This window comes from Physella acuta, unplaced genomic scaffold (genome assembly GCF_028476545.2).
Source record: "Physella acuta isolate Inbredline_101_S28 unplaced genomic scaffold, ASM2847654v3 ptg000412l, whole genome shotgun sequence".
Taxonomy (NCBI): domain Eukaryota; kingdom Metazoa; phylum Mollusca; class Gastropoda; family Physidae; genus Physella; species Physella acuta.
Genome location: NW_026731931.1, coordinates 757400 through 818347, shown reverse-complemented (window position 1 = coordinate 818347; position 60948 = coordinate 757400). Strand labels below are relative to the sequence as shown.

Here is a 60948-nt window from a genome sequence, read left to right as displayed (position 1 = left end):
TTACATGTATAATGAAGATTTTATAGTAAATGTGATGTATATAAGAAAAAAATAATGTATTAATTTTTTAAAGGGGAGAAAGGGCATATGTAACAGTCAAATGTAGGATGAATGTATGTTTCTAGTGGAGGTGTAAAAAGGCGATATAAATCTAAAAAATGTGGTGGGCAGGTGCATGCGCAAAAGAAAGTGGATGTGGAAGAAAGATTAAGAAAGGAGGGTTTTGTTTGGCAGTGTAGCTGCTGTATCTGTGATATCAATAAAATTGTAAAATTACCAGGATAAAGGTTGTTTGGTGTTATCTATCAGGCCTTAAAATATAATAAAACAACAGTGATGCGGTTTGTATTTGCCTTTACCATGTGCCATAAAGTTGGCTGTACAAACAGGGTGTGACTGTAATCATTTGTGTGATTTAATTTTATTATCTCACTTAATTTTGAAAGCGTTTGATCAATTTTTAGTTAAACATCTACTTAAATTTTTAAAAAATGATAATTTTTGTATTGTCATCAAAGTGGGACGTATCTGGAAAGTTTGAAAGAAATCGTTGTATTAAAAGTAAGTCGAAATTGAGTTACAAGATTTGATACAAACCCACAAACAAACAAATAAACAGACAGACAGACGTTTCGAACTAAATAAAAGCTTAAAAAACCGGAAAGCACCGGAAATAATTCATTTAGAATAGAATTTCTTTGATGATCTCTGCATCTCTGCATTCTCAGAAAATCAGCAGCTAATGAAGAAGCAGTTAAATCGGTCTAATAACTGTCATATCAAACACGTCGATTAAGTTAGAAAATTATAGGATTATATGCTTTTAAAGTACTAAAACTGTGTGGAAACCAAATGTCACAGAAAACGAATCTTTCTCATCCATGTCAATTCTGTTTTGCTGTGTGGCTAACGGGCAACGTTTAGCTGACAAACCCACAATATCAAAGCTATCAAATTTCCTTACAATCAACACATAATTTCAAATATTTTCAGTGATAAAATAGTTAATATCCTTTAACAGTACAGTTACCAAAAAAAAGCGTTTATTTTCAAGTACCTCCACATGAAGCCTCACAACCCTCGATACGCAGAGCCAAGGCGTTAAGGATAGGCACCACGGATAATTTTTTTTTATTTAACACATTTCTGGTTGTTTAATAAGTTCATATAATTATAGTTGTTAAACTATAGACAAAAATAATATATAGCCGTCAATAGCAGTACTGGTTGCCATGGAAACCGCGAAAAGGTGTGAAAACTATCACCTTTTCAAATCGTTAAGGCTTTGTTCACATAAGAGATTTTTAAAAGCGGATGAAAGATTTAGATTTCTTACACCAAACTATACATTTCTACGTTTGCTCATTGCGATAGCTTGTACTCAATTTTTAATACAAATTTTTACGTAAATTTATGTGCAAAAATTAGGGGGTGGTGTTACATAAATATCAATATTTCCTAACGTATTGTAGTAACCTTAATGTACAAACGTAGTTTTGTAGATGGTATTATGCTGAATGCACGTGGAATGTTTTATTCTTGTATGACAAAGGGTTCCAAGGCCTTAGCGATTTGAATGTTGAATTTTGAGTAAAAATGCAAAGTTGAGAAAACGTGAAAAGAAGAGCGGGGAAAGGCACGGTGCGTTTTCTCTTATAGAAAACAGAAAAAAAACGTCTTGTTATATGTGGAAGAACCATTTGTCTAATAAATTACGCTTTGATTTATGTTGTAAGTTTTAGACAGATTTTTTCTATGTAAGCAGAAAATATGTATACAACAGGTAATGAATGTATGACTATTAAGTATTACACATCCTATCAATCGAGCGGTATTCTCATAACAGCTATCATCCAACCAGATCAAGTTTTGTTTGTTAGCCGGTCTTCTCACTTCAATACAATGTCTTTCTCCACTCAAATTGTAGCTTACACAAGTTTATTGCCTTATGATAATAGCCTACAACTCAACACTGGGTACAACGCTTGAGGCTAGACACGCCCCTCCACCCCACCCCACCCCACCGCTGGATAGTGCGTGAGGAACCGATGAGCCATAGATTACCAATGTTCATTCAACCGCGAATAACACATCTGTGTAGATTGGGTCAAGTACAGGCCCTAAGTGAATGCTTCTCAGCTATCCTATCTACTATCTAGTATTTACATTCGTTGCAAGCAAACCCTACACGGTGAGATGGGCATACACATCAACACATGTGTCGTATACAGTCCGGTGTAAAGTCTGATGAACGCGTTCAAGCCTATCACAGCATCCGTAACAAGATTATAAACCGGCCGTTGGTTGAATGGCGAGAAGGGAATGAGGGGGGTAAAGGGGATGGACAGCACATTCTTCACCAACTGATAGTCATGTCCATGACGCATTGTTTCAGCTTAGTATAAAGCGTACGAAACAGTGTTTGATATTGTTCCAGTGATAATCAACAGTACATTTCTAGGCAAAGTTTCAATTATTAAACTTAATGTTGTTGTATAACTTTAAAACAACAAATAGAAGAGTATATGCAAATAAAGTAAACCAACTAAGACAGGCGATTGTTTTGTTTATCTAGAAACAAGATGGCTGCCTAGCACACGTGGTTAGTTGCAACCAATCGTGAATTATTTTTATTTTAAGTACTATAATATGATTGGTCAAGCGTATCAATGAATCTCTTCCCATTCATAATTTTTACGCGCATGCCCTTATATGGGGTTTGATATAAAATTTTACTTTGTAGAAAACAACTTCTATCCCACTTATTTTTAGAACAAAAGACAAGGTCACTACACCAGCGGGTACACGAGTGCTTGGCCCTTAGATTGCTGTAAAGTTTATGCTGCCTCGCGGGCAATAAATGATGTAAACCCCGCTCGAAGATAGCCGCTGTCCGCGTTGTAGTGTGAAAACGTGCCGGGGGGTACCATGTTTCACATCGCAATAAACGGATAACCGTAAGCTGTAGAAGTCTGAAATGTTCGGGTTAGATAGATAAAAGGTATTAGTACCGAATTAAGAAATACAAATTTTGGGGAGCAAAATTAAAATTTTATCGAAAACATGGGTATCTTGTTCCCTTAAATAACACCCATTTTGTTTTAGAAACAACACTACATTAGAATTGTATGTAAAGCTATTTAAATACCAATTTCTTAAAATTATATGATAAACATTACTTGAAAGCTATAATGGTTCCAGTGGGTCCTCGAATAGTCCATGTATTGTTGGTTGCAGAAGAACTCGAAGTATTTCCTGTGTTGGTTATCGTTCCAGTTGTGGCAGTTACGACTTCATTTAAATCTATAAAACAAAATTTGTTTAACATTGCAAGGATATATTTGCGAGATATTAACTTATTATTTATCTTTATATAATCTTGTGTAATTAAAAGACAATTACGGAGTTATTACATAACCTAGAGCAATATAAGAGTGAAAAAAATATCGAATCTGGTTAACATTTAAAGTTATTTTATCTTTATAAGAATAAATAATAATTGGCTGCCAGAAACGTAAAAATAAAACTGATCATCAATTCAACAAAAAATTCAACGAATGTTGCACATATTTACAATATGCCTAGTAAATTTTTCGACGACGTAACGAATCTAGAATGGACTATAGACTCTAAAATTATCTCTGCACCTTGTGCTAACAAATGGTTATTACGGCACAAACTCCGGATTGTGTGTAAACTCATATACCTTTGATCTCGTAATTTACACACAATCCGGAGTTTATGCCGTAATAACCATTTGTTAACACAAGGTGCAGAGATAATTTTAGAGTCTATAGTCCAATCTAGATTCGTTAGGTCGTCGACAAATTTACTAGGCATATTGTAAATATGTGCAACATTCGTGTTGGTCTGTATAACAGTGATGCACATAAGTGTGGTGCTTTATTGCACATTTTGTTTACATTTTCCACTGCTTAAACCTTCTGTACTGTACGAAGTCAAACTTTACTCATATAACCACCAAAACGTATGAATCTCGATTGCGTGAAGCCTTAGATTGTACATGTAATCGGGTCTTATTTTTCTTTTGCTAAGCAGGCAATATATAAATTTTGGTGGCTTTACAGTTAAATGCAGTTGAATCAGAGGAACCAGTAGTATTCTTTTCCGGTTAGTTGAAGACATTGTAAAATTGACCAAAATAGATAAGAAGAGTTTCACCAATGCATTACCAATCCAATATTTTAAGACGCGTGACCTTGTACACTACCGCATGAAAACCTTGAGTGTACATTAATGAGGTAGAACACACTTCGGTGATGCACATCTGTTAGGGACGTAGAGGGGCGCTCTCGGGAGCCCCCGATTACACTACCGCAGAGACAACACGAAAGACCCCTGGCTCCTTAACACTAACATAGGCGCCATAGTGCTCACAGGGGATAACCCAGAGCGCAAAATAACTTCCTGAAACAATGATGATGATTGCGTCATTCGTAAAAGTGACACAAACGAACATGATTTTTTCTTTAACATAGTAGAAAAAATATTTGACGTGTTATAACACACCAGTGTTACTGATGCAATTTGTAAGCGTTTCCAAAGGTGTATTATTAGAGTTTCGATTTCAATATCTAGAAGTGAGAATTTTTTTTAGATTTGAGTTGCCCTCCGAAAATTTTGTACTGAAATATTTTCATTATTTCGAGAACTGTAGGCTTTGGATTTGTTTGGATTTTTTTTATGGACAGTTACACTTGGTTTCTTATTTATTTTGGCTCGTTTGTGCCAAATGTAACAATTATAAATAAATACATTCCACAACGAGAATCTGTATCATGAATCACAAGAACAAATTACATAAAGAATACACCGGGATTGATCTCCCTAAACTTTCTCGAATATTCTTATATAACTTGGAATATAGAGATGATTTTTAATTGCTTAAACTTTTAAAAATATAATAGAATGTCATAGAAAAAAAAGAATTGCGCACCAAGCAAACGCCAAAACAAAATGTGCATAATAAAAGTAATTTATAAATTTACATGCATTTTTTGAGAAATCGGAAGTAGCGTAAATTACTACTTCCGCTCAACGGAAATTATTCAAAATTTAACAGAAGGTTGAAAATTAGATCTTTTATTTACATGTGAAATTTCATTTATCTATCTGAAATAGTACTCAAGTTATAAGCTTTTAAAAAAATTCAAAGTAGAAAAAGTACCACTTTCGTTTATTTGAAATCGCTCAAAAGTTGATCAGGATCTACGATTTTGATATAATACTTATATATGAAATTTCATCAACGTAGCTGTAACGGTACTCAAGTTATCGTGTTTACATACAGACAGAAAGACACACACACACAGACAGTCACACAGACATACGGACTAGATTGCAAAATTATGTTTTTTCCGTATCAGTGAGGTGTAAAAATCTCGATTTTTTTGTCGCACGAGAAAGTAAAAAAACTGACGAGTATACACACGATTTTGACGCCACACCACATTGCTTCACACACTGTTTCGTTCAAACACTTTGTCTCGCTAGCATACCACTTTCTCTGTGCCTACACATTTTTGTTATAGACAATCCATGTCACATGAACTACAGAAAACATCCCAGTTAATAATCTAACCTTGGTTAATTTATCTGATTTTTCCAAAAAAATAAAACATTACATGACCCTTTGCGGCCCTTGTGAACCTTTGGGAGCCGAAACTGAAATTATAGTTCGCAGCCGAATCATACCCTACCAGAGCGCTATTGACACGGCTGATTTAATTTATTGAGTGACTGTAACACACCTTCTTATCTATTGTCTTTCGCACTGTTTAGAACAAACTCAGGCGCCATTGCGCTAACGGGAAAGCCCAGGGCTCCAAATAGAACCCTTCAGGGGCGCCGGGCGACGCGCCTTGTTCGATATAGTCAATGATTATTGTTGCCCATCGTGTCTTTAGCGTATAACATCTTTTTAAACGAACTTAGGCGCATACTGCTAGCAGGGGAGTCCGGGGCGCTACGGGTCGTGGAAGCTACGGGGCGCCGGCTTTTGTGCTTGTTGACGTTTAAACACTGAATATAGTAGCATCCCTTACCCGCTATTCAGGGCGCACGATTAACGGATGCCAAGTGCAACACCTTTATTTAGACTCCCGATAAGTAGGCTCTCGACATTTATTTTCTCGACAAAACGGTTCCTGTCATTACAACTTCCGACAACTAGGCTCTTGTCAAATTGGCTCCCGACAAAAGGACCCCCGACAATACGGTATCCGAGCGAAACGATCTCATTGAATATGCCACCTGCCAGTGGGACCCGTTTATCAATATTCTTTAAGGTTAGCTTATCCAACACTCATAAGTAATACATCGTATGCAAGTCTTGTTCGGCAGGCGTTATTTTTTTAATAGTTTATCTATTATAAAGAATACCATGTTTTAATTTAAGGGTCATCTATCTATGACTTGCATAAATGAGTCGGTTATCGGTTATTCAAACTCAGTGTTTGGGGAGAAGGGTCCACGCTGTACATTTCTACCTGCATTATGCTTGTAGGTTATCAAAAAAACAAAATACCGTTATCATGTAAACATCATGTATATCATACATTTACACTTCTGTGCTCGCTTTCAAGCAACAGATCTTCACCGTTGTAAATTAAACATTATCAAAATGTTAGAATTGGTGGAATTTAAGGGCTCGATTTGTTTGTAAATTAATGTTGGTTCATAAAAAAAAATTTAAAAGAGGTTATAGTGGTATCGGAGGTAGGCCAAACTGGTTACTTTTATGCGATTCATTTGTCTTGAGCCAAGTTGTCGAGTCTTTTTGTCGGAATTCAATATATCAGGACCCCATTTGTCGGGAGCTAATGTATCGGGAGCTCATTTGTCGGTAGCCAATATGTCCTGAGCCTATTTGTCGGGTGCCAATTTGTCGGGAGCTAATATATGGGGAGCCTATTTGTCGGTAGTCAATATGTCCTGAGCCTATTTGTCCTTAGCCTATTTGTCGGGAGCCATTATGTCGAGAGTCAATATGACGGGAGCCCATTTGACGGGAGCAATTAAGACGAGGCACTTTAAACTGGGCTATTTTGACTGGGTCGTTTTGTCGGGGTTGATTTGACGGTGCACCGGGTCACCTATATAAACAAATGTAAAGCATTGTGGAGTCTCAGATAAACAAATCTCAGTTATCCAACAACTGTATAGCACATTATTAGCACATTATATTAGAGATGTTTATTTTGCAAAAGCTAAAGGTTGTATATGGTTTATGCTCTCTGTATTGTACCTTGTTAGATACAATTTATAAAGTTAGCCTTTTAAATGGAATGCAGAGAAGCACCACATAGGAACGGAATAAAGAAAGTGTGTTGAACAGAATGTATTGAATATTTAGGCTTATTAATATTAAAATACCTCTGATCTCGTACTTTCCATAAAAGCCTCTAAAGTTTATAGAGTTAGTACTGTAGAACACAATGTGTAAGTAGTTACTGGTTGAAACAATCAGCCGAGGTGACATCAAGCAGGAATCCAAACATGACGAATTAGCTGTAGGTCCATCGTATATATTAAGGGAGTTATAGAAACAACCCAAGACGTCTAAGTTGGAATCAATTAAACTGTAACAAAAAACAATTTGTATTTAAATTGCGCAGATTTCAAAATTGACTCCTACTCCAGCTTTCGCCCATTTGTGCAATTTCGAATCATTTCATTCATTCATACAAACTTACACTCATTCACTCTTATACTCATATACTCATACACTCATAAAGTCATGTACTGATAAACTTAAACATTAAGAAGACGTAGCTTGAGGTCCATCGAGTGCTTTAAGGTTTGTATAGTGACAGCCAAAGTTGTATAGTTTAGTATCAGTTTTCTGTCAGGACATTTTTGTCTAATTACTTACATACATATATGTGGGTTTTTTTTTATCCCTAATACAATTCTTATTAAAAATCATACTCCTATTCATATTTCCATTCCAACTGCAATTCATATAATCATATATACATAGTTAATATGTAATTGCAAGATATAAGCAGAAAACTTACTTAAGAATGATGAACGTATCAGGCTTGCCTTGTATAGTCCAGGTGTAAAACTTGTTCTTTAGGAAACCCAGTGGATAACCAGGGCTAGAGATGAAACCCTGAGGCTCGGTTAGCGTGATGTTTGTATCTGCATGTTTTGTTAAATTGATTAATGTTTATTTTGACATTAAACAATAAAATGAATTGTCTATATACACTGATCGAGTTTTTGAAAAGCATACTTTACTTTAGTTTTCGATTTCAGACTTTCGTTTACATTCTACTTTAAACGTTTGTGTTTTGTGCAATGTTTTGCTATATTATTTATATGAGCATTGTACATAAATAGGAATAACCAATATGTTGTATAGAGCTAGGTTATTGTTATGACGCGTTCAGGGTAAATGGTTAAAACAGGCTATAGCTAATTAGGTTAGAGAGATCAATGAAAATACAAGAGCTGACCTGTCACGTGGGACGGTCAGCTGACCACTGATGCGTGGGTCAGTAGTTAGATCAGCGGCAGTTAGTGATACGTAGGCAAGGAGAACGGACAGAGAAATGTAGAGTTAGGTAGAGAGTTAGAATGTAGTGTGTTAGGATTGGTCATGGGAGTGCGTAGTTTGTAGAGCAAATAGTATATAGTTTAGGTTAGTTAGATAAAGTAGGAAGTTGATTGTTTAAATTGTAATCAAGGACATTATATTTCATCTTAACCACCCCCACACTCACATTTAGTGGTACTGCTTTTCCCCACCCTGAAAACTGACGGTAGATCCTCTAATCAACCCCACCCTAACAGTTATGTTTGTTGTTACTTTACTCATGTAAGTATCGTTATTATTATTCTGTTATATTTATTTTATTATTAACATATTAACAATCGCAATATGTACCCAATTTTCTAGATGTAGGTACACATCACGATCAAGACATCTCTAATGTGTTGATTCCTAGCTTTCATGATTCGTAGTGTTATGTATAAAAACTAAATAATTTCCTACGAAAAAAAAATTAAATTACAACGCATATTTAAGTTTAAGAAAAAATCATTGTATCCGACAAAAAGCTCCAGGGAAGGAGTGTGCATCTGTTTTAAATGTTTTGCATCACTAATCTAATTTATTTATTAGGCGTATAGAATAAAGCTTTTGATTGTGTTAAGCCAATATTAACAGTATACACATCTATTACACATTACGAGTTACGAAATGCAAAAAAAAATATTTTTAAATAAGGGTGTATGTATCCTTCTTTTATTGGCTATCCGACAAATGCTAATATTAGTTTACTACTTACAACGCTTTTTAAAAATCTATTAGTCTAAATATATTTTTATTTTTCGAATCGAAAAGCTATTTACTTTCATTTTTTTGAGAACAATAATAACAGTGAAAATAAAAATAAAATAATTCTTAGATTAAGTACATCCCTTTTAAATATAAAAAAGCAGAGATATTTTCAGCATCTAGATCTAGATATTACTATTTCTAACAATTTGATAATTCCTTTAAAGTACCTGAAACATGGTTTACCATAATTTTACGAGTAGCGATCCCTTTTATAAATAGTTAGTGATCAGCGACCCCCTTAGTATTAAATGTCGAAATTAGTAAATAAATTAATATACAATAAAATAAGATTCACTGTTTTAATGCGATGGGTAAGATTGATTGTGACGCTAAATCTTTTACTTTTTTTCTGAAAGCCTGATTTTGACCCAAACATTGACAGCGTATCATCAATACACACCCCACAGCAGTTTTCCCATTGTACTTCTCAAGTTAAAAAAAAACTATTTGTTTTCTCCATGATATCTTCACTTTTTGCAATAGTTTCAAGTGCACTACAAAATAAAAACTCTTCTTTATTCACTAATGCTGTATTTCCGTGGTGAAAACTTTCTTTTTGATCGTCTCTGACGTTTGCAACTAGCTTCATGCCGACGAAAGAACTCCATATTTTTTGGTGTGTACGAACGACTCGTCTTAAAATGACTAAGAACAATCTAAAAACTTCAATACTCTGTTCATCAACCAAGAAAACCAACCCCCTCAGAGATCTCGAGATTAAAGCAGTAAAAAGCTAAAACGGAATAAGTAATAAAATAAAAAAATTAGAAAAGTATAAGGAAGTATTGGAGGAATCGCTCTCTCTTTCGTCATTTAATATGAAATTAATCAAACTTCTGCATGTGCTAATGCCTACGCTTATTTTTACGCGTATGTTTATGCTTTGTTAGGCAAATTGATGCGCATGAATGCTGTTGCAGGACTATATTGAACGAGTAAAAGTGTGACGCGGTACGCAAGATTGTGACGTTTTAGTGGATGATCGTTGTTGCCGGTAATGAAGCTGAAAGTAGTCTTGTTATTGTAGTTTTGGGTGAGGCCGTAAATGTATTCAAGTTATAATATCGCTTGTACAGGTCGTTATATGTACTATATGTGTAATAAACAGCAGAGTCAACTAAATTCATCCTATCAAGGGATTTGTATGCATTTATGTCGTCGTGCTTTAGGATGAACTACTGAATGGCTAGAAAGAATATAATGGTAGTGTAAGCGCTCTCACTGCATAGCTTCGGCACACATAATCCCCAGTTATAACATTTACGCTTATGCTTAAATATACATGATATATATTTTTTAGACAATTAATGTGCATTTTCACTTTACTATGTATTTTTTTTATATTACATGAGTCACTAATCTTAACATACATAGTCATATGCTTTTTCTTTCTAAAACCACTTCCATTTTCTACACACCAAAAATCACAACGCATATTTAATTTGAAAAAAAAACAGTGTCCGACGAACCTATTTGGGAAACAGCTTGCCTTTCTGACTTTAATAGGCATATAGGGTATAAAAAAACATTTACCGTGTTAACAATATATAATATATATACATACATATATATATATATATATATATATATATATATATATATATATATATATATATATATATATATATATATATATATATATATATATATATATATATATATATATATATATATATATATATATACATATCAGAATACACGTTATGATGCGCTTATAAACTAACTTTTCAGTAAATGTGTACGTACTAATTTTATTGGCTGTCAAACAAGTGTTATTATTAGTCCGTTATTTATTTTTAAAGAAACTGAATGCTTTTTAGTCTAAAGTTTAGTACATTTTTGTTATTGAAATGTCATTTACATTCATTTGTCAATAAAAAAAAAACAGGGCAATAAAAAGTTTTAATTCCCGGTTTAAAAACAACCCTCTCGAATATTAAATAAAGAAGTCATGCGGATCATGTTTTAGCCCTCGATATTACAAATCTAACAATCTCATTTTTTTATATTCCTACTAAATTCTATAGAAAATATCATGATAGTGGAATGTCGGTAGGTAGTCAATTTAGTATTTCTAAAATTGCTATTTATTACGTACGTGTCAGTCTAGGTGACATATTGATAAATGTAAATGCTACTGGTGGGGTAGCTATAGATTATTTACAAAGGAGAGAGAAATCAAAGCATGTTACCGTGAAGCTTATCTGCAAGTAACTGATTTAATTTACATGTGATTAACAAAACAACAGTTGTTCTTCCTCAAATTTGCATTTATATGGTAGATATTTAAGTTCATACACAAAATAAATTATCAAACTATTATGTATTCAAAGATTTTAAAAATTAAATACTTACCTAAAATTTTATAGGTAGCTAGAAATGTCGCATTTCCTGATGTCTTAAATTCCACATGCATGAAGTTTGTTGTTGACAATGTCAGTATTTGCCGGGCTGTACACATTTTCCCAAATGACCTAAAAAGTGTCGACGGTCCATCAAATATCTCAATGAAATCAGCTGCACAGATTTCATTTGTACCCATATCCATGTATGTTAGGCTAAAAAGATTAAGTATTATAAATTAAAACATCTATACATTTATATCTATAATAATAGTTTCGCTATTCTGTCACTCTGTCACTCTGTTGGGAACAATATAAAGAAAACACAAGCAATATTAAAACGTTCAAAGTCAAAACAAGGAAAAGAACACATAAAAATTTTTCTGGGAAAGGAGGGGGGGGGGGGGTGGCGGACATCGGTAAAAATACATTTTCTATATAAATCCTTTTTAGTTATAGGGGACGGTAGACGCTTCGAGGATGAGGGGCTCTGTCTCAAAATCCCCCTCCCCCCTGTTGATTCGCCTGAAAGAAACTCTAAATGCAACTTTTGTGATGTTTAAACTTGGGTGTAGGGTTTAAGAGTATGACTACGTCTATATTTAGTATCAATGTGCAGTAACTTCGTCTAGATCAAACTTAAATCCAATTAACGTGGCGCTTCTGGATAAAAATCCGTTTTCAATGACATTTTTCGTTTCCGGTTAAGTTTGCAGTTGAGATGTTTATTTCGGTTTTGGTTTCGGTTTAAAGAAAAAAGACAACACTATCAACCTAGCGCCCTTTGTATTTCTCCCTCAACGGGCAATTTTTCTCGTACTAAAATATGTAGGATACTAAACTAGATATTTCTAGTCTGAGCGACTGGGTTCTGTAACTATTATATTATTAGCTTTACGGGTATTTTAATTTAAAGGCAAAAGAAATTTTACATTCCAGTGTAGAAAGCTTTTGTTATAAAGCAATATTATTGAGACGATATTTTTATCAATTTGTATATTTAATGCAATGTTTTATTCGTGAGGGTTTATATATTTCTATTAAAAATGTTAGGCTTTTTTCTTTTACGAGTAATCGATTTAAGAGCCTTATTTTTTGGTATCCGAAATATGTAAGTATGTGCGATTCAGTTACAAACTGGAAGTTTAGGCTTTTCTTTATCATAGTTCAAAGCGAACAGGATGTATCTGATGGTGAAACGATAATTACTTTTTAAAATCTTTTTAAATTCTTGAATATTATTATTCGTTAGTTAATTGTTATATGTATTTTCCGGTTATTAAAGATTAATACTTTAGGACCACGTTTATGTTTTCCAGGATAATTTGATGAAAGAACTATAAAGTTTTAACTTAATTATGTCCCTCGCATTGAGATTATTTAATATCCCTTTTCTTGGTGATAACATACATTTTCACTATTATTGTTAATTCGCTGATATTTTCCTCATATTTAATTTTAATATGACTTAACAAATAGCTTAAGGACGTAAAGTCATTATCCACCTTTTCAGTGTTAAATGAAATAATGTTTACTTATAATGTTTTCGTTCCGCTTCTACCAGTTTCGCCTGTGTGTGTCTATTTTATCTTACATTGCCCACGGTTATGTGGAGTGTTGGTTTCAACTTTTTTACTTTCTCGTATATACGAAGTATAGAGAAAGTCTTGTAAGTCTTGCAAAAAAAAAATCGACGATTTTTACAAATCTCGACGTTTTACATCTCACTGATACGGAAAAACATAATTTTGCAATCTTGTCCGTATGTCTGTGTGTCTGTCTGTGTGTCTGTGTGTGTGTCTGTCTGTCTGTGTGTGTGTGTGTAAACACGATAACTTGAGTACCGTTACAGCTAGGTTGATGAAATTTAATACATAAGTATTTTATAAAAATCGTAGATCTGTATCGACCTCTGAGCGATTTCCGATAACCGGAAGTGGTACTTTTTCTACTTTGAAATTTTCAAAAGCCTATAACTTGAGTACTATTTCAGATAGATAAACGAAATTTCACATGTAAGTAAAAGATCTAATTCTCTACCTTCTGTCAAATTTTGAGTCGTTTCAATTGACCGGAAGTAGTAATTTACGCTACTTCCGATTTCTCAAAAAACGAATGTAAATTTTTAAAGTACTAATAATATTGCATTTTTTTATTTAGCGTTCACTTGGTGTGCAATTCTATTGTCTACGAGATTTTATTCTATTTTTAAAACTTTAAGTATTTAAAATGGATTAAAAATCATGTCTATAGCCCGAGTTCCCATCCCCTGTTATTTTATATAAAAATATTCGAGAATATTTGGGGAGATCACTCCCGGTTTATTTTCTATGGAATAAAATGTAAGATTAGTTGTTTTTTTAAATCTATGTTAAGGTTTTAAGGTAAACACACTGGATAAGCACTAACACGAGGTAGTGTTTTGTCCCTATTCACTTAACAAGGGTTACTTCCTTTCCCCCTTATGTCTCCCTTAAGTAAACAGCAAGTATCTGACCATTTGGAAATTCGTTTTTCATCTAAAATGTTTTTTGCTACATGTGTTATTGGGCTGATGTCGATTTATTATATACTATGTATCAAGATCTGCCATTTAACGTTATTACGGGGGGAAGGGGCGTTATAGTGGCAGCAACGGATGACATAGTAAAGAGAGTGGATGCACCAAGGTTAAACGTTGCAGAATATACGAGAAAAATTAAACATGTTTTTTTAACAACCTTATACACATTTAGAGTTAAATACACTTGTAAGAACTACATGTTACATCCTGTAAATTGTTGATGGGGGCGTGACAACTAGAAGGTAAAGCAAATACAGAAAGACAAGGCACATCTATTTGAATTTTACCCTTAACAACTGACAAGTCTATCGCACTTTTAAATTGTCGTATTTTTCTTCCATCATAGTAGCATAGATATGTAACTCGGATTATGGTCGGATAGGAGTAAGTTTGATTGCTATTTCCGAGAAACTCAACTCGAACCGTTCGGCAGATGATGTTCGTTAGCTGGGTACATCAACTCATCTCGTTGAGGAAAGTCCCAATCCAAACAACCAAAAATTATACAGATATTTCGTCAATACTGTGAAGAACGAAAACAATAAATCGGGATGATCTCCCCTAAAACTTTCTTGAATATCCATATATAACCCTACGGGGGATGGCAACTTGGGATATAGACAATATTTTAAATCCAATACTTAAACTTAATTGCTTAAACTTTTAAAAATAGAATAGAATCTCGAAGAAAAAGAATTGCACACCAAATGAACACCAAATAAAATGTGTAGAATATTGCGGAACATTATTAATACTTTATAAATTCGCATCGGAAACAGCCTAAATTACTATTTTCGGTCAACAAAGTTACTCAAAGTTTTATAGAAGGCAGAGATTTTATTATTATATATGAAATTTCATTTATCTGTCTGAAATAGTACTCAAGTTATAGGTTTTTGAAAAATTGAAGGTAGAAAAAGTTTCACTTCCGTTTTTTGGAAATCGCTCAAAACTTGATACGGGTCTACAAATTTGATATAATTCTTATATATGAAATTACATAAACCTAGCTGTAACGGTATTCAAGTTATCGTGTTTACAGAAACACATACATACACATACACAAACAAACACAAACATACGGACAAGATTAAAAAATTATGTTTTTCCGACTCAGGGAGGTGTAAACGTCGAGATTTGCAAAAATCTCGATTTTGTTTTTGCACAATTACAATACTTTCACTTTACTCTGTAAGCGAGAAAGTAAAAAGATAAACTGTGTATTTACATAGGGTTGGCAATGCTAGAACAGCCTACAAAACATATTTTGGGTTGCCGATATTTAATAGAAACATAATCATCTCGAACTCAATAGTAAACTTCTTTTACCCCTTGGAGTTAAGTCATAGAGTATAAATGATAAAATTAAATACAGTCCTTGATAAATGAATATCTTAGAAATATCTATTGAATCCGCTGGGCATAAGGTCTTCAATAAAATTGTGATTATGGCAGCGGATGAAACAACTGCCAGCTGACGAAAAGACCCTCCAAAGAAAACAGAAATTGATAGGCCCCACTCCCATCTAACATGAATCCAGAAGTAAAAAACATAAACGAGGTCTACCATGTAAGACTGGAAGACGACAAAATGGAAGCGTGCAAACATCATGGAAAATACCTATAGCTCACTTATTCAATCACTGTATGGGCACATTTATAGAATCATTTAGAAAGCAAACAGGAAAGACTTTTTTCTATCTATATTGATATTTTTACTTTAACTTAAAAATAAAATCTATATTTACATTTTTTTTCAAAAGAACTGAGAAATTATAAAGGAGAAAAGGAGGGAATGGATCTCTCTTATCAACAGGGACTTTTACTTCTTGAGAAAGAACCAGGAATTCAGCTGGCTGAGATGAAGGACAGAAGACAGTACATTGAAATAGATGCTAACTCAAACCTATTGTGTTTTTTAATTCTGCTATTCAGTGGATATTGTGACATACATTATGTCAATTTACCAATAACTATGTAAACCTACACAAATAACCCATCCGTCTTAGGGATGGTTTGATTTCACACCTCATTACATTTTACAGGTTTTAAGGACTTATAATACATGCTGGGATCATAAACACATTTATTTTGACAGATTTGAAGCAAGAGGTTACACTATGCTCCACAATGGACTGAGGCGCAAGCTTAACTATCACGCTACAGCTTTAAAGCTGTCATGCTTATTTAAAAATGTCTCGTTAAGATAATGAACATCCAGAAGACATATTATATAAAGAATGCTCACAATAAAATGCATTAAACTGTTTCTGTGTTATCTAATATTTCCATAGATAAGAGAATGGTTAGGAATATGTTCAATAGTATATATTTGTCTTGACAATACATTATGATTGTGGATAAGCCAATAGTAGGGTATGCAATTGTGAGTTTTGGCTGATCATTGACAGGTTACACATATGGTTTGATTTGTATATTTTAGGATGCAGGTCAGTTGGCCACATTATGTGGTGGATAAAGGGGATCAGGTAATAAAAATGTTCTTCTGTAAACAATTTCGTAGCTTACTAGAAAACTACATTTTTTCACGTTTCAGATATAGCTAAAGTTCAATTATATAATTCACAGCTCACCAGACTTTTAAGGTGATCTAGTCGATCTAGTTGCTTACATTATGTTATTGAATATAGTAATATATGGTGTGATTTAATTTTGGTAGCGCACTTATTTTCGAATCCGTTTGATCAATTTTTAATGACTGATTAAACATCTACTTAAATTAAAAAAATAGATAATTTTTGTATTGTCATCAAAGGGGGACGTATTTGGAAAGTTTGAAAGAAGTCGCTGTATTAAAAGTAAGTCTAAATTGAGTTGCAAGATTTAACACAAACCCACAAACAAACAAACAAACAGACGTTTCGAACTAAATACAAGCTCGTAAAAAACGGAAAGCACGGGCAATAATACATTTAGAATGGGATTTCTTGGATGATCTCTGCATCTCTACATTCTCAGAAAATCAGCAGCTAATGAAGAAGCAGTTAAATCTGTCTAATAACTGTTTTAGCTAACACGTCGATTAAGTTAGAAAAATTTAGGATTATATGCTTTTAAAGTACTAAAACTGTGTGGAAACCAAATGTCACAGAATACAAATCATTCCCATCAATGTGAATTCTATTTTGCTTTATGGCTCATGGACATGGAGGGAAATACTTAAAACAAGAAACACGCTTCAGGGCTAAATAGAAAGAAACATAGGCAAATAATAATCTTACGTTGAAGACGATATATCTGATCTTCACCTTCGGGAGAATAGCAAGAATGCACCAAAAAATAAGAGCGAAATAAAAGAAAGGAAGTGAGGTGTACAACGGATGATATCACAACCTGAGAGACGCTGGTATAGAAGCTATAAAGACAACGCCTATAAAAGATGTGGTGAGATTAACAACACAAAAGAGATAATATTAATAGAAGCAGTAGACCAGGGGTCTCCAAACTTTTCAGACCGAGGGCCGCTTTAGCTATCAAATATCAGTTTGGGGGCCAGAGTTTCTTCAAGGCATATCTTCGGTGTTATGGAGCACCACTAACCCCTCCAAAAAACGTCTACACCCCCCCCCCCTCCAAAATATAATTTATACAGAAATATATACAAATTTCAAGTGCCGCATACACCCCCCCCCCCCAGAGAAAAAAAATCTGAAAGAAACACAGTCGAAGGGCGACAACACACTCGAGGTCCAAGTTTGCTCTCAAATTATTCTTCACATATTCTATATCTATGGTTGAGCCCATGTGACCTATTAAATTCGCCACTTCATTACAGGATTCAGTATACTGCCAATGTCCATATATTTTGCACTCAAACCTTGCTGATGAATAATAGAGTGCAGAAGCATTGGTTGTGGAATATTTTTCTCATTCGCTTGTCCAACCAAGCCTTTCTTTATGCAACTAATGTACTTTTCCCCATTAACAGTCAGGCAACTGAGGTTAGTCCAGTCCAAGTTATAATCAGCTAATGTTTTCTTTAACTCATTGAATATATCCTCTCCGGTAACAGTGGCATACATATTATGTAGGGTAGCCAGCTCTTGTGTTATGTTCATGTCTTCATCCACACCCCTAATGAACACAAGCAGTTGAGAGGTGGAACAGCTTTCCAGCGACTCATCCATTGCAATTAAAAAATAGTTATACGTGCTTGCATTTTCGCGATTTTAGTCAAGATGTTTTCACCAATGTCTGCAACACGGTGGGCAAAGGTATTTGCAGCCATAGCTACATTTTCAAATTGTTTTGAATTTTCTGGGCAAAGTTCCTCAGCCACCTCTAACAGAATTTTTTTTCCGTGGACAAAAAGATCTCCGCGGGCCGGATGAGAGGACCTCGCGGGCCGCATATGGCCCGCGGGCCGTAGTTTGAAGACCCCTGCAGTAGACGACGACCCTCTTGTAACGTGATCAGAAGCTTAACACCGTTTATTAGTACTACGTCAGTCCAGTAGAGGGACATTCATTTATAAGCTCCTACACCCATTCATGTCGTTTGAGTTTAGGCAGTCATATCGCATATTGACGTGGTCGAGTCGGTAAAGCTCATGGCTGCTAAACCGAAAAGTCTCGAGTTCGAACCCTAGGGCAGATGAGGCTCGTTAGCTGGGGACAGCCACTCCTCCGGGAGAGACAACTAAAAAAAAAAACAACTGCTGCCTTGTAGTTTGTTCTTGGTTGGACAAAGGCTATGGATGCAAATTAAAAAAGAAACGCAGGCTGAAATCGGAGTCAATGGCCTCAATGGCGCATAACCAGTTGACACGTAATCCCTAATTGTGATGGAAGCATGGTCGAGTCTGCAAAGCTCATGGTTGATAAATTCGAAAAAAGTCTCGAGTCTCTGTCAGATTAGGCTCGATCCCTCCCAACACTAAAATTAAGAACGAAGAAGAAGAAGATACTGCATATTAAACAGAGTTACATACCTTTTTATCTTTTATATTTTTGGCTTAAATATCAATAGTTAAGGAAAAGAAAATATAGAAGAATAAATGCTACTAGATGTGACGTTACGGTATTTGTTAATGACAGGTCTTTGTGACGTTTATGACTGTTTTGTTTCGTCTGTTCGATACACGGACCTCACTAAATCTTCTGTTGTCTGATCTAGCTCCCAGGCTGACCGATAGTAATATATATTTTATCAGCTTCTTAACATTTAAATGATATGGAATATTCGTCCCTACATAACCAATGTTACAGATTTGTTATCGTCTTTTTACTACACAACTTTAAGCTGACACACCCACAATAACAAAGTTATTAAATTTCCTTACAATCAACACATAGTTTCAGATATTTTCAATACAAAAATAGTTAATATCGTTTATCAGTAAAGTTACCAAAAAAAAGCGTACATTTTCAAGTATCTTCACATGAAGCCTCACAACCCTCAATACACGGAGCAAAAGCGTTAAACAAAAACCGATTTTTTTAGAAACAATATTAAATTAGAACTGTCTGTAAATGCTATTTAAATACTAATGTCTTAAAATTATAAGATAAACATTACTTGAAAGCTATAATGGTTCCTCTGCGTCCTCGAATAGTCCATGTATTGTTGGTTGCAGGAGAACTCGAAGTATTTCCTACGTTGGTTATCTTTCCAGTTGTGGCATTTAAGGTCTCATTTAAATCTATAAAACAAATGTTTACATTTCAAAGATATATTTACGAAATCTCAAAACATGAATTTTCCTAATAGGATCATGTGTAAATAAAACGCAATTACGGAATTATTACATAACATAGGGCAATGTAAGCTTGAGAAAAATATCGAATCGGGCTTAAATATAAATTTATTTTAGCTTTATAAGAATAAAAAATAATTGGTTACCAAAAAAACGACCATTAATTCAACAAAAAACTCGACATTCTTTCGAAAACCGTTTGGCTTATGTAAGCGCATTAACATCTGATCTCGTAATTTTCATACAATCCTGATTTATTGTCGTAGTAAGCTTTTGTTAATACAAGGTGCATAGATAATTTTAGAGTGTATAGTCAAGTCTAGACTCTTTAGGTAGTCGAAAAAGTTGCTAGGCATAAAACTGATTACACTATTCTTTCTATTAAAAGTATATGTTTATGAACAGACAACATAGGCACAAAATACGGAAAAACGATTATTCGGTTTAGATTGCAACAGATCTGAATGTTGCTTTTTTTTTACTACAAAGCAATACTGCTAATGGAAATATGTGTGTCATTTGTATTGGTCTGTTTAAGAGTGAATTACATAAGTGTGTTTCTTTATTGTACATTTTGCTTACATTTTCCGCTGGTTAAACCTTTTGTACTTTACAAAGTCAAACTTTACTGATAATGCGAAAACATTAACAAAACCTGAAAAATCCTTTGATTTTTTTCTAATTTGCCTTAAAATGCATATAAGACTTTTAGATCATTGGTTCCCAAACTTTTTTCAAGTGACGACCCCATTTTATAAAACGTAAGTGAACCGCGACCCCCATAGAATTTAAAGTCGAAATTAGAAATGAAATTAATAAGCACTAAAATAAGATTTTCTTGAGTCTTTGAATATGAACTATTCTTGCTAACTGTTTTAATACGATGAGTAAAATGTCATGTTATTAACTAGCCTCAACATTCGCGGTTAAGTTTTTGTTAACGCCAACCTTATGTCATTCTCAAAATTAAATTTCTTTCTCCATTTTAATTTTTAGTTGGAGAAGTGTTAGAAACTAAAACTCGAAAGGATTTCACGGTCGGAATCCACTGCATGATTCACGGGTATGTCCTCGCCAGCAAGGCTCTTCCAACCCCATAGCTAATAAAAGTCGTAAATTATATCAAATGTGGAGCTCTAAACATCCGTCTGTTTAAAGAACTGTGCAAAAACATGCATACAGATCACTTTTAATTCTATGTGGGTCGCGGTTCACTTACTTTTTATAAAAGGGGTTCCACCGCTTGAAAAGGTTTGGGAACCACTGAACTAGAATGATAATGTGAAAAATTATTTTGTCTTTTTAGTTTTAATTTGGAACATATGTTGACCAATGTTTATGTTTGGCTGAATATTTACCTCTACATTAAAATGCAGTATTGTGTTATCTGTTATCCTTCATGTAGAATAGATTATTCAGTTCACATAACCATAACGTGTTATAAGAGGATTAAGTCTTACATGAATTCGAGGTTACATTTGTTTAACGAGTAAGGATTTAAAGACCATTTTTTGACACAATATTAGGCAGTAGCGTAGCTAGGATAGTTTCATTGCAGTGGCGGAACTAGAAAAAAGGGGCCACCCTTTTGGCCCTCCCCCACTCTCACTCTCTCTCTCTCTCTCTCTTTATATATATATATATATATATATATATATATATATATATATATATATATATATATATATATATATATATATATGTAACCCTCACTCAGTGGGAATGCTTTAACCCCTTGAGGTGTTTTGGTTAAGATGGGCTGACCCTGAGATGTAGGACACACTGACACCGACAGTTGTTGTCAAGTACTGGCTTTATTCACTGCATCGAGCCATGACGGCGATGCAGAACACAGTAGTACGACGATTACAGATGAATACCAAAATAGGAAAAAGGAAGTAAAAAACTGAAGAAAGAGAGAGAGACTGTAGCCTTCATTGGATCTACATCTTGGTACCGTCACCGTGTCCACAGACAGCTGCCTTGCGTGTGACTGACTACCCATAGTAACAGGTAACATCGCACACAAGAGTATGCAACACAACTACGTCAACAGGGCTACGGCCCCACAGGGGCCGCAACTCAATGAATTAAAACTTTATTTGTTATCCGCCCTTGGCTGGTAACCATATGTGTTACACAGCCCCCCTCACAAATAAATGTACAATGGAAGTTACATTTACATTTACAACTCAAAAATAATTGTACTTAAAAAATTCAGTACAGTAGTACACAGACATTAAGTCCTAACAAATCAAATATATTATTCCCGGCAAACCGGTAGAGGCTCCAGTGCTGGTACTGGTCACCACTTGATGCGCCAGGTTGAGTCGCTCGACGGGTCGTCGTTGCCGGGTTGACCTCCGCAGCTCCGCTGGTGGTTCTGGGTTGATCAAAGAGTCATCCTCGTCCGATGCCTCGTCCCTCGCATTCACCTCGTCCATATGTGGGGCTGGCCTGACCATCACCTATTCTTGCCCGTCCCGGGCGACCACCTCTGGCCCGAAAGGCGTTGCGCCTGCCGAAGTCTGGTTGGGATCACCTTGTTTGCCAGTTCATCACCGTCATCTGTCTTCCTGGTTGGGATGATCTCTTTCCGTCGCTCCCCCTCAACTACTGTCGTTTCTGAACTCGACATTGTATAGTCGGGTCGCTGCCAACCACGGCGGCGTCTACCGCGTCGCCGGCCTCTCCACCTCTGCTTGTGTCATGTCTGTCTCCCAAGCGACGATCTTGCTCGCGCTGAGACTAACATTCATGGTGTGGCTGTCTACCCTCCTCACTCGCACCGTCCGGCTGCAACCCTCCTCCACGGCGGAACACCGACAGCCGTACCTACTGCCACTAGGCGAGGCAACCTGAGCTGTGGTTGCTCGACACTGTGATGATCTCGGTGGCGTAAACTTGGGCTGGGAGCTTGGCAGACCACGCATCAGCATCCGCTTCCCGACGCTGATGGACTGTCGTTTCCCTGCTGCTGACCCCGTTGCCTAGCTGCTTTCCTCGGACAGTCGCGGACATAGTGCTCTCTGGATCCGCACCCGTAACAAGCTCCTCTGGAGGGCCGCTGTTTCCGGGCTAGGATGTCTGCTACCTTCTCCGCCAGACGGTCGAGTTGTTCCTCCGTGAGCATCAGCGGCGTCGTCTCTTGGCGAACAGCTGCCGTTACTGCGTCGACCTGGATAGTCTTGTTAGCTGATGCCGTGGCTACGACTGGGGACTCAGTTGTTCCATCCAGCCTTTTAACAGCTTTCAGGACGTCCTCCACCTTCGGACTGGCTTCCCCTGCGAACACAAATGTGCCGCAAAGTTCGAGCGCCAGAAGAGCTGAAACCTCCTTGCAGAAGGCGTGATACACCTTCTTCTGGGCGTCGGCCGCAGTAAAAACACGCTGCTGGTTCAGCCTCGTAATCTCTGACCACAGTCGGCAGAGAAATTCCGACGTGACTCTCTTGGTTGTGGAGTGAGTCGGCTGAACTGCAGATACCTGTCATCGGCACATCGGGTGTCGCCAATAGCGCTTTGTAGTAGGCTTAGCACTTCCTCTGGACTTGCAGCCTGCTTTACCTGCTCATAGGCAATCCCTCTCAGGCTGCCTAAGATGCGTGGCAACGGGTTCGGAACGCTGGTGTTTTCGCAGCAAACATTGCACTTGGGTTTCCCAGTTCGGGAAACTCACCTCCCCTCTTCCAGTATATATATATATATATATATACACACACACACAAATATTTTTTTATATATATATATATATATATATATATATATATATATATATATATATATATATATATATATATATATATACGCGATATAATACAATAATCATCTTCATTGCTAACAATGTGATGGAATATTAACTATTACTTAAGAAAATACAGCCTCTAGTCAGCTTTGACAAATTTAACCCCTTAATGCCTGAATTATGTTCCAAGCGTGTAAAAAATTATTTGTGCTGATTTTCTCTCATCATATTGACACTGAATTTGAGGTATATAGTTGTTTTTGAATTTTGACTTATTTTTGATGATAATTACGGTATGTCGCGAAAACGCGACATCAGGCACTTATGGACCAAACAGTAATTTAACTTTTTTTAGTCCGGGTCATTTTACTATTTTTGCTGTCACATGTTTCTCTAAATATCCATGCACAAACAATAAAATATCACAAACTAAACATACGGACATGCAAGGAGATGTAGAATCACTTACAAAACTCATGAAAACTATATTTTATTAGCTCAGGCATAGAGTTACATAACTCTGCTGCACCTGCTCACTGACTAACTCTTATGAATAGGTATTTTGATGTCTTGCTGTCGTAATTCTACTACACTACAGTAACACACTACATATGAAAGGACTTCCTTAATGTGTAGAGCCTTAGTTGTCCCCGGTTACGTAATTTTCGTGAACTCTTATTCAAGGTCAACTAATAAAGACGCATATTTCTCATTAGACCTATATTTGCTATACACACAAATCACGTGAACAAATAATGTCCTAAATGACAGTGTTCAGCCATTGTATATTCGTCCATGCTCAATGCAGCTGCTGTGGGTACTTAGTGTTACTGCTGTGGGTACTCAGTGCCACCGGTGTGGGTACTCACTGCTATTGTTGATGGTACCCTATGTTTCCAATTCGTGCTACGGCTATTGTTCTCAACTGATTCTGATATTGATTACCAAACACAGTGCTGTAGCTACATATTGCCACTGCTATGGGTACTCAGTGCTGAAACAGTGGGTACTGAGTGTTGAAGCCATGTGTATTTAGTGCTGAAGCTGTGGGTACTCACTCTTGAAGCTGTGGGTACTCAGTGTTACTGCAGTCGGTTCTTGGTGTCACTGCTGTGGGTACTCAGCGCTGGAGCTGCTGGTTATCGATAACGTTGATGTAGGTACTCATCCTTAGCAATGGGTACTCAGTAGCACTGCTGTGAGTGCTTATTGCTCAAACTGTGGTTGCTCAGTGTCACTGATGTTGGTACTCAGTGCTGAAGATGTGGGTACTCAATAACACTGCTGTAGGTACTAAATGCCAGTATAATGCCACTAATGTGGTTATTCAATAGCACTGCAAAGGGTATGCGTGTCAGCACTCAACCTTACTGTATTTATTACGAGGTGTAGGTCTATGCTCAATGTAATTATTGTCAAGGTCACCGTGAAGACCTTTATTTCGTGGTATCCAGGATAGTGGTCCACCACCTCACTTCCTGTTGTCTATTTTGTTTTTTATGTTCTCCTAATATTATACAACACTATTTCAAAGCTAAATTCGTTATATTGTACCCAGCAACATGATCACATTATTCAAGCATCACTCTCTCTCCATATGCTAATATCAATGAAACAGGTGAACTCTACTTCACCTACCACATGGTCCGTAACGTTCTAAAGTGCAGTTTTATATATAGGCGAAGACCATATTGTAAATACTTTACTTATTTATAATCATACTTGAATGAATGACAGCTTGGCGATGCATCGTATTTCGTTATATCTGCTTGGCACCCAAGTTCCATTTTATGTCTAAATGCCGGATGTCGCGAAAACGCGACAAACCGTAATTAGCAGATAACTTCCAAAATTATTCTCATATGTGATTTATATTGTTTATATACATAAAAGAATGAATAATAAAGCTATTAGTATTTTTTGTAGCAGAAGCGGATCACCTATTTAGTAATAATAATCAATGTAAGTAGGCTGAATTCACGAAGTCAAAAAAATTACGATGCGCGTGAGTCAAGAGAGTGTGACGTCATAAATTTCAACGTGACCGCTGGTACCAATACAACCGTCTGGATGTACCCAATACACAACGACCGACAGCAGTAGGATAAATGTACATATGCGCAAATGCTATGCGCTAAATCGGTATGTTGCGAAAACGCGACTGTCGGCGTTAAGGGGTTAAAGGATTTTCCTGAACTTTATTTTTTTCGGGATCATTATTTGTTTGGTCTACAATCTAAGGAAGTTTTCAAACTAGGTTTTCAAACTAGTTTTATCGACTAAGTGAAGTGTAAAACGTAAAGATTGTTGAAAATATTGATTTCGATTCTTTGCACGATTCTAACACGTCCTCTTACTTCATATACGAGAAAGTACTAAGATCAACCAAATTACGAATAAAAACATTCATTGCCTATAAAGTTAAATACTATTAAGAGTAGTTTTGGACTTTTAAGTTAAAATGTTACCTCTGATCTCGTAATTTCCATAAAAGCCTTTATATCTCATGTAGCCATCAGTTTTGAACTCAATGAACATATAGTTGCTGGTTGAAGCCATCAGCCCAGGGGAATCTGACCAACAGAAGGTACCAAATAACGAAGCCGCATTTGTAGGACCATCGTATATTTTAAGGTAGTCATTGCTGCAGTGGCCCGCCAATAGAAAATCAGTAATTCTGTGGTTAATAAACAAACAATAAATTATTTGATATATATTAGATAACCACAACCATTTGCATAACATATATAATCGTATGACAAAAATCACTTGTGTATCCGTCGTATATTTTAAGGATATATCCCACAGATGAAAAAAAAATTGTATTTAACATGTATATTAATAGCTGTTAACCTATAGACAAAAATATTATATAGCCGCCAATAGCATTTCTGGTTGCCATGGAAACCACGAAAAGGTGTGAAAACTAGCACCTTTTTAAACCTCTATAACGTTGTTACCACAATGTATTTTAAAAATCAGATAAAAGATTAAGATTTCTCAAGCAATTGTATACATTTCTGCGTTTTGTCATTGTGATAGCTTGTATTCAATTTTTAATATAGCTGTGCACATACAAATATGAACAAAAATTATGGGGTGGTGCTAAATAAGTATCAATGTTTCCTAGAGTATTGGAGTAAACTTTATGTACAAAACTATTATTGAAAATGGTATAATGCTATGCCAAACGGTTCCAGAGCCTTAGCAATTTTAATTTTGAATTTTACGTTCAATTGCAAAGTTGAGAAAAATTGAAAAGAAGACTGAAAATGGCACTGTACGATTCCTCTTAAAGGAAACAATAAACGACGACCTTTTTATGTGAAAGGTCCATTTGACTAATAAATACATACTGATTTTAGTTATAAGTTTCAGATAGTTTTTATATAAGCAGAAATAATGTATGCATGAGAGACAATAATATATTCACTTCTTATTCACCTAGTACTACTCTAAGAACAATTATTAACTAACCGGTTTAAATTCTGTTTGTTGGCCAGGTTTCTCACTTCAATATAATGCCTAAAACAATTAAATTTAACTTACACAAGTCTACTAACTCTTGATAAAAGTCAACCACCAAATCTTTTGTTCAGCGCTTGAGGATAGACACACGCCGACAGCCCGACACGCCCCACCCCCGCATGATTTCTAATGATGACGAGTTAGGGTCCGATGAGAAATATATTACAAATGTTCATTCAACCTTGAGTAACACATCAGTGTGGTTAGGGTTGCATTGTTGCAGTGTGCATTGATGCATGTATGCAATGATCCATTGATGCGTGGATGCATGGATGCATTTATGAATTGATGCATTAAAGCACTGAAGTATTATGAATTGTTTAAATGAGGCATTTTTTTGCTTTTCCATTCAGTCGTTCATCCGTTAATCAGTTCATTCGGAATTGAATTTTGATTTTTTTTCTGTAAAATATTAATTACGGACGGCTTTTGGTTCCCCTAAATAAATTTTATTATGCTGGCCGAGAAAACTGTATACATTTTTATGCGTAAGTTTTGATATGCAGATGTATACATTCAAATCAAATGTGAATAAAATGGTTAATTTCTTTTAATTTCTAAAATTGGAAGATGTTTTAAGTGAATCTTGTTTAAGATAACGTCATTAGTATTGTATATCACTTTCGACATTCGATTTTTGATTCTTCTTTTTATCATAAAATTTACGCCATTAGTGTTGTGTACTTTCCGTGGTTATTTTTTTTTTAAATTAACATTGTTTGATAAAAATATTTTTCTATTTATTTCGTGTGACGTCTCTCTTTTTGCCAGTGTGCTACTCTAGACCCTTCACAACTATAGACACTTCTCGAGTTGCATATTATCGATTTGTTTCAACATTCGACTATTATGCATTTCTTTTTTGTGTTTTTTTTTCCAGTCGTTAAATAAAATTGTGTTTATACATTTGATACATCAAAAATTTAAATTTTAACAATTGTTTCTGAAGATATTGATCGCGTAGCCTATATACATATGTTGCAGCCAGACAGAGGAAGAGATAGAGGAAGAGAACGAGAAATAGAAAATTGCGCTCATGGGCTTTTACATATTAGGATAATATATTTATCAATTTGTATATTCATAATTGGTATATTCTTGAATTTATATACTCACAGATTAGTTTTATATGTATATTCATATTTTCAAAAAATACTTAAAATTGCCAACCTACTTACATAACTATATCTTGTTCCTATTTCTATTCCTTATCCTAATCCTACTCCTAAATATATTCCTATTTCAATTCTTGTAGTAATTTTAAGCTATTTTTTCATAGGAGTACACATTACCCAATTTCCTCTTACTTGCATTCATTCAATCATTCAAACATGCACACATTGGTTGCATTGATATATTTCTATGTCATGTTTTTATAAATTGATATATTTTTGCATTCGTATCATAATATGTTTATATATGCATGTTTCTGTGTCTACGTAGGATATTACTCAATTGGTATATCAATATTTTAAAATATTCGTTTTATCTGTATATTTATATTTTCATACATTCGTTGTTTTATTTTTATTTTCCCATTTTCACAGGTTTCTATGAACACTTTAACGTTAACATGTAATTGAGAAATGTAATAAGCAAACTTACTTAAGAGTGATGAACGTATCAGGATTGCCCCATATAGTCCAGGTGTAAAACATGTTGTCGAGGTAACCCAGTGGATATCCAGGACTAGAAATGAAACCTTGAGGCTCGGTCAGTGTGATCTTTGTATCTGTATGTTACATTACATTTATTAATTTTCATTTTGAAACGCAATGATACAATACTCTATACATACTGATATGTTACCAACAGATAAACTAATATTTAATAGTTACTGAAAAGTTTTCTTTTTTTCTTTTTTTTTTTAGTTTGTAGACGTTCAATGAAATAATTATTATTGTTCCTCTATTTTATGCATATTTTACTTTCAAAATCCGTACGCAAAGTTTTTAGATATGGGTATACAATACAATTTAGACAACTCTTTGTTTTCATTCCAGGCCTTACACAAGTTTTTAATCTTTACATACATCTTGGTTTTCTTTTAAAAATTACGTACATTTATTACGCTAAAAAACGCACTGTACAATAAGGGAGTATGTTTATCTTTTTATTGGCCATGAAACAAGTGTTATTATTAGATTTCTATTTATTTTCATATTATTTTGAAAACTTAAATTTTTTAATTCTGGCATAAGTACATCCCTTTTAAATATAAAATAAAGCATTGAAGCAGGTCCATTTTCAACCTCTGGATATTACATATTCTAACAACCTGATATTTCTTTATATGCCTACGACATTCTAAGTACTTAGAAAATATCAAGATAGTGGCATGTAGGGAGTTTATTAAAGACGGGTGAGTCTAGATCACACTTTGTCACTCTAAATGCTACTGGTGGGGTGGCTAAAGATTTTATTCATGAGAGAGAGAGCAATTAAAGCATGTTGTAACGAATAAAAAAAAAGCTTATTAAGCGTATTTGCAAGTAACTGAGTTAATTTAAATGTGGTTAACAGAACAACAGCTAGGCGTCCACCAATTTGCATCTATATGGTAGATACATAAGTTCATACACAGAAAAAGATTGATAGACTATTCAGTATTCGTAGATACTTTTTGTTTTAATGTATACCTAGAATTTTATAGGTAGCGAGAAATTTCCCGTTTCTCAATGTTCTAATCGCCACATGCATGAAGTTTGTTGTCGACAATGTCAGTATTTGCGGGGCTGTACACATTTTTCCAAATGACCTGCTGAGTGTCCATGGTCCATCAAATATCTCAATGTAATCAGCGGCACAACTTTTGTTTGTCCCCATATCCATGTATGTTATACTAAAAAATATTAAGTATTACAAATTAAAATTTATCAAGCTATAGTTTAACAAGCACATACATTACATCATTTTGAAAAGTTATTATTTTTTTAAATGTTATTGCTCAAAATAGTTAAACCTCTATACATCTATATCTATAATAATAGGGGGTGGGCACTGGTAAAATTGTATTTTCTATATACATTATATTTCGTAATAGCAGGCTGTAGGTGTGTTTCACACCCCTTGTATATTCGCATGAAAGAAACTCTAAATGCAACTTTTGTCATGTTTAAGCTTAGGTGTAAGGTTTAGGAATGGCTACGACTATATTAGTATCAATGTGCAGTTACTACGTCTAGATTAAACTTAAATTCGATTAAAGCACCGATTCTGGATAAAAATCCGTTTTCAAACGACATTTTTCGTTTACGGTTAAATTTTAAGTTCAACTGGTGATTTTGGTTTGTTTTAGGTTTAGAGAAAAAGCAACACTATCAACCTAGCGCCCGTTGCATTTCTCCCTCAACGGGCCATTTATCTCGCACAAAACTATGTAGGCTACTAAACGCCGGAACTATTTCCCTAAACTGAAATACTAGATATTTCTATTAGATATTTTCAGTCTGAGCGACTCGGTAATTTAATTATTATATGATTAGCTTTTAGCAGTATTTTAAAAGCAAAGGTAACTTTTAGTTTCCATTGTGGATAGCTATTGTTATAAAATAATATTATTGAGACAACATTTTTATATTTTTAAGGCAAAGGTTTATTCGTGCGTATTTATATATTTCTATTAAAAGTGTTAAGCTTTTAATTTTATTCTTTTACGATATTAGGGCCTTATTTTTTGTATCCGAAATATGTAATTATGTGTGATTCAGTTACAAACTGGAAGTTTAGGCTTTTTTTATTTTAGTTCAAAGCGAACAGGATTTGTTACTCGGACAGCGTAGTTAAATTTTTAAATTCTTGAAAAGTAGTACTCATTAGTTAATTGTTATACGTATTTTCTGGTTATTAAAGATTTATATTTTAGGACCACGCTTAGGTTTTCCTTGATAATTTGATCAAAGAACTAAAAAGTTTTAACATAATCATGTACATCGCATAGAGATTATGTAGTATTCCTTTTTTGGTTATAACTTACCTTTTCACTGTTATTGACAATGGGCTGATAGTCTACATATATTGAATATCAATGTGACTTAACAAATAGCTTAAGAATGCAAAGTCACTACACACATTTTCAGTGTTAAATGTAATAATTTTTAGTTATAATTGTATTCGTATCGCTTCTACCAGTTTTGCCGGGGTGTGTCCATTTCATCTCGCCGTGCCCACAATTATGTGGAGTGTATGTTTCAACTATTTTTCTATGTAATAAAATGTAAGATTAGTTTGTTTCTTTTTTTAACTTTAGATTAAGGTTATAAGGTAAACACACTGGATAAACACTAACACTGTAGTTTATTATCCCTTTTCACTTTACATGGTTACCTCCTTTCTTCCTTATGTCTCCTTTAAGTAAACACCAAATATCTGACGATTTGCTAATTCGTTTTTCATCTAAAAAGTTTTTTTGCTATATGTTTTATTGGGTTGATGTCGATTTATTATATACTATGAGTAGTATATTAGGTCCCTTTTGGAGCGAATTTGGGTGGCGCAGTCCGCAGGAACAATGACATATAGTAAAATACTCGCAGGGTGAAGGGTGAGGCGCAGGGTGAAGAGGGTGGCGCAGGGTGGCGCAGGCCACAGGTACAATGAGATATAGTAAAATACTCGCAGGGTGAAGGGTGAGGCGCAGGGTGAAGAGGGTGGCGCAGGGTGAAGAGGGTGGCGCAGAATGAAGAGGGTGGCGCAGTTCGCAGGAACAATGACATATAGTAAAATACTCGCAGGGTGAAGGGTGAGGCGCGGGGTGAAGAGGGTGGCGCAGGGTGGCGCAGGCCACAGGTACAATGAGATATAGTAAAATACTCGCAGGGTGAAGGGTGAGGCGCAGGGTGAAGGGTGAGGCGCAGGGTGAAGAGGGTGGCGCAGAATGAAGAGGGTGGCGCAGTCCGCAGGAACAATGACATATAGTAAAATACTCGCAGGGTGAAGGGTGAGGCGCAGGGTGAAGAGGGTGGCGCAGGGTGGCGCAGGCCACAGGTACAATGAGATATAGTAAAATACTCGCAGGGTGAAGGGTGAGGCGCAGGGTGAAGGGTGAGGCGCAGGGTGAAGTTGTGACGTAATTAGTAACATTATGACGTAATCATTGACCTAGTTACGTAATCATTGACCTAGTTACGTAATTTTAACGAGTTTTTTAATTAGTTTAATGAGTTTTTAAAATTTTAATTAATTTTTGACCTAGTTACGTAATTTTAATGTGTTTTTTAATTAGTTTTAATGAGTTTTAAAAATTTTAATTAATTTTTTATTAACGAGTTACGTAATTTGATTATTTGTTTGAGTTTTTAAATTTTTAATTAATTTTTTATTATCGAGTTACGTAATTTAATTACTTTGATTGTATTTTTATTTTGTTTAATTTGTTTGTTTACTTGTTGTTTAATTTAATTACTTTGTTTATATTGTGTAATTTTTATTAACGAGTTACGTAATTTGATTATTTGTTTACTTTTTAATTATTTTTATTTTGTTTATTTTTAATTTAATTTAATTTTATAATTAGTTAAATTATTATTAACTAGTTACGTAATTTGATTTTAATTACTTTTGTTTATTTATTTATTTGATATATTTCGTTTCTTTGTTGTTTAATGTTGTTTATTTGTTTGAATGTATGTATGTTTTTAAATTCTCCCCTACAACGAGCGTGTACTAGAACAGTCTTTGTATACCAGCCTTTAACCAGACATGTAACACCTGTTACATATCGATCCGCAATCCTTTGTTTTTGTCAAACACTGGACAACGGGCGCGTTAATATTGATTCCACCCACGGGCAATCACAGCATGATGTCCCACCTAATTAAATTTTGTTATGCTTCATCGAGTTTCCCCGCTCGGTTTGATAGGTCATGATGATTTATGTGGGTTCGCGAAGCGATCCCACCTGGGGGTATGGTAATTAACGCAAAGCCAGCGTTAAGTGTGGGAACACCTGTTACCACGTTAATCGATTTTTCCCCGCTCGGTTACTAGAGTGGGAAGCCATCACGTAACAGCTGGTGCTGTAATTACCCTGAGTAAGGACATTGGTTGTAACTATTCGCTTATAGCGAGGGTCAGCGAAAACAAAATATATTTAAGGGTTGGAATTTTCTTTCAACCACCGTTAAGTCAGGTTTGAGACGAAACAAAGTCTCGGTAGGTTCGTGTTTTTTAATTGGCGACAGGGCGACTTGGTGCGTTGGTACGTGAGGTATGCGGGGTAGACATGTTTTTTACAAGTCTGGAAAAGTAATTAAGTTTTTGTATGACCGTTCCGATTTTCTTTTGATCTGACCACCATTTGACCACACTGAGCCAGATAAATTTAACAAATGTTCAATACATAGTCGCTTATAGTAACATGGGTGAGGGGTGTAATCAGGCGGGTGGTGGTAAGGTGGTGGTGGTAAGGTGGTAGTGGTAAGGTGGTGGTAAGGTGGTGGTAAGGTGGTGGTAAGGTGGTGGTAAGGTGGTGGTGGTAAGGTGGTGGTAAGGTGGTGGTAAGGTGGTGGTAAGGTGGTGGTAAGGTGGTGGTAAGGTGGTGGTGGTAAGGTGGTGGTAAGGTGGTGGTGGTAAGGTGGTGGTAAGGTGGTGGTAAGGTGGTGGTAAGGTGGTGGTAAGGTGGTGGTAAGGTGGTGGTAAGGTGGTGGTGGTGGTAAGGTGGTGGTAAGGTGGTGGTAAGGTGGTGGTAAGGTGGTGGTAAGGTGGTGCTAAATTTGTTTGGAGTAAAGGATATATAGTAAAAGATTCCACCACCTAAGTGAGGTGGATTTTAATTTTAATTTTTTATTTTATTTTTTCATCATCTGTTAACTTTAAGGTTCTATAACTCTATATATTTAAATACATTTTTTTTTATTCAAACGAGTTTACTTTTCCTAATGTAAGTACATGTAAAGAAGGATTTCCTATAGATCTGTAATGAAGTAGGCCTTCTTGACTATGACTTGTTGCCCAGGTGTTGACATGATACACTTTTTTGAGACACACACACACACACACACACACACACACACACACACACACACGCGCGCGCGCGCGCGAAATTCATACTAGGTCGATAAAGGCGGAGAGAACTTATAGGTATACATTATCATGGCGACAACAAAAGCGACCCTTATTTTATTTACATGAAAGCGTGTTTTCCAAAAAGTGTCGCCAGGCCGTTGCCATTTTCGCAGCGGGGTTTATTTTAAGTGCACCTTGTGCACGTTTGTTTACATTTTAAAAGACGTGTCGCGTGTCATCCCCACATGTCTTCCCTAATAGAGAAACGAGAGGAAAGACAACTGTTCTAAAATTAGAACAGCCTTGTTTACAGCCACGAGTATCGTCCCTTGTGAAAAAAATTGCGCGTCAGAATCCTTAACTAAACAGTCAATTTCTTTAACAAGTTAAAAATAATTTAGGAAGACAAGGGTTAACAACATTAGACGCCACCATTTTTGTTTCCTGTGACGACAAGGCACAATACACTTTTGTAGTTTATGTCTCAAGTAGAGGGGTGGGATATTTTTTCTTTGTAAGAGTCTTGTAAACAATGGGTAGAGGAGGTGATTACTAAGTAAGAGGGGAGAGAACGTGACTTGCATCACGATATTTGAAAACATGGCGATGTTTAACCTCAAGCGGATTACCTTCCCATGTTCGCTTTAGTATTACAGTTTTCATCAAACTTCTTTTTGACTTGAACTTCTTTAATTTTTAAGAAAGTTTACTTATACATAAGACGTTATGTCTAATTACAATTTTTTATTTTCACCACTCAATGTATTTTCTTTTTCTATATCTTACATTGTCATCTTAATTTTTGATCACCTTAGTAAAAATTTGCTTAAGATTATAAACTTTGAGTTTTAAAAAACAACAACGTTATAGTACGTCGTGTCAAATGACACACCGTTTAAAATGTCTACATTTAAAGTTCACCAATATAATGACGTAAAACTAAATATGATATGACGTTAGCATACATATCATACAATCTAATCACTCTAAAGTACAAATCAATAATTTTTATTGATTAAGGGGCTGGGTGAGGTATTTTTATTCGGGTGCCCAGGGAAGGTTTGGAGTTGGCTAGGGGCACCGTTCAACTAGAGTCTGTGACGTTTTCACCGAGGCAGGGTTCGAAGCTAGACCATACATGTTTTGGAATTGTTAGGGGTCGAGCCTATAGTAGGGTCGGGGGAGTTTTGTTAACACAGAGGGATGTTTCGAAGTTAGTACATCCATGTTTTAGAATTGTTAGGTAGAGAGTTTATACGAGAGTCGTGGGAGTTTTCACCGAGGTTGGTTTTGAACTCGGACCATGGATGTTTAGGAGTTGGATGCGGCAGAGTTTACACTAGGGACGGAGGTGTTTTGGTTACACCGAGGGTGGTTTCGAAGGTCGTACATGCATCCTTGGAATTGTTAGGGGCCGTCTTCATACTAGGGTCGGGGGAGTTTTGTTAACACAGAGGGATGTTTCGAAGTTAGTACATCCATGTTTTAGAATTGTTGGTAGCCGAGTTCATACTAGGGTCGGTGAAGGTTGGTTTTGAACTCGGAACATACATGTTTTGGAATCGGTAGGTGTAGAGTCCATACTAGGGTCGGTGAAGTTTTCACCGAGGCAGGTTACAAAGTTGGGACATGCATGTTTAGGAATTGTTGGCAGGCGAGTTCATACTAGGGTCGGGAGTTTTGTTAACACTGAGGCAGGTTGCAAAGTTGGTACATGCATGTTTGGGAATTGTTGGGCGGCAGACATAGGTGGCTAGGGTGCAAGAGATATTCAACGAGGAGTAGTGTCTACAAGTTACATAGACCAGTCTGTTGGAGTAGTGTCTAGGGGTTGTGATATTAGTTGAGTGTAGATAAATGTAAGATTGTCATACATCCTTTGTCTCTTAAATGGAATAGGTATAGTGTGGGTAGTGGTACGGTCTGTGTATCTATCGGTTGGTATTGAGGTTAGGGATGGGAGAAGGAGAAAGGGGTTGCGGACAAAGGGAAGGGGAAAGGCGAATAGTGATAAAAATACCTCGCCCCCGTCCCTAAACACCCGCTAGATAAACAGACCGTACCTCTACCCACACTATTACTTGGACAGACAAAGGACAAAGTAACAGACAGACTTGTATCTGTATTCGTTTACTGTTACAAGTGACAACGTTCCCATCCAACTCTGAAACACCCATGGCCGAATTTCGAAACCAGCCTCGTTGAAAACTCCCCTGACCCTAGTTTAACTTTGCCTCACCGATTCCAAAACAGTCCTGTACCAAACACCCATGCACCAACTTTGAAACCTGTCTTGTTGAAAACAAAGACCGTCCCACTCTAGTGTAAACTCTACCCCGACCAACTCCGAAACATGGATTTGAAACACGCCTCGGTGAAACCCAAACTCCCCCGACGCTAGTTTAAACTCTTCCCTCATCACTTCAAAAACATCCCTGTACCAACTTTGAAACACGCCTCGGTGAAACCATATCACTCTAGTTTAAACTCTACACCAATCGATTCCAAAACATGCCTGTAACAACTTTGAAACCGGCCTCGGTGAAAACAAAAACCATCCCACCGTAGTATAGACTCGGCCCCTAACACTTCCAAAACATGCATGTACTAACTTTGAAACCACCCTCGGTGAAAACTTCACCGACCCTAGTATGGACTCTACACCTACCGATTCCAAAACACGCATGTTCCGAGTTCAAAACCAACCTTCACCGACACTAGTATGAACTCGACTACCAACAATTCCTAAACATGCATGTTCCGAGTTCAAAACCAACCTTCACCGACCCTAGTATGAACTCGGCTACCAACAATTCTAAAACATGGATGTACTAACTTCGAAACATCACTCTGTGTTAACAAAACTCCCCCGACCCTAGTATGAAGACGGCCCCTAACAATTCCAAGGATGCATGTACGACCTTCGAAACCACCCTCGGTGTAACCAAAACACCTCCGTCCCTAGTGTAAACTCTGCCGCATCCAACTCCTAAACATCCATGGTCCGCGTTCAAAACCAACCTCGGTGAAAACTCCCACGACTCTCGTATAAACTCTCTACCTAACAATTCTAAAACATGGATGTACTAACTTCGAAACATCCCTCTGTGTTAACAAAACTCCCCCGACCCTACTATAGGCTCGACCCCTAACAATTCCAAAACATGTAGGTCTAGCTTCGAACCCTGCCTCGGTGAAAACGTCACAGACTCTAGTTGAACGGTGCCCCTAGCCAACTCCAAACCTTCCCTGGGCACCCGAATAAAAATACCTCACCCAGCCCCTTAATCAATAAAAATTATTGATTTGTACTTTAGAGTGATTAGATTGTATGATATGTATGCTAACGTCATATCATATTTAGTTTTACGTCATTATATTGGTGAACTTTAAATGTAGACATTTTAAACGGTGTGTCATTTGACACGACGTACTATAACGTTGTTGTTTTTTAAAACTCAAAGTTTATAATCTTAAGCAAATTTTTACTAAGGTGATCAAAAATTAAGATGACAATGTAAGATATAGAAAAAGAAAATACATTGAGTGGTGAAAATAAAAAATTGTAATTAGACATAACGTCTTATGTATAAGTAAACTTTCTTAAAAATTAAAGAAGTTCAAGTCAAAAAGAAGTTTGATGAAAACTGTAATACTAAAGCGAACATGGGAAGGTAATCCGCTTGAGGTTAAACATCGCCATGTTTTCAAATATCGTGATGCAAGTCACGTTCTCTCCCCTCTTACTTAGTAATCACCTCCTCTACCCATTGTTTACAAGACTCTTACAAAGAAAAAATATCCCACCCCTCTACTTGAGACATAAACTACAAAAGTGTATTGTGCCTTGTCGTCACAGGAAACAAAAATGGTGGCGTCTAATGTTGTTAACCCTTGTCTTCCTAAATTATTTTTAACTTGTTAAAGAAATTGACTGTTTAGTTAAGGATTCTGACGCGCAATTTTTTTCACAAGGGACGATACTCGTGGCTGTAAACAAGGCTGTTCTAATTTTAGAACAGTTGTCTTTCCTCTCGTTTCTCTATTAGGGAAGACATGTGGGGATGACACGCGACACGTCTTTTAAAATGTAAACAAACGTGCACAAGGTGCACTTAAAATAAACCCCGCTGCGAAAATGGCAACGGCCTGGCGACACTTTTTGGAAAACACGCTTTCATGTAAATAAAATAAGGGTCGCTTTTGTTGTCGCCATGATAATGTATACCTATAAGTTCTCTCCGCCTTTATCGACCTAGTATGAATTTCGCGCGCGCGCGCGCGCGTGTGTGTGTGTGTGTGTGTGTGTGTGTGTGTGTGTGTGTCTCAAAAAAGTGTATCATGTCAACACCTGGGCAACAAGTCATAGTCAAGAAGGCCTACTTCATTACAGATCTATAGGAAATCCTTCTTTACATGTACTTACATTAGGAAAAGTAAACTCGTTTGAATAAAAAAAAATGTATTTAAATATATAGAGTTATAGAACCTTAAAGTTAACAGATGATGAAAAAATAAAATAAAAAATTAAAATTAAAATCCACCTCACTTAGGTGGTGGAATCTTTTACTATATATCCTTTACTCCAAACAAATTTAGCACCACCTTACCACCACCTTACCACCACCTTACCACCACCTTACCACCACCTTACCACCACCACCTTACCACCACCTTACCACCACCACCTTACCACCACCTTACCACCACCTTACCACCACCTTACCACCACCTTACCACCACCACCTTACCACCACCTTACCACCACCTTACCACCACCTTACCACCACCTTACCACTACCACCTTACCACCACCACCTTACCACCACCCGCCTGCTTACACCCCTCACCCATGTTACTATAAGCGACTATGTATTGAACATTTGTTAAATTTATCTGGCTCAGTGTGGTCAAATGGTGGTCAGATCAAAAGAAAATCGGAACGGTCAATACAAAAACTTAATTACTTTTCCAGACTTGTAAAAAACATGTCTACCCCGCATACCTCACGTACCAACGCACCAAGTCGCCCTGTCGCCAATTAAAAAACACGAACCTACCGAGACTTTGTTTCGTCTCAAACCTGACTTAACGGTGGTTGAAAGAAAATTCCAACCCTTAAATATATTTTGTTTTCGCTGACCCTCGCTATAAGCGAATAGTTACAACCAATGTCCTTACTCAGGGTAATTACAGCACCAGCTGTTACGTGATGGCTTCCCACTCTAGTAACCGAGCGGGGAAAAATCGATTAACGTGGTAACAGGTGTTCCCACACTTAACGCTGGCTTTGCGTTAATTACCATACCCCCCGGTGGGATCGCTTCGCGAACCCACATAAATCATCATGACCTATCAAACCGAGCGGGGAAACTCGGTGAAGCATAACAAAATTTAATTAGGTGGGACATCATGCTGTGATGGCCCGTGGGTGGAATCAATATTAACGCGCCCGTTGTCCAGTGTTTGACAAAAACAAAGGATTGCGGATCGATATGTAACAGGTGTTACATGTCTGGTTAAAGGCTGGTATACAAAGACTGTTCTAGTACACGCTCGTTGTAGGGGAGAATTTAAAAACATACATACATTCAAACAAATAAACAACATTAAACAACAAAGAAACGAAATATATCAAATAAATAAATAAACAAAAGTAATTAAAATCAAATTACGTAACTAGTTAATAATAATTTAACTAATTATAAAATTAAATTAAATTAAAAATAAACAAAATAAAAATAATTAAAAAGTAAACAAATAATCAAATTACGTAACTCGTTAATAAAAATTACACAATATAAACAAAGTAATTAAATTAAACAACAAGTAAACAAACAAATTAAACAAAATAAAAATACAATCAAAGTAATTAAATTACGTAACTCGATAATAAAAAATTAATTAAAAATTTAAAAACTCAAACAAATAATCAAATTACGTAACTCGTTAATAAAAAATTAATTAAAATTTTTAAAACTCATTAAAACTAATTAAAAAACACATTAAAATTACGTAACTAGGTCAAAAATTAATTAAAATTTTAAAAACTCATTAAACTAATTAAAAAACTCGTTAAAATTACGTAACTAGGTCAATGATTACGTAACTAGGTCAATGATTACGTCATAATGTTACTAATTACGTCACAACTTCACCCTGCGCCTCACCCTTCACCCTGCGCCTCACCCTTCACCCTGCGAGTATTTTACTATATCTCATTGTACCTGTGGCCTGCGCCACCCTGCGCCACCCTCTTCACCCTGCGCCTCACCCTTCACCCTGCGAGTATTTTACTATATGTCATTGTTCCTGCGGACTGCGCCACCCTCTTCATTCTGCGCCACCCTCTTCACCCTGCGCCTCACCCTTCACCCTGCGCCTCACCCTTCACCCTGCGAGTATTTTACTATATCTCATTGTACCTGTGGCCTGCGCCACCCTGCGCCACCCTCTTCACCCTGCGCCTCACCCTTCACCCTGCGAGTATTTTACTATATGTCATTGTTCCTGCGAACTGCGCCACCCTCTTCATTCTGCGCCACCCTCTTCACCCTGCGCCACCCTCTTCACCCTGCGCCTCACCCTTCACCCTGCGAGTATTTTACTATATCTCATTGTACCTGTGGCCTGCGCCACCCTCTTCACCCTGCGCCTCACCCTTCACCCTGCGAGTATTTTACTATATGTCATTGTTCCTGCGGACTGCGCCACCCAAATTCGCTCCAAAAGGGACCTAATATACTACTACTATGTTTAAAATCTGCCATTTAACGTTATTAAGGGGGGAAGAGGCGTTCAAGTGTCAGCAACGGATGACATAGCATAGATAGTGGATGCACCAAGGCAAAACGGTGCAGAATATACGAAGAAAATTAAACATGTTTTTATCAAAATTATACACATTTAGAGCTGAATACACTTGTAAGGAGTACATGGTACATCCCGAAAATGGTGGATTGGGAAGTGACTTCAAGACGGAAAAAAATACCAAAAGACAACGCACATCCATTTGAATTTTATCCTTAGCAACTGACAAGTCTGTCGCACTTTTAAATTGTCGATTTTTTCTTCCATCATAGTAACATAAATATGTAACTCAGATTATGGTCAGATAGGAGTAAGTAAGATTGCTATTTCCAAGCGGGGAACATCAACTCATCTAGTTGATGAAACTCCAAAACCAAACAACCAAAATTATACAGATTGCCTTCTTGTGAAATCATATATGCAAGTAAATACAGAATGAAGAGTTGGATGAAGTCAGTAAATGGGCAATAAGTCACATGACATGTTGACAAGTAATTCCTAATTGCACGTTAAGGAATGTCATCAAAACTACTGTGAGGAACGAAAAAAAAGATGAACTGTGTCTTTACTTAGGGTTGGCAATGCAAGAACTGCTTACAAAACATGTGTTAGGTTGCCGATATTTAATAGAAACATAATAACATTCAACTCAGTAGTAAAACTTCTTTTACCCCTTGGAGTTGAGTCATGGAGTATTAATGATAAAACTAAATACAATATTTGATAAATGTATGCCTAAGAAATATCTTTTTAATCCGCTGGCATAAGATCTTCAATAAAATGGTGACTATGGCAGCGGATAAAGCAACTGCCAGCTGACGAAAGACCCTCCAAGGAAAACAGAAATTGATTCGCCCCACTCCCATCTTAATATGAATCCAGAAGTCAAAAAATAAATAAATGAGGTCTATCATGTAAGACTGGAAGACGACACAATGGTGTGTAAAACATCACGAAATCTACCTATGGCTCACTTATTCAATCGCTGTATGAGCACATTTATAGAATCATTTAGAAAGCAAACAGGAAAGATTACTTCTATCAATATATATTTTTACTGAAACTTAGTTTTATTTTCTTATTTTCAGTGTATTTAAAAGCTAGTTGCTATACATGTTTTTTAAATGTGTTTTATTATTTACTTTTTAGTGATTCATAATTTATGAAGTCTGCTGTTAAAAAAGGCAGCAATAAAACTAATTTTGTTAGGAACAGGAATACTTTCACTAGCTTTTATGTTGTTAAACTCTATTATTCAGTGGATATTGTGACGTACATTATGTCAATTTAAACATTACCATGTAAACCTACACAAACAACCTACCTGTCTTCGGGATGGTTTGATTTGACACCTGATTAATTCTTACAGGTTATACGGACTTATAATACATGCTTGGATCATCAAAACACTCAGTTTCACAGATTTGAAGTACAAATGTACTCTATGCTCTACAATAGACTGCGGCACAATCTTTAATATTGCGCTACAGCTTTAAAGCTGTCATGTTTCTTTTTTACCTGTCTTATCAAGATAATGAACACCCAGAAGACATATTATATAAAGAATGCTCACACATGAATGTTTCATGCTTATCTAATATTTCCATAGATAAGAGAATGATTAGGAATAAGTTCGATAGGATATATTTTTCTTATCAGTACAGTATGATTATGGATAAGCCAACAATAGGGTATGCAATTATGAGTTTTGATTACCGGCAGGTTACACATATGGTTTGATTCAAATTTCAGTATGCAGGTGAGTTGGCCACATTATGTGGTGGATAAAATTTTTAGGTAATAAAAATGCAATGTCCGTCGATAAACAATTAAGTACTAAAAACTAAATTGTTCACCTTTGAGATATATATATATATATATATATATATATATATATATATATATATATATATATATATATATATATATATATATATATATAGATAAATAGATATATGTGTATATATATATATATATATATATATATATATATATATATATATATATATATATATATATATATATATATATATATATATATATATATATATATATATATATATATATATATATTGGACGATAATAAAAAGCATCCATTTTAATTTAATATGAAACACTGCAGATATTTCTATTTGATCATTACATCTACTTATTTGTGTGTTTATTTCATGTCTATATATGTTTGCCACTTTTAGTATAAAAAGTGTTTACCAAATGTCCAAATATTGTAAAAATATCATAATATATTTTTAATTTTGAAAAATCATTTCTTGACACAGTTTATTCAAAATTGTCAATGTATATATATATATATATATATATATATATATATATATATATATATATATATATATATATATATATATATATATATAAATATATATATATATATATATATATATATATATATATATATATATATATATATATATGTTTTTAGTACAGAAAAAATACAAATGAACTCTTATTATTGTTTTTGTTCTTAGGAATTGTTGAAGTTATTTTTTTTTAAAATTTATTTTTTTAAATTCAACCATCAAATATTAGGCTACTAAACTAAAACTAACTGTTAACACCTAAAACACCTCTGTACGTAAAGAAAAATTAAATACCTACACAATGATATATATCAAATGTGTGTGCTGATGTTTTAACTTTATGGATGGTCAAAAGAAACAAGCATACTACCGGCCACGTGAAATATCTCTAACATTCCTCAGCCCGTTGAGAGTTATATCTGAAAAACGGTTATCAGCCGAATGAAAGCAGTCGTCCGTGACCATATTTTACAGACGGCAGCAAATTTCAATCGGCCCTAATAGCCTTCGAAAACTCGACCTACGATTGTAAACGTTCTCTTGAACCACAGCTCACCAGACTATTTAGGTGATCGCGTCTATCTAGTTGCTTACATTCTATTATTGAATATAGTAATTGTAACAGTAAAATGTATGATGAATGTATGTTTCGAGTGGAAGTGTAAAAAGGCGATATAAATGTAAAAAATATTGTGATGCGGTTTGTATTTGCCTTTACCATGTGCCATGAAGTTGGCTGTACAAACAGGGTGTGACATTTTTGGTGTCAGAAGTGAGCGGTGATCCGCATTGTAAAGGACCAATAGATTTTTAAATATTGTTGACATGTTGGTAATTGAGTAATTTTCTGGGACCATTAATATGGAGGACTATGCCAAAATGATTGAGTTGGCTGACTCTTTAGGATATACTGGGGTAGAAAAGGCCGAATGGGTTGAAAATAAAATATCAGATGCTGGAAAGAAGATCTGATGCAGCTGAAAGATGAGATAGAGCTTCAGAGAGGGAACTTGCTAAAGCTAAAATAGAGGCCGATAGGGAAATAGCTAAAACAGAGGCTGATAGGGAAATAGCTAAAATAGAGGCTGATTAGGAACTAGCAAAAGCTACAATAGAGGCTGAAGACAGAGAAAAACAGAGACAACATGAGCTAGAATTAGCCAAAATCAAAAGTAACAAATCTCAAGAAAGCAATGTTAACAAAACAGACAATTGGAAGCCTAAATTTAGAGCGTTTAAACCAAAGGAAGAGAGTGTGAAAACTTACTTAATACTCTTTGAGCAAACATGTAAGAGTTTTAACTATTCATCTGCTGGTAAAGCACAGGCTTTATTGACTAATTTGACAGGAGAGACTATTGCCATAATAGCAAGTATGTCTGAGGCTGAAAAAGAAGACTATGACCTAGTAAAAGAAAGATTGATGAAACATTTTGGAAAGACAGAAGACTATTACAGAAAGACTATACGAGACGTTAGAATTAACAACATTGGTGACATAAACCAAATCAATTTTGAAATTCGCAAATACATGAATAAAAGGATAGAAATGTCAGAAATAGATTTAAAGAATCCTGAGACAATTATTGAACTTAACTTAATAGATCATGTTTTAAATGATGCAACAGATAGTTTATTCACTTTTTTGAGTGAAAGAAAAGTTAGGACAGAGAAACAATTAATAGAGCAACTTAATATCTATAAGGATGCACATCCAGGGGCTATTTTGGACAAAAGAGAGCATGGAGACATATCAGCAGCAGTCTACAGTAGAAACTTTGGCAGTGATCAAAGAAGGTATGGCAACAACAATAGAGATAGAAATAATAGTGTACCTACCAGATGGAAACCAGACAGATATAAATATAGCAGAAGCATGGAAAACAGGCCATGTTAAATCTGAGTGTTTCAGCTTACAAAATAGAGATACATATCTCAGCAATAATAACAGAGGAGGTTACGCACCTAATAATACTTATAGAAATCAAAGAAGTTATTACAGACAAGGACAGTATGGTGGACAAAGTAGAAATGAATTCAATAATCAAGTAGACAGCAAAGAATCGGACCAGAAAACAAGGGAGAAAAAAAAATATTAGAAATAACAATCAAGAGACATCAGCAGGGGTAGAAGGGTCAGAGACGGTGGCATCTGATAGACAAAGGAATACAACACTGAAGATATTCTCAGCTATAGTAAACAACATCAGAGTAATGTGTCTGAGAGATTCAGGTTGCACATGCATTATTATTAAGAAAAGTCTTGTAAGACCAGAATAGTACAATCCTGGCATAATAAAGTTGACATATGCCAACAAGAAATTTAAGGATGAGTGTGAGATAGCAGTAGTTGATATAGATTCTGCTTGGTTTAAAGGTAAATATAAAGTGGCGGTCATAGAAGAACCAAAAGCAGATATGATTATTGGGAATGGAAAGGAGGTGAAAGAAAGTAATAAGGAAGATATAGATAGATGGGCAAGTCAAATTGGAGCAGCGGTTGAGGCAAGAGCACAGAAACGAGCAAATCAGGGAAGTGTTCCTGATTCGCTTGTTGACAATGAGGAAAGCAACACAGAATTAAAAGAAGATATAAATGAATGGATAAAACTTCAGGAAGAAGATAATACTCTCAAAAATATACTAAAAACATCAATACAAGTAACATGAATTTCAGGGGATCTAAGTACACTAAAGAAAATAATGTTTTAGTCAGGAAATATATTGATAACAAGAATAATGAAAAGACTCAGATAGCAGTGCCACAAACTATGAGAACAAAGATTTTACAACAAGCACATGACAGTCCATTGGGGGCACACATGGCAGAAAAAAGTACATTTGAGAGAATAACTGAAGATTACTACTGGCCTTTAATGAAGGAAGACATAAAGAAACTCATACAAAAATGCACCAAATGCATAAAATTCAATCCTGTTGATGGGAAACATAATGCACCTCTGCAACAGACAGATAGAGTTACAAGGCCATTCCAGAAGATAGCAGTGGATATAGTTGAACCTATGGAACACCCTACTTCCCAGTGCCACAAGTTCATATTAACTATAGTGGATTGGGCAACCAGATGGCCAGAGGCAATAACACTTAGAGAGATTACAGCTGTAGCTATATGTGATGCTTTGATGAGTGTATGTACAAAATTCGGTTTCCTGATACGACATTATCAGACAATGGAACACAGTTTAAAGCCAAATTAACAAAGGCGTTCACAAGCTTCTTGAACATTGCACAAGTACATAATACCATATACCATGCACAAGCGAATGGTATGAATGAGAGATGGAATAAAACAATGAAGATTATGTTAAAAAATGTAACAGAAGATCCCCCAGGTGAATGGCACAAATATTTACCGCAGGTGCTATTTGCATACAGCGAGACTAAACATGAGTCAACAGGTTTTTCTCCTTTTTAACTGATATATGGGGTAAAGCCAAGAGGCCCATTAACTTTATTGAAACACAAATTATTAAATAAAAATGAAGAGGAATTTGATCCTCATGAACAAGTAAACCATACTAGTTTATGGTGTCCAGACAGCCCAAGACAATGCACAGTTAGCCAGTGAAAGGCACAGAAATATAAAAAACAAACATAGATATTTAAGAACTTTTGAATGAGGAGATTTAGTTTTAGTCAAACTGCCAGACCGAAAACACATAGAAGGATTTCAAGGAACTTTTGAAGTGATAAAGAAACTATCTGATGTAAATTATGAAATAAACATAAAGGGAAATAACACGCCTATACACATAGACAGAATAAAGAAATTATATGTAGAGCCAGAGAAACTGATAGAAGAGGAACAAATAGCCTGTACTATAATAAGTGAAAGCTGTAATACAAAGGAAATTAAGACTAATCATATCCCAGTGGATGAGAAAAACATAATAGACAAAATAGTAAATGAGTACAAGGATGTGATTACAACAGAAATGGGTTTTACTGAAACGATTCAACACAAAATAGAATTGACTGATTATAGTGCTATAAAAGGGAAGCATTACCAAGTACCCGTTGCCTACAGAGAAGCTGTTGAAGCAGAACTGGATTTGCTCCTTGAGCCTGGGCAAATAGAAAGAACAGAATCAGCATACTCATCACCCATGGTGATAGTAAGAAAAAAGAACAACAAAGTAAGGATATGTTGTAACTATCGAGAGTTGAATAAAAGGACTAAGATAAATGCTGAACCCATGAATGATCCGAAAGACATTTTGGAAACTATTAGTAAATCCTCAATTTTTACCACTTGTGATTTGAACAGAGGCTTCTGGCAAATAGGCATGGAAAAGGATTCAAGACAATACACCGCCTTTACATCAAGCAAAGGTCTATGTCAATGGAAGGTGATGCCGTTTGGACTTGTGAACAGTATCGCCACGTTCCAAAATTCATGAGTAAAATGACAGAGGGAATGAAAACCTGGTCTTCTTTGTTGATGATATATGCATACATAATAACACATGGTCAGAACACATAGAAACACTAAAAGAACTACTAGAAAGACTTAGGAAACACTGTGTTACAGTAGCAACAGAGAAACTGCATGTGGGGGTAGATACATTAGAATTCTTAGGATTTAAAGTTGGAAGTAAAGAAATTAGACCTACTGAAGGAAATAGGGACAAAATATTAAATATTAAAACTCCTAGTACAAAGAAAGAGGTGAAACAAACATAGAACTGAATAAAGAAAATAATGACCTGAGACATCAGCCAATCCTTATTAGGGAATTTTGAATAATGAAGTGTGTGATATTTACTACCAGAGAAAATTAATATTTTAAAAGTGTGAGCAAGATAGGAATAAGTTATAAGTACATAACTTGTATAAATATGTTTTTACAACTATTTAAATTTAGAAATGCAAATAAACATATGTTTTGTTGTATTTCTGTGGTTTGTATGTATACTGTAGGCCTATATCTTGTTAAGTAATGAACATGACTATGGCAGTATGAGTTGACAGATGTGGTAATTTGCATATGTTATGATGAGGAGTTGACCTCAGCCATTGAAGTAAGGAAATCAAGGATATGATTTGCCCATGGGAGCTATTGCATAGCTATGATTATGTTCTACTAAGAGGGAGATTTCCTTAGTTAGATTTATTTTGAGATACACTAAGAGGTAATATTCCTTAGTGAGGTTAAATGAATTTTTGTTATACTAAGAAGAGATGTTCCTAAGTTAGAGTCATTTGTTATTATTTGGTTTAATACAATTGGTTTAAGGTTGTTCCACTAAGTGGGGGTATACCTTAGTGAGGTTTTGTTATTATTAAACTAAGAAGGTTTACCTGAGTTACAATTTGGCGTTACTTATAAGATAAGTGAAGTTTTGCATTTTGCCATGTATTTTATGAATATCATTGCTCAATTTGGTAAGTGTTACATATAAAATAATTTAGGATGTTAATTAGCCAGTTTCTTTTTCAATATGAATTTTTTTAACTGTTACATGTATAATGAAGATTTTATAGTAAATGTGATGTATATAAAAAAAAAAATAATGTATTAATTTTTTAAAGGGGAGACAGGGCATATGTAACAGTCAAATGTAGGATGAATGTATGTTTCTAGTGGAGGTGTAAAAAGGCGATATAAATCTAAAAAATGTGGTGGTCAGGCGCATGCGCAAAAGAAAGTGGAAGTGAAAGAAAGATTAAGAAAGGAGGTTTTTGTTTGGCAGCGTAGCTGCTGTATCTGTGATATCAATAAAATTGTAAAATTACCAGGATAAAGGTTGTTTGGTGTTATCTATCAGGCCTTAAAATATAATAAAACAACAGTGATGCGGTTTGTATTTGCCTTTACCATGTGCCATAAAGTTGGCTGTACAAACAGGGTGTGACTGTAATCATTTGTGTGATTTAATTTTATTATCTCACTTAATTTCGAAAGCGTTTGATCAATTTTTAGTTAAACATCTACTTAAATTTTAAAAAATGATAATTTTTGTATTGTCATCAAAGTGGGACGTATCTGGAAAGTTTGAAAGAAATCGTTGTATTAAAAGTAAGTCGAAGTTGAGTTACAAGATTTGATACAAACCCACAAACAAACAAATAAACAGACAGACAGACGTTTCGAACTAATTAAAAGCTTAAAAAACCGGAAAGCACCGGAAATAATTCATTTAGAATAGAATTTCTTTGATGATCTCTGCATCTCTGCATTCTCAGAAAATCAGCAGCTAATGAAGTAGCAGTTAAATCGGTCTAATAACTGTCATATCAAACACGTCGATTAAGTTAGAAAATTATAGGATTATATGCTTTTAAAGTACTAAAACTGTGTGGAAACTAAATGTCACAGAAAACGAATCTTTCTCATCCATGTCAATTCTGTTTTGCTGTGTGGCTCACGGGCAACGTTTAGCTGACAAACCCACAATATCAAAGCTATCAAATTTCCTTACAATCAACACATAATTCCAAATATTTTCAGTGATAAAATAGTTAATATCCTTTAACAGTACAGTTACCAAAAAAAGCGTTTTTTTTTCAAGTACCTCCACATGAAGCCTCACAACCCTCGATACGCAGAGCCAAGGCGTTAAGGATAGGCACCACGGATAAATTTTTTTTTTATTTAACACATTTCTGGTTGTTTAATAAGTTCATATAATTATAGTTGTTAAACTATAGACAAAAATAATATATAGCCGTCAATAGCAGTACTGGTTGCCATGGAAACCGCGAAAAGGTGTGAAAACTAACACCTTTTCAAATCGCTAAGGCTTTGTTCCCATAAGAGATTTTAAAAAGCGGATGAAAGATTTAGATTTCTTACACCAAACTATACATTTCTACGTTTGCTCATTGCGATAGCTTGTTCTCAATTTTTAATACAAATTTTTACGTAAATTTATGTGCAAAAATTAGGGGGTGGTGTTACATAAATATCAATATTTCCTAAAGTATTGTAGTAAACTTAATGTACAAGCGCAGTTTTGTAGATGGTATTATGCTGAATGCACGTGGAATGTTTTATTATTGTGTGACAAAGGGTTCCAAAGCCTTAGCGATTTGAATGTTGAATTTTGAGTAAAAATGCAAAGTTGAGAAAACGTGAAAAGAAGAGCGGGGAAAACAGAAAAAACGTCTTGTTATATGTGGAAGAACCATTTGTCTAATAAATTACGCTTTGATTTATGTTGTAAGTTTTAGACAGATTTTTTCTATGTAAGCAGAAAATATGTATACAACAGGTAATGAATGTATGACTATTAAGTATTACACATCCTATCAATCGAGCGGTATTCTCATAACAGCTATCATCCAACCAGATCAAGTTTTGTTTGTTAGCCGGTCTTCTCACTTCAATACAATGTCTTTCTCCACTCAAATTGTAGCTTACACAAGTTTATTGCCTTATGATAATAGCCTACAACACAATACTGGGTACAACGCTTGAGGCTAGACACGCCCCTCCACCCCACCCCACCCCACCGCTGGATAGTGCGTGAGGAACCGATGAGCCATAGATTACCAATGTTCATTCAACCGCGAATAACACATCTGTATAGATTGGGTCAAGTACAGGATTGTAGGTAAAAAAGTCACAGGAAAAAAAACACAGGAATAAAAAACACAGAAAAAAAGTCACAGGAAAAAAAGTCACAGGAAAAAAAGTCACAGGAAAAAAAGTCACAAATATATATTTCCATGATACTTGTTAATACTTTTATGTATATTAAATATTTAGAGAGTGCAAATTAACTTAGGATTAATTAAATTTAATGTAATGTGTGTAGGCTGTATACGCATAGTAATTTTTATAATTCATCTAAAAATATTTAGTATGAAGATTATAATTAGATTGTAATTATGTTAAACCTAAGATTAGTAGCGTTTAATAGAATGCTCCAAAGTCCACGGTTTTAATCCTGTTTTTTTTTAAATACCAACATTAAATTACCGTGAAATGGTAAGTTAATCTGACTTGCTGCCCTCAACTCATGGCAACAATAGTTATGTTTAGATGTTTAGTTCAACCACCTTTACTGCCCACATTTATCACGCTCATTACATAACAAAACTTAGGATCAAAACAGAAAGCCGACAAGGTTGAAAGGCTGTCATTGACGCATGACAACAACAACACAAAATATGTTCGGACAATGCCTATTGAGGAAAGGCCGACCAGAGAATAGCCTACGGCAAAATTTGCCTAAATTTAACTAAATGCGTAACAAAAGTTGAGATTGTTGTGTTAATTATCTTAGAGTATTTTTACTTACAATTGTTATAAACCATAATGCTTTTAACGTCTATAAATAATTTATGCTATAAAAAATACAACCCACAACAATAAACATACAAAATGTTACAATTCTAAACAAATAAATAAAAATATTTCTAAAAATATTTTTGTGACTTTTTTTCTGTGACTATATTTCTGTGACTTTTTTTCCGTTTACCAAGTACAGGCCCTAAGTGAATGCTTCTCAGCTATCCTATCTACTATCTGGTATTTACATTCGTTGCAAGCAAACCCTATACGGTGAGATGGGCATACACATCAACACATGTGTCGTATACAGTCCGGTGTAAAGTCTGATGAACGCGTTCAAGCCTATCACAGCATGCCGTAACAATATTATAAACCGGCCGTTGGTTGAATGGCGAGAAGGGAATGAGGGGGGTAAAGGGGATGGACAGCGCATTCTTCACCAACTGATAGTCATGTCCATGACGCATTGTTTCAGCTTAGTATAAAGCGTACGAAACAGTGTTTGATATTGTTCCAGTGATAATCAACAGTACATTTCTAGGCAAAGTTTCAATTATTAAACTTAATGTTGTTGTATAACTTTAAAACAACAAATAGAAGAGTATATGCAAATAAAGTAAACCAACTAAGACAGGCGATTGTTTTGTTTATCTAGAAACAAGATGGCTGCCTAGCACACGTGGTTAGTTGCAACCAATCGTGAATTATTTTTATTTTAAGTACTATAATATTATTGGTCAAGCGTATCAATGTAATCTCTTCCCATTCATAATTTTTACGCGCATGCCCTTATATGGGGTTTGATATAAAATTTTACTTTTTAGAAAACAACGTCTATCCCACTTATTTTTAGAACAAAAGAAAAGGTCACTACACCAGCGGGTACACGAGTGCTTGGCCCTTAGATTACTGTAAAGTTTATGGTGCCTCGCGGGCAATAAATGATGTAAACCCCGCTCGAAGATAGCCGCTGTCCGCATAGTAGTGTGAAAACTTGCCGGGGGGTACCATGTTTCACATCGCAATAAACGGATAACCGTAAGCAGTAGAAGTCCGAAATGTTCGGGTTAGATAGATCAAAGGTATTAGTACCGAATTAAGAAATAAAAATTTTGGGGAGCAAAATTAAAATTTTATCGAAAACATGGTTATCTTGTTCCCTTAAATAACAACCATTTTGTTTTAGAAAAAACACTACATTAGAATTGTATGTAAAGCTATTTAAATACCAATTTCTTAAAATTATAAGATAAACATTACTTGAAAGCTATAATGGTTCCAGTGGGTCCTCGAATAGTCCATGTATTGTTGGTTGCAGAAGAACTCGAAGTATTTCCTGTGTTGGTTATCGTTCCAGTTGTGGCAGTTACGACTTCATTTAAATCTATAAAACAAAATTTGTTTAACATTGCAAGGATATATTTGCGAGATATTAACTTATTATTTATCTTTATATAATCTTGTGTAATTAAAAGACAATTACGGAGTTATTACATAACCTAGAGCAATATAAGAGTGAAAAAAATATCGAATCTGGTTTACATTTAAAGTTATTTTATCTTTATAAGAATAAATAATAATTGGCTGCCAGAAACGTAAAAATAAAACTGATCATCAATTCAACAAAAAATTCAACGAATGTTACACATTTTTACAATATGCCTAGTAAATTTTTCGACGACGTAACGAATCTAGAATGGACTATAGACTCTAAAATTATCTCTGCACCTTGTGTTAACAAATGGTTATTACGGCACAAACTCCGGATTGTGTGTAAACTCATATACCTTTGATCTCGTAATTTACACACAATCCGGAGTTTGTGCCGTAATAACCATTTGTTAACACAAGGTGCAGAGATAATTTTAGAGTCTATAGTCCAATCTAGATTCGTTAGGTCGTCGACAAATTTACTAGGCATATTGTAAATATGTGCAACATTCGTGTTGGTCTGTATAACAGTGATGCACATAAGTGTGGTGCTTTATTGCACATTTTGTTTACATTTTCCACTGCTTAAACCTTCTGTACTGTACGAAGTCAAACTTTACTCATGTAACCACCAAAACGTATGAATCTCGATTGCGTGAAGCATTCGATTGTACATGTAATCGGGTCTTATTTTTCTTTTGCTAAGCAGGCAATATATAAATGTTGGTGGCTTTACAGTTAAATGCAGTTGAATCAGAGGAACCAGTAGTATTCTTTTCCGGTTAGTTGAAGACATTGTAAAATTGACCAAAATAGATACGAAGAGTTTCACCAATGCATTACCAATCCAATATTTTAAGAAGCGTGACCTTGTACACTACTGCATGAAAACCTTGAGTGTACGTTAATGAGGTAGAACACACTTCGGTGATGCACATCTGTTAGGGACGTAGAGGGGCGCTCTCGGGAGCCCCCGATTACACTACCGCAGAGACAACACGAAAGACCCCTGGCTCTTTAACACTAACATAAGCGCCATAGTGTTCACAGGGGATAACCCAGAGCGCAAAATAACTTCCTGAAACAATGATGATGATTGCGTCATTTGTAAAAGTGACACAAACGAACATGATTTTTTCTTTAACATAGTAGAAAAAATATTTGACGTGTTATAACACACCAGTGTTACTGATGCAATTTGTAAGCGTTTCCAAAGGTGTATTATTAGAGTTTCGATTTCAATATCTAGAAGCGAGAATTTTTTTTAGATTTGAGTTGCCCTCCGAAAATTTTGTACTGAAAAATTTTCATTATTTCGAGAACTGTAGGCTTTGGATTTGTTTGGATTTTTTTATGGACAGTTACACTTGGTTTCTTATTTATTTTGGCTCGTTTGTGCCAAATGTAACAATTATAAATAAATACATTCCACAACGAGAATCTGTATCATGAATCACAAGAACAAATTACATAAAGTATACACCGGGATTGATCTCCCTAAACTTTCTCGAATATTCTTATATAACTTGGAATATAGAGATGATTTTTAATTGCTTAAACATTTAAAAATATAATAGAATGTCATAGAAAAAAAAGAATTGCGCACCAAGCAAACACCAAAACAAAATGTGCATAATAAAAGTAATTTATAAATTTACATGCATTTGTTGAGAAATCGGAAGTAGCGTAAATTACTACTTCCGCTCAACGGAAATTATTCAAAATTTAACAGAAGGTTGAAAATTAGATCTTTTATTTACATGTGAAATTTCATTTATCTATCTGAAATAGCACTCAAGTTATAGGCTTTTAAAAAATTCAAAGTTGAAAAAGTACCACTTTCGTTTATTGGAAATCGCTCAAAAGTTGATCAGGATCTACGATTTTGATATAATACTTATATATGAAATTTGATCAACGTAACTGTAACGGTACTCAAGTTATCGTGTTTACATACAGACAGAAAGACACACACACACAGACAGACACACAGACATACGGACTAGATTGCAAAATTATGTTTTTTCCGTATCAGTGAGGTGTAAAAATCTCGATTTTTTTGTCGCACGAGAAAGTAAAAAAACTGACGAGTATACACACGATTTTGACGCCACACCACATTGCTTCACACACTGTTTCGTTCAAACACTTTGTCTCGCTAGCATACCACTTTCTCCGTGCCTACACATTTTTGTTATAGACAATCCATGTCACATGAACTACAGAAAACATCCCAGTTAATAATCTAACCTTGGTTAATTTATCTGATTTTTCCAAAAAAATACAACATTACATGACCCTTTGCGGCCCTTGTGAACCTTTGGGAGCCCAAACTGAAATTATAGTTCGCAGCCGAATCATACCCTACCAGAGCGCTATTGACTCGGCTGATTTAATTTATTGAGTGATTGTAACACACCTTCTTATCTATTGTCTTTCGCACTGTTTAGAACAAACTCAGGCGCCATTGTGCTAACGGGAAAGCCCAGGGCTCCAAATAGAACCCTTCAGGGGCGCCGGGCGACGCGCCTTGTTCGATATAGTCAATGATTATTGTTGCCCATCGTGTCATTAGCGTATAACATCTTTTTAAATGAACTTAGGCGCATACTGCTAGCAGGGGAGTCCGGGGCGCTTCGGGTCGTGGAAGCTACAGGGCGCCGGCTTTTGTGCTTGTTGACGTTTAAACACTGAATATAGTAGCATCCCTTACCCGCTATTCAGGACGCACGATTAACGGATGCCAAGTGCAACACCTTCATTTAGACTCCCGATAAGTAGGCTCTCGACATTTATTTTCTCGACAAAACGGTTCCTGTCATTACAACTTCCGACAACTAGGCTCTTGTCAAATTGGCTCCTGACAAAATGACCCCGACAATACGGTATCCGAGCGAAACGATATCATTGAATATGACACCTGCCAGAGGGACCCGTTTATCAATATTCTTTAAGGTTAGCTTATCCAACACTCATAAGTAATACATCGTATGCAAGTCTTGTTCGGCAGGCGTTATTTTTTTAATAGTTTATCTATTATAAAGAATACCATGTTTTAATTTAAGGGTCATCTATCTATGACTTGCATAAATGAGTCGGTATAGGTTATTCAAACTCAGTGTTTGGGGAGAAGGGTCCACGCTGTACATTTCTAACTGCATTATGCTTGTAGGTTATCAAAAAAACAAAATGTCGTTATCATGTAAGTATCATGTATATCATACATTTACACTTCTGTGCTCGCTTTCAAGCAACAGATCTTCACCGTTGTAAACTAAACATTATCAAAATGTTAGAATTGGTGGAATTTAAGGGCTCGATTTGTTTGTAAATTAATGTTGGTTCATGAAAAACAATTAAAAAGAGGATATAGTGGTATTGGAGGTAGGCCAAACTGGTTACTTTTATGCCTATAGTGGTCATGCGATTCATTTGTCTTGAGCCAATTTGTCGAGTCTTTTTGTCGGAATTCAATATATCGGGACCCCATTTGTCGGGTGCTAATGTATCGGGAGCTCATTTGTCGGTAGCCAATATGTCCTGAGCCTATTTGTCGGGTGCCAATTTGTCGGGAGCTAATATATGGGGAGCCTATTTGTCGGTAGTCAATATGTCCTGAGCCTATTTTTCGGGAACCAATATGTCGGGAGTCAATATGACGGGAGCCCATTTGACGGGAGCAATTAAGACGAGGCACTTTAAACTGGGCTATTTTGACTGGGTCGTTTTTTCGGGGTTGATTTGACGGTGCACCGGGTCACCTATATAAACAAATGTAAAGCATTGTGGAGTCTCAGATAAACAAATCTCAGTTATCCAACAACTATATAGCAAATTATTAGCACATTATATTAGAGATGTTTATTTTGCAAAAGCTAAAGGTTGTATATGGTTTATGCTCTGTGTATTGCACCTTGTTAGATACAATTTATAAAGTTAGCCTTTTAAATGGAATGCAGAGAAGCACCACAGAGGAACGGAATAAAGAAAGTGTGTTGAACAGAATGTATTGAATATCTTAACAGTAAGGTCCTACGCCAGTGATCGAGTTTAGGCTTATTAATATTAAAATACCTCTGATCTCGTACTTTCCATAAAAGCCTCTAAAGTTCATAGAGTTAGTACTGTAGAACACAATGTGTAAGTAGTTACTGGTTGAAACAATCAGCCGAGTTGACATCAAGCAGGAATCCAAACATGACGAATTAGCTGTAGGTCCATCGTATATATTAAGGGAGTTATAGAAACAACTCAAGACGTCTAAGTTGGAATCAATTAAACTGTAACAAAAAACAATTTGTATTTAAATTGCGCAGATTTCAAAATTGACCCCTACTCCAGCTTTCGCCCATTTGTGCAATTTCGAATCATTTCATTCATTCATACAAACTTACACTCATTCACTCTTATACTCATATACTCATACACTCATAAAGTCATGTACTGATAAACTCAAACATTAAGAAGACGTAGCTTGAGGTCCATCGAGTACTTTAAGGTTTGTATAGTGACAGCCAAAGTTGTATAGTTTAGTATCAGTTATTCTGTCAGGACATTTTTGTCTAATTACTTACATACATATATGTGGTTGTTTTTTTTATCCCTAATCCAATTCTTATTAATAATCATACTCCTATTCATATTTCCATTCCAACTGCAATTCATAGAATCATATAAACATAGTTAATATGTAATTGCAAGATATAAGCAGAAAACTTACTTAAGAATGATGAACGTATCAGGCTTGCCTTGTATAGTCCAGGTGTAAAACTTGTTCTTTAGGAAACCCAGTGGATAACCAGGGCTAGAGATGAAACCCTGAGGCTCGATTAGCGTGATGTTTGTATCTGCATGTTTTGTTAAATTGATTAATGTTTATTTTGACATTGAACAATAAAATGAATTGTCTATATACACTGATCGAGTTATTGAAAAGCATACTTTACTTTAGTTTTTGATTTCAGACTTTCGTTTACATTCTACTTTAAACGTTTGTGTTTTGTGCAATGTTTTGCTATATTATTTATATGAGCATTGTACATAAATAGTAATAACCAATATGTTGTATAGAGCTAGGTTATTGTTATGACGCGTTCAGGGTAAATGGTTAAAACAGGCTATAGCTAATTAGGTTAGAGAGACCAATGAAAATACAAGAGCTGACCTGTCACGTGGGACGGTCAGCTGACCACTGATGCGTGGGTCAGTAGTTAGATCAGCGGCTTTTAGTGATACGTAGGCAAGGAGAATGGACAGAGAAATGTAGAGTTAGGTAGGTAGAGAGTTAGAATGTAGTGTGTTTAGATTGGTTATGGGAGTGCGTAGTTTGTAGAGCAAATAGTATATAGTTTAGGTTAGTTAGATAAAGTAGGAAGTTGATTGTTTAAATTGTAGTAAAGGACATTATATTTCATCTTAACCACCCCCACACTCACATTTAGTGGTACTGCTTTTCCCCACCCTCAAAACTGGCGGTAGATCCTCTAATCAACCCCACCCTAACAGTTATGTTTGTTGTTACTTTACTCATGTAAGTATCGTTATTATTATTCTGTTATATTTATTTTATTATTAACATATTAACAATCGCAATCTGTACCCAATTTTCTAGATGTAGGTACACATCACGATCAAGACATCTCTAATGTGTTGATTCCTAGCTTTCATGATTCGTAGTGTTATGTATAAAAACTAAATAATTTCCTAAATTAAAAAAATTACAACGCATATTTAAGTTTAAGAAAAAATCATTGTATCCGACAAAAAGCTCCAGGGAAGGAGTGTGCATTTGTTTTAAATGTTTTGCATCAATAATCTAATGTATTTATTAGGCGTATAGAATAAAGCTTTTTATTGTGTTAAGCCAATATTAACAGTATACACATCTATTACACATTACGAGTTACGAAATGCAAAAAAAAATATTTTTAAATTAGGGTGTATGTATCCTTCTTTTATTGGCTATCCGACAAATGCTAATATTAGTCTACTACTTACAACGCTTTTTGAAAATCTATTAGTCTAAATATATTTTTATTTTTCGAATCGAAAAGCTATTTACTTTCATTTTTTTTGAGAACAATAATAACAATGAAAATAAAAATAAAATAATTCTTACATTAAGTACATCCCTTTTAAATATAAAAAAGCAGATCCATTTTCAGCATCTAGATCTAGATATTACTTTTTCTAACAATTTGATATTTCCTTTAAAGTACCTGAAACATGGTTTACCAAAATTTTATGAGTAGCAATCCCTTTTATAAATAGTTAGTGATCAGCGACCCCCTTAGTATTAAATGTCGAAATTAGTAAATAAATTAATATACAATAAAATAAGATTCACTGTTTTAATGCGATGGGTAAGATTGATTGTGACGCTAAATCTTTTACTTTTTTTCTGAAAGCCTGATTTTGACCCAAACATAGACAGCGTATCATCAATACACACCCCACAGCAGTTTTCCCATTGTACTTCTCAAGTTAAAAAAAAACTATTTGTTTACTCCATGATATCTTCACTTTTTGCAGTAGTTTCAAGTGCACTACAAAATAAAAACTCTTCTTTATTCATTAACTTGAAAAGCAAACAATGGTGCAAGCTTGATTTCATTAAAAATGTATTATTTAACATCTACGGACATGTGTGCCATACGCCGCTGAATAATGTTATTAGACAGATATATTTGCTGCATCTTTACTGCACGGGGATCCCCAAGAACTAATTTCATCATCTTTAACTTGCAAGGTTTGATGATTTGATGATATTTTCTCCAATTGCGTGAGGGTTTTTTTTTTTGCTTGGCAATATCTAATGCGATTTCATATGATGCCTGCACTAATGCTGTATTTCCGTGGTGAAAACTTTCTTTTTGATCGTCTCTGACGTTTGCAACTAGCTTCATGCCGACGAAAGAACTCCATATTTTTTTGGTGTTTACGAACGACTCGTCTTAAAATGACTAAGAACAATCTAAAAACTTCAATACTCTGTTAATCAACCAAGAAAACAAACCCCCTCAGAGATCTCGAGATTAAACCAGTAAAAGCTAAAACGGGATAAGTAATAAAATAAAAAAATTAGAAAAGTATAAGGAAGTGTTGGAGGAATCGCTCTCTCTCTTTCGTCATTTAATATGAAATTAATCAAACTTCTGCATATGCTAATGCCTACGCTTATTTTTACTCGTATGTTTATGCTTTGTTAGGCAAATTGATGCGGATGAATGCTGTTGCAGGACTATCTTGAACGAGTGAAAGTGTGACGCGGTACGCAAGATTGTGACGTTTTAGTGGATGATCATTGTTGCCGGTAATGAAGCTGAAAGTAGTCTTGTTATTGTAGTTTTGGGTGAGGCGTAAATGTATTCAAGTTATAATATCGCTTGTACAGGTCGTTATATGTACTATATGTGTAATAAACAGCAGAGTCAACTAAATTCATCCTATCAAGGGATTTGTATGCATTTATGTCGTCGTGCTTTAGGATGAACTACTGAATGGCTAGAAAGAATATAATGGTAGTGTAAGCCCTCTCACTGCATAGCTTCGGCACACATAATCCCCAGTTATAACATTTATGCTTATGCTTAAATATACATGATATATATTTTTTAGACAATTAATGTTCATTTTCACTTTACTATGTATTTTTTTTTATATGACATGAGTCACTAATCTAAACATACATAGTCATATGCTTTTTCTTTCTAAAACCACTTCCATTTTCTACACACCAAAAATCACAACGCATATTTAATTTGAAAAAAAAAACAGTGTCCGACGAACCTATTTGGGAAACAGCTTGCCTTTCTGACTTTAATAGGCATATAGGGTATAAAAAAACTAACTTTTCAGTAA

The 60948-nt window shown here is 35.3% G+C and overlaps 1 protein-coding gene across 1 annotated transcript; it reads right to left on the bottom strand.

Annotated features, from left to right (window-relative positions):
* Positions 1 to 7247: 7247 nt before the first annotated feature.
* On the bottom strand, positions 7248 to 22456 carry LOC131942564 (deleted in malignant brain tumors 1 protein-like). Its single transcript, XM_059302459.1, has 6 exons — positions 22270 to 22456; positions 19814 to 19937; positions 11726 to 11928; positions 8040 to 8166; positions 7396 to 7601; positions 7248 to 7267 (listed from the first exon to the last, which is right to left on the bottom strand). Exons 1-6 carry the CDS (start codon positions 22454 to 22456, stop codon positions 7248 to 7250), a joined length of 867 nt encoding a protein of 288 aa, XP_059158442.1.
* Between the last annotated feature and the right edge of the window lie 38492 nt (positions 22457 to 60948).

Coding starts and splice junctions, on each gene's coding strand:
- LOC131942564 (XM_059302459.1), bottom strand. CDS start 22,456: ATGGTCAGGCCAGCCCCACATATGGACGAGGTGAATGCGAGGGACGAG. Junction 19,938..22,269: donor CAGCACTGGAGCCTCTACCG/GTTTGCCGGGAA, acceptor TTTGTTTTATAG/ATTTAAATGAGACCTTAAAT. Junction 7,602..8,039: donor GATACGTTCATCATTCTTAA/GTAAGTTTTCTG, acceptor TTTTTGTTACAG/TTTAATTGATTCCAACTTAG.